Below are 72,089 nucleotides of genomic sequence, written 5' to 3' on the forward strand. Positions count from 1 at the left end.
CTTTTTTCTGAACTGCTTTTAGAGTACTACAAACAGAAATGCTGGAATGCACAACATCTGAAGAGAGAAACGTTGTTTGTGCTTCAGACCATTCCTCAGAACTGGAAGATAATCATCCCTGTTAACTGTTAACTACCTGTTTCCCAACAGTGAAGCACCATGGGACAATTACTACAATGTCGTTGTGGGAACGGTAGCATAGTGGTCAGGTTATTGAACTAGTAATCCAGAGGCCTGCATTAATGATCTGGAGACATGAGTTCAAATCCTACTGTGATAGCCAGGGAATTTAAATGTGGTTAATTAAATAAATCACAAATGTTTTAAAAAGCTAGTGTCAGTAATGTGATTGTCGTAAAAATCTGGCCGATATGTGACTCCAGACCCATTGCAATGTGGTTGACTCTTAACTGCCCTCTGAAATGGCCCAGCAAGCCACTCAGTTGTACCAAACTGTTACAAATAACAGTGGTTTAAGAAGGCAGCTCACCACCACCTTCTCAAGGGCAGTTAGGGATGGGCAATAAATGCTGGCCTTGCCAGTGACGCCGACATCCCATGAACTAATCGTTTTTTTTAATTAAAGGAGTTGTAGAAAGGCAAGTTGTTGTTTAAGGTGCTAACTCGTGCTGCATTGTGACTCTATGTATGCTCTAAGGGGTCACTCCATGTGTGTGAGCCCAGACAATGTATGTTCACAAGCTCTTCAGGAGGCATCACACCAGAGCTGGATCCTGTTTTACTCAATGTCCGCACACGCGCAGTTCCTGGCTGGAGTCATTGGAGAATGAGCTCCAGCAGATTTCTGTCCTTCCTCACGTAAGTTGAGGCCGACCACCATCCTGTTGATATCAATTAACTCAAAAACAGACGGGGAATCAAACCTGGAACCTTTCTGGTCTGTGTGGCTCTGTTTCACATTAGGCAGTATTATGTTGACTGAGCCACTGGGAACATTGTGGAGATCAGGGTATCAGTATGTCAACTTTGGGAGCAACGAGTATAGTACACAAAGGGTGGACACAGGTTTCTGACTAGGATTGCTTATTTAAATGAATTCTTGGTCAAAGTTTCCTTTTTAGTGCACATGTGTAACAAATAGAATATTTCAGCCTTTTTGTGATATTCATGTATATTTTTGGTGTATTGTAAATGGCTAACGCAGTCGAACAGAAAAAGAGTTAATATAAGAGCAGGTGATTCTGGTGTTATTATTTAATTTGGGAGATAGATTCTGAATAAAACTCCTGAATTGAAACATGTTTATTTAAGCAAAACCTATTAGTAAGACGACTACTGTTCCAGAGATATTTGGTAAAGGAGGAAAAATGCAAATTGTTTCATCTGTTTTTAAGTTTTATAATTGTAGGTACTCCTTATAAAAACTCACATCCTAAACAGAAGAGACAGTCTGTCCATTTGATTGTGAACCTGAAAGTTTTCCCGTTTTCTCTTGATGAAACCACCTGTCTGGCTGAATAAAACAAGTGCTTTAAATACACCCTGGCTGACATGGTGCCAAAGGGAGAGGCAGAGACAGACAGTTAGAGAGAGAAAGAGGGAGAAAAGGAAGGTAATAAAATGGCTTCAGAAACACAATGACCCAGAATTTGCGGTCCTGATGATGGCGAACTGGCCCCACCCCCACCCACCCCCACACCCGCCACAGAGCAAGCAATCAGTGAAATCTCTGAAATCATTTGGGTCGAAATTGATCAAAGGCAAGTTCCGCCTATTTATCGTCGAAAAGACCCCTAAGATCCTGATGGTACTTTGGGCGGAAGTTTGAACAAATAAGGAGGACAAAAGCGCCCGGCGGCAAAAATGAGCGTAAGAGGGCGATACGTGGGATTCTGAGTGGCAAATGGAATCCTGGAGAACGTTACACCAAAGCTGGACTCAGGCCCAGGGAGGGGGGAAAACGCACAAAAAAAAATGCTCAAAAAATAAACAACAAAAATGACAAAACTTTCAAAGGACCCTTTCACATAAAATCGCTACAAAAGAAGAAAAAAAAAATCTCACTTATCTTTTCTTGCAGGTCTTCATACTTACCGTCCAGGTAAGACCTGCTCCCACACAGCAGTCTTTTCTCCTGCAGGAGCGGAGGACCGCTCACATGAATCTTGGGCGGGAGGACTTTTTTTGGCATTGCACTCCGGCACACGCCAGTGGACACTCCCCAACGGTCCTTCCAAACTGCCGGCGTGAGGGCCTCACCAATCTCCCACGGAGGGGAGAGTGCTAAAAAATGGGGAAACTGCCGAGAAAACTCAGCAGCAGCCGGCGGTAGGGCCATCAATTTCGGCCCCATTGAAACTGACATAAATTTTGCCTCTCCCGCAGTAATATCACTGTTAGAATCATAGCATGGTTACAGCATAAAAGGAGGCCATTCAGCCCATTGAGCCCATGACAGCTCTCTGATAATCACTTCAGTTAGTTCCAATCCAACGCTCTTTCACCGTGGCCCTGAAAAACATTTTTCCTTCAGGTATCCAATTCCCTTTTGAAAGCCACAATGAATTAAAAGTTAGATCCTTTTGGATTAGGTGTAACAGCATATGGGCTGCTAAACGATGGTTATGGCTCTGAAAAACTAATTTTAATTTTGTGCAGTGACAAATTTATCCAATTTAATAAAACTTTAAAATCCTAAGAAACTTTTTAAAAAGAACATTTTGACATTCTTTTTAAAAGTTTGTTCATCTTTATTTCAGGTTTGCTTTTTCCCCATGTGAGAAACCCAATTTTTGTTTTGCTCTCTCTCGCATTTTTTAAACGTTAGAATTTTAAGGGCTTACTCACTCCGTTGTTTGCTGTCTGTGAGAATTCTGCCTTTTGATTGGCTGATGAAACAGCCTGTTGCTGTCACAGCAGCTTGCACTAGGGGATTCCCACAAGACTACATTGATTTGCATTACACGTCGGAAAAGCTGAACTTCTCGCCACAGAGATTGGGGGATCTTTGTGCGAAGCTTACTTCGGGACCAGCAGCGAACAACTTTGCTTCACCGCTGACCACAAATTCCAGGACAATGTAAAATAGACACGTGGAAATGCTCAGTTTGCAGTGGAAAGTGGAAGTGCCTTCTCTTTCCTGTGGCTCTGGAACATAGGAATGTTTGTAGATTCCCTGTTTCTTGGATTTTCTGACTCAGCTGACAGCAGACGATTTGATTTCTTGTATAACCACTATAATTTGATGACTGCTGCGATAAATATGAGTGGATACTTCTATTACTACCAGGTTCAGAAGAGAATTTCAATCGTCATTGCAAATAGTTTTGCAGCCAGAGAGGCCATATGACCCCTATCAGGGATATAACCAAGAGAAATCCTGCTTACCTAGCCATCAATCAGCCACCCTGAATGTCTGGGAGTATCAGACTGACTGGACCTTCAGCATCAATCTTGACAATAATAATGGGTTTACAGGTTGCCTGCACAGTAATAGATAAAAGAAACCAACTTATACCTGTGCTCCCAAAGCTTCCCTGCAGGTTCCACTTGAAATGTCATATCACCTAACTGTGAGTTTGTACGTGCCATGGATAGCAATTCTATAAGACTGCTCGTTTCAGTGTGGTTTTTCTTCATTCTTTTATGTCTTTTCCTTCACCGTGGCCTCCCATGCCACACATTATTTCCAGTCAAGGCAGTAAGCCAGTGAGCTGCTTCCAGGCCTCTGCTGGGTTTCCATCAATAGCAGTCCATGGCTTATATAAATTGATGTCCTATTTCCCATCCCTCCCTGTGGGAAAGCACTTAACCTTCACCCACCTTCTCCCCTCATGGTAAAGCTAAGCTCTGGAACTCACTCTTTAAGGAGGTCTGGGCATGTACCTAATTCCAGTCACTCTGTGGTAGGCCTACATTCTAATGCTGTTTACAGCTTTCATTAGTTCCCTCCTCAAGCAGCAGGTTATCAACATTTAGAGTTAGCCCATTTAAAAAAATGATCCCTTTGCATCACAGGAATATGAAGTTTTCAGGGTAGCCTTTAATTGCGCCCTAAGTTTGGTAAGTATGGGCAAACATAATGTTGGCATTAGAGCTGTAATAACCCTTTGAATTCTCTGACTTGTTACAGTTTTGCCTCCCCCTGGAGGTAGCATAGCAGCTTGGTGATAATGATTTTTTGTCCTTTAAAGTTCTTTAGATAACAACTAGACACCCCATGGCTTCTCAAGAAATCAACAGCATGGTCAGATTGCAGGCTAGGGATTCCATGAGCTATTCTTAAAGAAAGGCATCAATCAGATTATTGGTGACATTCTCAAGGACTCGGATGGCTTTGATATTATTGTGCAGGCACCAGTTTTTCAGTTCAATCTTCAAGGTAGTCTTGGTATTTGATTTAGCTACTAACTCATGTTTTATCATTCCTGTCCTCTAGGGACCAGTTCCCACTGTCCAAAAGTGTGGTCTGTGATTAGACATTTTAACAAATTCATGCAGTTCTTATTTAAAAATTCATCCCTGCTAAAATTAACCAATGCTTTTGATGGACCTCATTTCCACTAAGAAAATGGCTAAGTGCAAGAAATGACCATTTTCTTGGTATGATGTGAGTTGATTACTAACACTGTGCAGCTATTACAGGAGAGACTCATTGTGGGAAATTAAAGCCGTAAGAATGGACAAAGCAAGTAACTACATTCCAAGAGCTGCAGTTCATAAATTCAGCATTGTAATAACCTCTTTGAAACTCGCAGGCTAAAGTGGGTGCTTGCATGTTGAGCTGCGTATTGATTTCTTTATCTTCACCACACAGCTGCAATCGGAGTGACATTTTATAAACATCTTTCCAGTTTGCAGAGCAAGTGCATGCAACATTCTGAGCGCCAATCCCCCGAATACTGAAAGAATATTCCTTTTTTCCAAACTATTTAAGCATTTCCTTTCTACCATCATGGTTTTCTCGAAACTTCTGGAGAACGCTGCAAAATGGGATTATGCAAGCACTAACTATTTCTCAGTTTATATACGCCCTCAAATAAATTTGTTGAAAAAGTGTGAGGGTGTTCAGTGAATCTAAATAGTGAAAACTTGTAGGATGGGAGTTTGACTGACAATAGTAAAGAATCAGGGACCAGTAGGAGGAAACTACACGACAAGCATAACACACAATACCATGGGATGAGTAGCAAAAAAACAAGGCATGAGAACAACTGATAAATTGGCATTGATACAAAACCATAACCCGGCTGCATTGGAGATGTGGTGAGATACTGCAGGATGAGTATGACTGGCATCAAGTAGAAACTGGAACTAGATAAAATTGGAAAAAGAAAACTTGCAGAATCCACAAAATAAATGGTTCAAGAGCAAAGAAACAATCTGAGGTTTATGAGCTGGGTCAGGTCATTATATAGACAAACTCTTTGGGTGAAATTTTAACTCCCTCCCACCAACCTGCCGGAAACCGGGTAGTCAGGCAACCAAAGGCCCCCTATGCAACGTATCTCTTCTCCAGATCGCAATATTATTCATATTTAGTATGTAAGTTTCAACTCATTTAACCATCATGTATGCATATTAGGCACTGCGTGTTTAGGAACCTGCAATTAGGGAAGCTTTTCAATTTTTTATACTGATGCATTAAAAATACATTCAAAAGAACAGAAAATACAGTGCAGGTCTCAGTGAGGAGAATTTTGTTTTAAATGCTCATAAAATTCCAATGAAACACCAGAAAAATTACTTGGTTTCCCACTGCTCCTGAAAATCTGGTCGTAATTTGAAGAGAGCCTCTGAGCGAGCACAATTACAAAAACCCATGTATAAAGCTCCGTTACTTGGGGGTTGGGGCCATTATTATGCCACGAATATGCATTTGCGTGGAGGGATCAATAGATGATCATAACAGATCAAGGAGATCGGGCGTCTTGTAATTGCGTGCGTGACTCACACCCAAAATTCCGCAATCTTTTGGGCCACATAGTTGCTTGTACGTGCGTGAAATTCCAGGCCTGCGCTCCGAAGCATCTGCCAATGCCACTTTTGAATTGGTCACAGTTAGCTCCCTGACAGCAGTCTAAGGTGATATTCTCTTTCCCCTCCTCTCTTCCTACTTTAGAAGCATCCCCCCAACAGTGGCATGACCAAGATCTTGAGGTTACCTTTAGGGAAATCGTGAACATGAACCTGGCTCCTATTACTCTGTGACAAACCACAATGTCCCTGGGCCACATAATAACTTTTGTAGTGGAATTATTTTTCATTCATATGAATATGGATTTTTCTCTTGAGAATGACAGGTAATTAGGATAGCACAAAGTAGGGCTCTTTAATACTATAATGTTATACCTCCTTAAGTCGCTCAAAGAAATATATGGAAATATCATAAGAACAGAAGAACATAAGGAATAGGAGCAGGAGTAGGCCATTTGGCCCCTCGAGCCTGCTCAGCCATTCAATAAGATGATGGCTGATTTGATCATGGACTCAGCTCCACTTCCCTGCCCGCTCCCCATAACCCTTTACTCTCTTATCGCTCAAAAATCTGTCTATCTCCACCTTAAATATATTCAATGATCCAGCCTTCACAGCTCTCTGGGGCAGAGAATTCCATAGGTTTACAACCCTCTGAGAAAATAAATTTCTCCTCATCTCAGTTTTAAGTGGGCAGCCCCTTATTCTGAGACTATGTCCCCTAGTTTTAATTTCCCCTATGTGTGGAAATATCCTCTGCATCCACCTTGTCGAGTCCCCTCATTATCTTACGTTTCAATAAGATCAACTCTCATTCTTCTGAACTTCAATGTGTATAGGCCAAACCTACTCAACCTATTCACATAAGTCAACCCCCTCATCTCCAGAATCAACCTAGTGAATCTTCTCTGCAATGCAATGCAAGTATATCCTTTCTTAAATACGGAGACCAAAACTGTATGCAGTATGGCAGGTGTGGCCTCATCAATACCCTGTACAGTTGTTGTTATGTATTTAACCCCTTGTAACCTGCATCACACCTGTCCACCAGAGGGCCTACCTGTTGGGAGTCCCAAGGGAGCCCAGCATTCCTTGGGAGCACAGTATATAAGCAGGCCACCCATGAGATACCTGCACTCTGGAACTATAATAAAGGAGCTAAGGTCACATTTGCTCATTACATACAGTACTCGGTTTGACCATTTATTATGAATGGAACAATTGGCGACGAGGTAACAAACAACCGCGCGAATTGGAAAGAACTGTCGACATCCTGGAGAAGTTCTCAGAGGGGGAAGATTGGGAGGCCTTCGTGGAGAGACTTGACCAATACTTTGTGGCCAACGAGCTGGAAGGGGCTGAGAATGCTACCAAACGAAGGGCGATCCTCCTAACTCTCTGTGGGGCAACAATCTATGGCCTCATGAAGAATCTCCTCGCCCCAGCTAAACCAACAGAGAAATCCTACAAAGAACTGTGTACGCTGGTCTGGGAGCACCTAAATCCTAAGGAAAGTGTTTTGATGGTGAGATATCAGTTCTACACGTGTCAACGATCAGAGGGTCAGGAAGTGGCGAGCTACGTCGCCGAACTAAGGCACCTTGCAGGACATTGTGAGTTTGAGGGATTCCTAGAACAAATGCTCAGAGACTTTTTTGTACTGGGCATCGGACATGAGACAATCCTTCGCAAACTGTTGACTGTAGAAACTCCGAATCCGAGTAAAGCCATAACGATAGCCCAGGCATTTACGTCCACCAGCGACAACACCAAGCAGATTTTGCAGAACAAAGAAGTTTCAGCCAGTACTGTGCATAAAGTAATGTTGGTTTTGAGCAGAAAAGTACAGGGCAGAACGTACACACTGGCTGCTGTGGCCCGACCTCAATTGACCCAGAGTCCGCCATCATCTGTTAATGCGAGGCAGTTAACACCCTGTTGGCGCTGCGGGGGTGATCATCGGCTCCATCAATGCCGCTTTAAGCACTATGTGTGCAATGGCTGCAGAACAATGGAATACCTCCAATGAACATGCAGGTGAGCTGCAAACCACCACGTTGCAGAGGAAGATCGGTCCACAGTCAATCAGACGGAATTGGAAACTCGTACGGAGGAAGCAGAGGTGTACGGGGTACAGACATTCACGACGAAATGCTCACCAATAATGTTGAAAGTTGAACTGAACGGTATTCCAGTGTCTATGGAGCTGGACATGGGGGCAAGTCAGTCCATAATGAGTAAAATGGCTTTCGACAGGCTGTGGGGAAAGAAGGCTCACAGGCCCAAGCTCAGCCCTATTCACACCAAACTAAGGACTTACACAAAGTAACTGATCCCTGTAACTGGCAGTGCTGAAGTCAAAGTCTCCTATGAGGGAGCAGTACACGAACTCCCCCTGTGGATTGTGCCAGGGGATGGCCCCACGATGTTTGGCAGAAACTGGCTGGGAAAAATCCGCTGGAACTGGGACGACATGTGAGCGCTCTGGTCCATCGACGACACGGCATGTACCCAGGTTCTAAGCAAATTCCCTTCGTTATTTGAACCAGGCATTGGAAGCTTCTCGGGGGCGAAAGTGCAGATCCATTTGGTTCCCGGTTCGCGACCCATCCACCGCAAGGTTCGGGCGGTACAGTACATGATGCGTGAAAAAGTGGAAATCGAACTGGACAGGCTGCAACGTGAAGGCATCATCATGCCAGTGGAATTCAACGACTGGGCTAATCTGATTGTTTCGGTAGAAACATAGAAACATAGAAAGTTGGTGCAGGAGTAGGCCATTCGGCCCTTTGAGCCTGCACCACCATTCAATAAGATCATGGTAGATCATTCACCTCAGTACCCCATTCCTGCCTTCTCTCTATATCCCCCGATATCCCCAGCCGTAAGAGCCACATCTAACTCCCTCCTGAATACATCCAACGAACTTGCCCCAACAACTCTCTGTGGCAGAGAATTCCACAGGCTAACCGCTCTCCTCATCTCGATCCTAAATGGCTTACCCACCATCCTTAGACCGAGACCCCTGGTTCTGGACCTCCCCAACATAGGGAACACTCCTGCCGTATCCAACCTGTTCAATCCCGTCAGAATTCTGCATGTTTCCATGAGATCCCCTCTCATTCCTCCAAACTCCAGTGGATACAAGCCCAGTCGATCCAATCCCTTTTTATATGTCAGTCCTGCCATCCCGGGAATCAGTCTGGCAAACCTTCGCTGCACCCTCTCAATTGCGAGAATGTCCCTCCTCAGATTAGGAGACCAAAAGTGAACATAATATTCCAGGTGTGACCCCACCAAGGCTCTGTACAACTGCAGTAAGACCCCCCTGCTCCTATACTCAAATCCTCTAGCTATGAAGGCCAACACTCCACTTGCCCTCTTCACCGCCTGCTGTACCTGCTTGCCAACACCCAATGGCTGATGTACCATGACACCGAGGTCTCGCCGCACCTCCCCCTCCACTAATCTGCCACCATTAAGATAATATTCTGCCTTCCTGTTTTATTCAAGGAGGACGGTACGGTTAGAATTTGCGGGGACTATAAAGTAACGATTAACCGTTCTTTGCTGCAGGACAAGTACCCGCTACCCAAGGCAGACGACCTATTCGCGACCCTGGCTGGAGGGAAGACATTCACCAAGCTGGACCTGATCTCGGCCTACATGATGCAGGAGCTGGAGGAGTTTTCGAAAGGCCTCACCTGCATCAACACGCACAATGGTCTGTTTATCTACAACTGGTGCCCATTCGGGATTCGGTCGGCCACAGCGATCTTCCAGCGGAACATGGAGAGCCTGCTAAAGTCGGTTCCTTGCACAGTAGTCTTCCAGGACGACATATTGGTTGCAGGTCGGGACACCATGGAGCACCTGAAGAAACTGGAGGAGGTTCTTAGTCGGTCGTTCCTGGGAATCCTTAACTACTTCGGTAATTTCCTACCTCGGTTAAGCACCCTGCTAGAACCCCTACATGTGCTACTGCGCAAGGGAGACGACTGGGTATAGGGGAATTCACATGAGGCTGCCTTTAAGAAAGCCAGAAATTTATTGTGTTCTAACAAACTGCTTGTCCTGTATAACCCATGTAAACGATTGGTGTTAGATTGCGATGCGTCATCATACGGGGTCGGGTGTGTGTTACAACAGCCTAATGAATCGAGAATTTTGCAACCATTTGCGTATGCATTCAGGAGTTTGTCCAAGGCCAAAAGGGCCTACAGCATAGTTGAAAAAGAGGCTCTGGCATGCATTTACGAGGAAAAAAAAATGCACCAGTACTTATTTGGCCTCAAGTTCGAGCTTGAAACTGACCATAAGCCGCTCATTTCGCTATTCTCGGAGAGCAAAGGGATTACTACCAACGCCTCTGATCGCATCCAAAGATGGGCGCTCACGCTGTCGGCATATAACTATGTAATCCGCCATAGACCGGGCACAGAGAACTGCGCAGATGCTCTCAGTCGGCTACCATTGCCCACCACCAGGGTGGAAATGGCACAGCCAGCGGACTTGCTCATGGTCATGGAGGCATTTGACAACGAGAAATCCCCCGTTACCGCCCGCCAGATCAGGACCTGGACCAGCCAGGATCCTTTACTGTTCCTGGTAAAAAAACTGTGTCCTCCATGGGAGCTGGTCCAGTGTCCCAGTGGAGATGCCGGAAGCGATTAAGCCATTCCACAGATGCAAAGATGAGCTGTCCCTGCAGGTGGACTGTCTTTTGTGGGGCAATCGCATAGCCTTGCCCAAGAAAGGCAGAGTCACATTCATTTGCAAACTGCACAGCACCCACCCAGGCATCATGATGATGAAAGCCACAGCCAGATCCCATGTGTGGTGGCTAGGCATCGACTCAGATTTAGAGTCATGTGTGCGTCAGTGCAACACTTGCTCTCAGTTGAGCAATACACCCAGAGAGGCACCGCTAAGTTTGTGGTCCTGGCCATCCAAACTGTGGTCAAGGATCCACGTAGTCTATGAGGGCCCATTCCTAGGCAAAATGTTTTTGGTTGTCGTGGATGCTTAGTCAAAGTGGATTGAATGTGCAATAATGTCTGTAAGCACGTCCATGGCCACCATTGAAAGTTTACGAGCTATGTTTGCCACGCACCGCCTGCCTGATGTCCTAGTCAGCGTCAATGGGCTGTGCTTCACCAGTGCTGAATTTAAAGAATTCATGACCCGCAACGGGATCAAACATGTCACATCTGCGCCGTTCAAGCTTGCATCCAACGGCCAGGCAGAACGGGCAGTTCAGACCATCCAGCAAAGCTTGAAACGCATGTCAGAAGGCTCCCTGTAGACCTGGTTGTCCCGAGTACTGCTCAGCTACCGCACCAGACCCCACTCACTCACCGGGATTCCCCCAGCTCAGCTGCTCATGAAAAGGGTGCTTAAAACAAGGCTCTTTCTGGTCCACCCTGATCTACATGGTCACGTGGAGGACAAGCGCCATCAACAAAGTGTGTACCATGACCGCGCAAACTTGTCACGCGATATTGAAATCAGTGATCCTGTGTTTGTGCTCAATTATGGACATGGTCCCAAATGGCACGGTCACAGCCAAAGAGAGGAGTCGGGTATTTCAGGTCAAACTGACGAATGGACAAATGCACAGAAAACACTTGGATCAAATTAAACTGGGGTTCACCAACAGCTACGTACAACCTGAAAAGCACCAACTTTGACCTTCCAACACACACACAAGTGGCAACTGACATCACAGTTGACTACGAAACAGAACTCATCATCCCCAGCAGCCCGGCAAGGCCAGCTGCCCAACAGCCCAATGAAGAACTGACCAACCCACCCACACCAGTATTTGTACTGAAATGATCGACAAGGGAGTGCAAAGCTCCAGATCGTCTCACCTTGTAAATAACTGTATTGTTGACTTCACGGGGGAGTGATGTTATGTATTTAACCCCTTGTAACCTGCATCATACCTGTCCACCAGAGGGCCTACCTGTTGGAGTCCCAAGGGATCCCAGCATCCCTTGAGAGCACAGTATATAAGCAGGCCACTCACGAGGTACCTGCACTCTGGAACTACAATAAAGGAGCTTATTATTTATTTGCTTATTACACACAGTACTCGGTCTGACCATTTATTATGAATGTAACAGTTGTAGCAGGACTTCTCTGCTTTTATACTCTATCCCCCTTGGAATAAAGGCCAACATTCCATTTGCCTTCCTGATTACTTGCTGTACCTACATACTCACTTGCTGTGTTTCATGCACAAGGACCCCCAGGTCTCTCTGTACTGCAGTACTTTGCAATTTTTCTCTATTTAAATTATAATTTGCTTTTCTATTATTTCTGCCAAAGTGGATAACCTCACAGTTTCTCACATTATACTCCATCTGCCAAATCTTTGCCTGACTATATCCCTTTGCAGATTTTTTGTGTCCTCCTCACTATTTGCTTTCCCACCATCTTTGTATCATCCGCAAACTTGGCTACATTACACTCAGTCCCTTCAACCAAGTCATTAATATAAATTGTAAATAGTTGGGAACCCAGCACTGATCCCTGTGACACCCCACTAGTCACTGTTTGTCAACCGGAAAATGACCTATTTATCCTGGCTCTCTCTTTTCTGTTAGTTAGCCAATCCTCTATCCATGCTGATATATTACCCCCAACCCCATGAACTTTTATCTTGTGCAGTAACCTTTTATGTGGCATCTTATCGAATGCCTTCTGGAAATCCAAATACACTACCTTCACTGGTTCCCTCTTATCCACTCTGCTCGTTACATCCTCGAAGAACTCCAGCAAATTTGTCAAACATGATTTCCCTTTCATAAAACCATGCTGACTCTGCTTGATTGAATCATGCTTTTCCAAAAGTCCCGCTAGTGCTTTCTTAATAATGGACTCCAACATTTTACCAACAACAGATGTTAGGTTAACTGGTCTATAGTTTCCTGCTTTTTGTCTGCCTCCTTTTTAAATTTGCGGTTTTCCAATCCACTGGGACCACCCCAGAATCCAGGGAATTTTGGTAGATTACAACCAATGCATCCACTATCTCTGCAGCCACTTCTCACTTCTCAAACAGCCTACCGATAAAATTATGAAGGGACAATGTCACCATTTTGGGGAAAGAAAGTAACTGCTATCAAAACAGTGTCATATGGAGGAGATCCAATGCTGTATCCATAACACAAATTACTTCACTGCACCATGCTTGCAGAATGGGCGTGCAAATGGCTGATTAGTTTCAATGGAGATATGTGTGAGGTGATACATTTTGCTGAAGGAATAAGGAGGCCACCCACTCCTTGGAAAATAAGAGTCTAAATGGGGTAAAGGTGGGAAGGGGTTTACGGGTACATATACACAAATCATTAATAGTAGCAACACAGATTAATAAAGCTATACAAAGAGCTAACAAAGCATTGGGGTTCAGTACTAGAGGAATAGAATGCAAAAGCAGGGAAGTTATGTTAAACTTATATAGAACTGTGGTTAGACCACACTTAGAGTACTGTGCACAGTTCTGGTCTTTATTTTATAAAAAGGGTATAGAAGCACCGGAGAAAGTGCTAAAAACATTTACAAAGATGATACCAGAACTACAAGGGTACAATTATCAGGAAAGGGCAAACAGGCTGGAGCTGTTTTCGGTAGAATAAAGAAAACTGAGAGGTCTTTTAAATGATGATGGGGTTCGATCAGGCAGGGAAGTGGAGCAGAGCCCAAGATCATATCAGCCATCATCTTATTGAATGGCGGAGCAGGCTCGAGGGGCCAAATGGCCTACTCCTGCTCCTATTTCTTACTTTCTTATGACATAGAGACAATGGCTGGATTTTTCCCATTGGCGAGTGCGTAGGTTTGGGGATGGTCAGCAGTAAAAATCGCAGAAATTGCCAGCGCAACAGGAACCCGCTGTCATTCCGTCGACTTCCGCATTTAACTTGGGGATGTTTAGACGCCCGTTCGGGAGAGGTTGGAGATTTCATTGTAGTACTTAACATAGAAACATAGAAATATAGAAAATAGGTGCAGGAGTAGGCCATTCGGCCCTTCGAGCCTGCACTACCATTCGATAAGATCATGGCTGATCATTCCCTCAGTACCCCTTTCCTGCTTTCTCTCCATACCCCTTGATCCCTTTAGCCGTAAGGACCATATCTAACTTCCTCTTGAATATATCCAATGAACTGGCATCAACAGCTCTCTGCGGTAGGGAATTCCACAGGTTAACAACTCTCTGAGTGAAGAAGTTTCTCCTCATCTCAGTTCTAAATGGCCTATCCTAAGACTGTGTCCCCGGTTCTGGACTTCCCCAACATCAGGAACAATCTACCCGCATCTAACCTGTCCCGTCCCGTCAGAATCTTGTATGTTTCTATGAGATCCCCTCTCATCCTTCTAAACCCCAATGTATAAAGGCCCAGTTGATCCAGTCTCTCCTCATATGTCAGTCCTGCCATCCCGGGAATCAGTCTGGTGAACCTTCGCTGCACACCCTCAAAAGCAAGAACGTCCTTCCTCAGATTAGGAGACCAAAACTGAACACAATATTCCAGGTGAGGCCTCACCAAGGCCCTGTACAACTGCAGTAAGATCTCCCTGCTCCTGTACTCAAATCCCCTAGCTATGAAGACCAACATACCATTTGCCTTCTTTACCGCCTGCTGCACCTGTATACCAACTTTCAATGACTGATGAGCCATGACACCCAGGTCTCGTTGCACCTCCCCTTTTCCTAATCTGCCACCATTCAGATAATATTCTGTCTTCGCGTTTTTGCCCCCAAAGTGGATAACCTCACATTTATCTTCATTATACTGCATCTGCTATGCATTTGCCCACTTACCTAACCTGTCTAAGTCACCCTGCAACCTCTTAGCATTCCCCTCACAGCTCACACCGCCACCCAGTTTAGTGTCATCTGCAAACTTGGAGATATTACACTCAATTCCTTCATCTAAATCATTAATATATATTGCAAATAGCTGGGGTCCCAGCACTGAGCCCTGCGGCACCCCACTAGTCACTGCCTGTCATTCTGAAAAGGACCCGTTTATCCCGACTCTCTACTTCCTGTCTGCCAACCAGTTCTCTATCCACGTCAATACATTACCCCCAATACCATGTGCTTGATTTTGCACACCAATCTCTTTTGTGGGACCTTGTCAAAAGTCTTTTGAAAGTCCAAATACACCACATCCACTGATTCTCCCTTGTCCACTCTACTTGTTACATCCTCAAAAAATTCCAGAAGATTTGTCAAGCTTGATTTCCCCTTCACCCTTCATAAATCCATTCTGACTTGGACCGATCCTGTCACTGCTTTCCAAATGCACTGCTATTTCATTCTTAATAATTGATTCCAACATTTTCCCCACCACTGATGTCAGGTTAACCAATCTATAATTACCCGCTTTCTCTCTCCCTCCCTTTTTAAAAAGTGGTGCTACATTAGCTACCCTCCAGTCCATAGGAACTGATCCCGAGTCGCTAGACTGTTGGAAAATGATCACCAATGCATCCACTATTTCTCGGGCCACTTCCTTAAATACTCTGGGATGCAGACTATCAGGCCCCGGGGATTTAGCGGATTTCAATCCCATCAATTTCCCTAACACAATTTCGCGCCTAATAAGGATATCCTTCAGTTTCTCCTTCTCACTAGACCCTCGGTCTCCTAGTACTTTCGGAAGATTATTTGTGTCTTCCTTCATGAAGACAGAACCAAAGTATTTGTTCAATTGGTCTGCCATTTCTTTGTTCCCCATTATGAATTCACCTGAATTTGACTGCAAGGGACCTACGTTTGTCTTCACTAATCTTTTTCTCTTCACATATCTATAGAAGCTTTTGCCATCAGTTTTTAAGTTCCTGGCAAGCTTCTTCTCATATTCTATTTTCCCTCTCCTAATTAAACCCTTTGTCCCCGTCTGCTGAATTCTAAATTTCTCCCAGTCCTCAGGTTTGCTGCATTTTCTGGCCAATTTATATGCCTCTTCCTTGGATTTAACACTATCCTTAATTTCCCTTGTTAGCCACGGTTGAGCCACCTTCCCCGTTTTATTTGTTGAGAGACCCTTAAGGGCATTTTAACACTGTTCAAATGAAACTCAATGTAAGCTCAAGGAACAGCACCTCATCTTTCCTTTAGGCACTTTACAGCCTTCTGGACTCAACATCGAGTTCAACAATTTCAGACCATAATCTCTGCCTCTATTTTTTTACATGGCAGCTGTTTGACGATTCTGCCATTACCATTTGAATCTCTTCTGGACTCATCTTTTGTTTCATTACTTGTTCCATTACCATCTAATTTTGCTTTCTACTATCATACGTTTTGTCATTTAATCACTCCTGCCTTCCATCCCATCCACACCTTGCCTTTTGTACTTTGCACCCCTCTTCCCTTTCCCTGCCCCTGAACTTGCTTAAAATCTGTTACATCTCTAACTTTTTCCACTTCTGACAAAAGATCATTGACTCTGTTTCTCTCTCCATAGATGCTGCCTGATCTGCTGAGTATTTCCAGCAATTTCTGTTTTAATTTTTAACATCAGGTATTGGCTTTAGCTTCTTGAGCACAGGATTCACAGGCCTCAGGACCCTCGCCTGCGAAGGAAAGGCAGAAGCACAGTGGCTATTGTGTGAGTCCATTAATTGAGAGCTCAGAAAAACACATACATACTCCTACTCTGCACCTGCTTCCTTGCCTCATGGAAAGGCTCTTGCTGACTCCATTTTGTGCAGAGATTTAGCTGTCAGCAGTTTGCAGGTCATTTCTGCAACCTCGGAAGCCACTCTCACCAAATTGCTACTCACTATCAGAATATTGCGGGTTTGGACCTCTGATCTCCACTTTACCTGACATCTATTATATCAGCATGGGTGCCACTTATACTGTTTCACCTTGAACCTCAGAATCGGACCAAGATGAGACCCAGCACCAACAACACCAGCCGCACCATCAGAAACAGTCACAACACCAGCAGCAGCAGCAGCAATCACAACATCAGCCTTCTCCTCACCGACCTGATGCTCGACAGGAGAGAGGGGTTTAGCACCACAGGGCTGCACCACGCTGGGGCAATACCCCCAACACAGGGTATACAGGCAGAGAATGAGCTTCCTGGACATGACGGATCAGCAGTATTTCAGGAGGCTCAGGCTATCGCGCCAGGTCATCACAGACATTTGTAGCTTGCTGGAACAAGACCTGCTGCCCAGAGGACCTGGTGAACATAACTTGCCAGTGGCTGGCAAAGTCACCACCGCCCTCAACTTCTTCGCTTCAGGCTCCTACCAGGGATCAGCAGCAGACATTTGCAGGATCTCACAGTCGGCCGCCCACAGATGCATCACCCAGGTGACCGATACCATGTTTCACAAGTCAGCCAATTATATAAACTGTTCCATTGATGAAGCCAGTGTTATTGAGTGCGCGCTCGGCTTTGCAGCTCTGGCTGGCTTCCCACAGGTGCAGGGCATTATCGACTGTACACATGTGGCCATCAAGCTACCCCCCACATCACCCAGGAGAGTTTGTATGCCACAAGGGCTTCCACTCCCTGAACGTGCAGCTTGTCTGCAGCCATACAAAGATCATCATGCATCTGTGCGCCAGATTCCCTGGCAGCTGTCATGACTCTTTCGTGCTGCGCCAGTCCACCCCCCCCCTCAGCTCAGCTCCAAACAGACTTACCGGTTGACTGCTTGGAGACAAGGGGTATCCATCATCACTGTCATAGGCAGTCCCTCGAAATTGAGGAAAACTTGCTTCCACACCAAAAATGAGTTCTTAGGTGATTGAACAGTCCAATACGGGAATTACAGTCTCTGTCACAAGTGGGACAGACAGTCATTGAAGGAAAGGGTGGTTGGGACAGGTTTGCCGTACGCTCCTTCCACTGCCTGTGTTTGACTTCTGCATGCTCTCGGCGACATGACTCAAGGTGTTCAGCGCCCTCCCGGATGCACTTCCTCCACCTAGGGCGGTCTTTGGCCAGGGACTCCCAGGTGTCGGGGGGGATGTTGCACTTTATCAAGGAGGCTTTGAGGGTGTCCTTGAAACAGTTCCTCTGCCCACCTTGGGCCCGCCTGCCGTGTAGGAGTTCCAAGTAGAGCGCTTGCTTTGGGAGTTTTGTGTCAGGCATGCGAACAATGTGGCCCACCCAGCAGAGCTGGTCAAGTGTGGTCAGTGCCTCGATGCTGGGGATGTTGACCTGGTCAAGGGCGCTAACATTGGTGCATCTGTCCTCCCACTTGGTGGTATTTCTCCAGCGATTTGTGGTGTCTGCTGTATATGTTCCACGTCTCTGAGCCATACAAGAGGGCGAGTACCTGTTGTGTATGTATAATATAAGTATACTCCCTGTACACTCAATATACAGTCACATAAGACTACTGGATGTACCTTCACACTGTATACACTATGCTTGTACCACCAGAGGGTGCAACTGGTGGAGACCTAGGGGTCACCTGTACACGACAGGTAACCAGGTATAAAAGGGAGCTCACCATGCTGTACCCTCACTCAGGAGCTGTAATAAATGGACTAAGGTCACCACAGTTCAAGTACAATACCTTGCCTCATGGAATCATTACTAGAGTGCTTACAGACACAATAACTGGTGATAAGATTACGAATTTCCACGCGAAAATGGCTAACCTTGGCACATTTCAACAATTCGTCGATGGGGAAGATTGGGAGGCCTTTGTGGAAAGACTCGAAAACTTTTTCATTGTGACGACCTGGCGGGAGACAACCCAATCTCGCTGGCTAATAAGCGCAGAGCTATCCTGCTCAACAGTTATGGGCCCACCATCTATGGCCTCGTCAGGGACTTTGCTAGCCCCAGTGAAGACAACAACCAAAACATATGCGGAGCTTGAAACGATGATACAGGAACAGCTCAAACCGAAAGAGAGCATCCTCAAAGCCAGACAAAGGTTCTACACCCACCGGCGGCCCAAAGGTCAAGAAATTGCAAAATATGCTGCAGACCTCAGACGATTGGCTGCACCGTGTGATTTTGGCGACCACCTCACCGAAGCGCTGTGGGACATCTTCGTTATTGAAATCGGCCATGAAGGCCTTCTCCACAAGCTGCTCTCTGCGGATACCACGGTCACCCTGCAGAAGGCAATTAACGTGAGCCAGGCGTTCATGGTCTCGGCCTGTGATTCACCCCAGGACTCCAACCCAGCAAGTATTGTGAACCGACTGGCACCTTTTAGAGGCAAAGCTGCTGCAAGCAGTCTCTCTCAGGGTAGGGAACAGAACCCTGTGTCCCGCAAACTTGAGTCCGGCACATGGGGCCAACTGGCCAACCCCATGCTTGCACTGTGGAGGAAATCACAGGGCCCACCAGTGTCGCCACAAAGACTATACTTGCAAAGGCTGTAACACGAAGGGCCACCTCCAGCGAATGTGCAAGAAAAATTGTAACCGAATCGATGTAGAGTTGGCCGATCATCTGGACTCCAGCGACGATGAAGAGAGAGTCCATGAGGCAGCTCAGCCCCACGATGAGGTGTACGGAGTGTTTACCTGCACCACCGAGAGTTATCCATTGAAAATGGAAGTCAAAATCAACGATGTTCCAGTCACGATGGAGGTGGACATAGGGGCGAGCCAGTTACTGATGAATCAGGCGGCCTTTGAGAAACTTTGGGACAATCCAATCGAACGACCTAAAATGATCCCGATCCAAGTAAAGCTGTTCATCTACACAAATGACACCATCCCAGTCATTGGTAGCTTGGATGTCCAGGTGTCCCATGATGGCACGATGCACAAGTTACCTTTGTGGATCGTTGCTGGTGATGGTCCAACGCTGCTAGGAAAAAGATGGATGAAAAAAATCCGTTGGAGCTGGGAAAACCTCCAGCCTCCGGCAATCGACATTCTATGTGGCCCCGACGTTGGATTCAGCACAACACCTGAGAAACCAGCCGCTCAACTCGACTGCGTGGGACGACACAGACCGCTCAACTCAACGGCGAGATGATCCAGCCCAAACGACCCGGCCTCACCTTCCAGGCTCCAGTGGCAGGACTCCGGAGGAAGAAAATCGGCGCAGAAGGCAACTTCCCTGTTTCCATGGCAGAACTTGGGGAGAAAAGGATCACCGCAGCCTACCTCGTGGAGAGAAAGAAAATGGCTCCCGCACCACGAGGTGAAGCGCCTGAAGTAAATATGCCGGCGGCCAGATCACAAGGGACAGCGTTGATGGAGCAACACATGATGCCGAGCAGCGATTGGGGTAAAGATTGCAAGGCCCTCTTAAGGAAGACCGGCAACCCATCACAATTAAAGGGAAAGTTCCACTCTTTATACAGCGATGTCGGTGATACATATGTAAACGATGTAATTGACAAATTCAAGCATGTAAATGTAACTAACCATGTTAAGTCAGGAGATTGCGGTCGGAACCAATGTATTGTGAGAGTAAATGAAGTAATGATATGCAATGCTGGGTTCTACATGTACGCCGACAAAACCAAGGGCAACCTCCCGTCGGAAGCACCTAGGTCCAACGGGCTACCCGATCATGTAGCCTGCGCCTCCGGGACTGATGTGATGCCCCAATGTGTGGCCACACATAGAGGGAGCATACCAGCTGCAGGGCCAGTGATCAGCGGACGGCAAAGGCACCACTACCGATACCCTGCCCCTGATCGGCTCTACCTCTCTGGCCAGGGTCAGTACCGGGAGCAAGAGGCAAGCACCCTCCAGCTCTCCCAACTGGACCTGGGATGACCAGGCTCCCACTATCGCTGAAGGGCAGCAGGGAGTCACCACAGCCCTCAAAGGAGGACAGGGAGGCCACACACTCCTGTGGCTCTGCCCACCACTAGGCAATGGCAAAGGCCCTGAGACTTAGCCAGGTGAGTGATCCGAGCCCACCCAGCTGGCAGAGGGCGCAGTGCCATCATCAGACAATCTGGAAACAATCCGGTCACTCTGGAACTAGCGTCTTCACCCACCTGCACCTACACAACCCAGGGGCAAGACTGTGATACCACTTATGTACCTTACCTGTAAAATGTACTTGTTCCACTACTGCAGAACCCAAACAGTGATGTAATTAATCCTATATTTTTTCATTGTTCTTTCTTTCTGTACATGTATGCATATGCAGGTGTTGAGCCACACACATGGTCTATGTATGGGGGGGGGGGGAAATGGATGTATGTAGCCATGGACACACATGGATCACACCCAGAACCCACTCAACCCCCACTGCAACCTCAAACCGTCCACTGCTGACCATTTCCCAATGTTATGGCAATAAGGACTTGGAGATCAACAGGGAGAGAGCCAAGCCAAAGCATAGACAAGGTACAAGGGCTTTGGGCACTCAAGTCTAGGGCCAGAGCACACAATGCAAAGGCCAGTGGCACAAGACTTAGGGGAGAATGATGTTGTGTATGTATAATATAAGTATACTCCCTGTACACTCAATGTCCATAAGACTACTGGATGTACCTTCAAACTGTATACACTATGCTTGTACCATCAGAGGGTGCAACTGGTGGAGACCGAGGGGTCACCTGTACACGACAGGTAACCAGGTATAAAAGGGAGCTCACCATGCTGTACCCTCACTCAGGAGCAGGATAAATGGACAAAGGTCACCACAGTTCAAGTACAATACCTTGCCTCGTGAAGTCATTACTAGACTGCTTACAGACACAACATTATCACTACAGCCCTATACACCATGAGCTTGGTGGCAGATTTGAGAGCCTGATCTTCGAACACTCTTTTCCTCAGGCGGCCGAAGGCTGCGCTGGCGCACTGGAGGCGATGTTGAATCTTGTCGTCGATGTCTGCCCTTGTTGATAACAGGCTCCCGAGGTATGGAGAGTGGTCCATGTTGTCCAGGACCGGGCCATGGATCTTGATGACTGGGGGGCAGTGTTGTGTGGCGGGGACAGGCTGGTGGGGGACCTTTGTCTTACAGATGTTTAGTGTAAGGCCCATGCTTTCATACGCCTCAGTGAAGATGTTGACTATGACTTGGAGTTCAGCCCCTGAATGTGCACAGATGCATGCGATGTCCACGTACTGTAGCTCGACGACAGAGGATGGGACGGTCCTGGATCTGGCCTGGAGACGACGAAGGTTGAACAGGTTCCCACTGGTTCTATAATTTAGTTCCACTCCAGCGGGGAGCTTGTTGAGTGTGAGGTGGAGCATTGCAGCGAGGAAGATTGAGAAGAGGGTTGGTGCAATGACGCAGCCCTGCTTGACCCCTGTCCGGACATGGATTAGATCTGTAATGGATCCATTGGTCAGGATCACAGCTTGCATGTCGTCGTGGAGCAGGCGGAGGATGGTGCCGAAATGGAGAAGGGCATTCCATAGCCCCTCACGATTGACAGTTTCAAAGGCCTTTGTAAGGTCAAAAAAGGCCATGTACAAGGGTTGCTGCTGTTCCCTGCATTTTTCTTGCAGATGGCGCACTGTAAAAATCATGTCCCTTGTACCCCGAAGAGGACGAAATCTGCACTGTGATTCCGGGAGAAGCTCCTCAGCCACAGGGATAAGATGGTTGAGGAGGATTCTAGCGACGACTTTCCCAGTGGTTGATAACAGGGAGATCCCTCTGTAGTTGCTGCAGTCGAACGTCCCATTTTTTAAAGATGGTTCCGATTACTGCATCTCTGAGATCTCCCAGCATGCTCTCCTCCTTCCAGATGAGAGAGATGAGATCATGTATTTGTACCAATAGTGCCTCTCCGCCATACTTCAGTGCCTCAGCGGGGATTCCATCCGCTCCCGTTGCCTTGTTGTTCTTAAGCTAACGGATGGCCTTTTCTACCTCGTGCAGGGCTGGGGTTTTGCTGAGCTGGTGGCGGGTAGCATGCTGAGGGATGGTGTCGAGGACACTCGAGTCAAAGGCAGAGTCTCGGTTAAGGAGTTCTTCGAAGTGCTACGTCCATTGGGCCCAGACTGCCTCGGTGTTCTTGATGAGTGTCTCCCCTTTCTTGACCAGCAGTGGGGTGGGGCCTTGGGTGTTTGGGCCATAGGTGGCCTTGACTGCAGTGAAGAATCCTCGTACATCATGGCTGTCGGCCAGCTGCTGTATCTCCCATGCTTTCTCCACCCACCATCTATTCCTTAGGTCGCGGGATTTTTGTTGGACCTCGGCCTTAAGCCATCTGTAATGCTGTTTTGCTGCTCCTGAGTTGGGTTGCTGTTTCAGGCTCAGAAATGCCCTGTGCTTGCAATTTATTAGCTCTTGGATCTCCTGATCATTCTCATCAAACAAGTCCTGGTGTTTCCTGGTTGAGTGACCGAGCGTTTCTTCGCAGGCATTGGTTATGAGCCTGGAGGGCAGATCAAGTACTATAGACATTCTGCGTCTCAGGGTCACCAAGGGACGCCAGGTTAGCAGTGAGGCACTGGCTGTATAGGGCTCTCTTAGCTGGGTCTTTGAGTGCCCCGACATTGACTTTTTGCGGCACTGCTTCTGCTGCCATCACGGCTTTGGGGCTATGTTAATATTGACAATGGATCAGATTAGGCGGTGGTCCGTCCAGCAGTCGTCAGCTCCTGTCATGGCGCGGGTGATGCACACATCCTTGTGATCCCTGGCTCGAATGATGATGTAGTCAAACAGGTGCCAGTGTTTGGAATGAGGGTGTTGCCACGATGCCTTGTACTTGTCCCTTTGGCGGAACAAGGTGTTGGTGATGACAAGGTCATGCTCTCGGCATTTTGTCAGGAGTAGGGTACTGCTGGAATTGGATTTCCCTACCCTCTCTCTGCCGATCACACCTCCCCAGAGGGCTGTGCCCTTGCCGACCCTGGTGTTAAAGTCGCCGAGAAGGATCAGTTTGTTGTCCGTAGGGACACGGGACACGGATTGTTCGAGGCTGGAGTAAAAACCCTCTTTGGTCTCATCTGTTGCATCGAGTGTTGGGCCATACGCACTGATGACTGTGGCGCACTGATTCTGGGATAGGGTGAGTTGGAGAGTCATGAGACGTTCGCTAATCCTGCAGGTGGAGTCTCTGAGGCGGTCGACCAGCTCATTTTTGATAGCAAAACCGACTCCGTGGAGGCGGCGTTATTCCTCTGGTTTGCCTTTACTGAAGAAGGTGTAAGCTCCACCTTGTTCCTTGAGCTTGCCTTCCCCTGCCCGCCGGGTCTCGCTTAGGGCAGCGATGTCGATAACAAAGCGCCTAAGTTCCTGGGCAACTATGGCGGTGCGGCGTTCCGGCCTGTCGCTGTTGGAGTTGTCCATGAGGGTCTTGATGTTCCAGGTCCCGAACTTCATATTGAAGGGTGGAAGATGCCTGTGTGCGAGTTCTTTTAACGTGGGGTGGTCGTTGCACACCGGCAACCACACGGGCCTAGCTGATCAAGGTCTTGGTCCAGTGGCAAGGGGGTCCAAGACGACTGGAGACCAGGCTCTACTGTTTAGGCCCAGTTGCCTATGGCGAGATGTGGGCCGTAAGCTCGGCGCTGAGTAGCGCCCTTCGGTGAGATGGTAGGTTATCCAAGGTTTGGCCGGGGGCAGGCATTGGGTCCATTTTGTGGGGTAGAGGTCAAGGTGTTCAGAGTGGAGGGAGGAGAGTTCAAGGTGTTCAGAGTAGAGGGAGGAGAGGTCAAGGTGTTCAGAGTGGAGGGAGGAGAGGTTAGAATGGTTGCAGCCGTTGTGTTCACCAAGTGCTGGAGGAGCGAGCCCAGGACGTTGTCAGTGGATGAAGGGGTATCCACTGAAGATGTGGCTGATGACACCCTTTAGGATGCTTAGTACTGAGGCCGAGGAGCATTATAATGGACAGTAATCCATCACAATACTGACGTACCTCATAGATGGTGGAAAGGATTTGAGGAATCAGGAGCTGAGATACTCGCCACACAATACCCAGACTCTGACCTGTTCTTGTAGCCAGAGTATTTAAGTGGCTGGTCCAGTTAGGTTTCTGGTCAATGGTGACCCCCAGGATGTTGATGGTGGGGTATTCAGCGATGGTAATACTGTTGAATGCCAAGGGGAGGTGGTTAGACTCTCTCTTGGTGGAGATAATCATTGCCTGACAGTTGGATGGTGTGAGTGTTATTTGCCACTCATCAGCCCAAGCCTGCATGTCATCCAGATCTTGCTGCATGTGTATATGGATTGCTTCATTACCTCAGGAGTTGTGAATGGAACTGAACACTGTGCAATCATCCGTGAACATCCCCACTTCTGACCTTATGATGGAGGGAAGGTCATTGATGAAGCAGCTGAAGATGGTTGGGCCAAGGACTCTGCCCTGAGGAATTCCTGCAGCGATGTCCACGGGCTGTGATGATCGACCTCTAACAACCACAGCCATATTCCTTTGTGCTAGGTATGACTCCAGCCAGTGGAGAGTTTTACCCCTGATTCCCATTGACTTCAATTTTACTCGGGCTCCTTGATACCATACTCGGTCAAATGCTGCCTTGATAGAATCATAGAAATTTACAGCACGGAAGGAGGCCATTTCGGCCCATTGTGTCCACGCCGGCCGACCAAGAGCTATCCAGCCTAATCCCACGTTCCAGCTCTTGGTCCACAGCCCTGTAGGTTACGGCACTTTGGGCTCAGTTTTCCCGAACCCGTTTTCTGGCGTACTTGCCCGAGTTGTGCCGCTTAATTACGTGAATAGATGTGCCAGGAAAAAATCTTTGTAGTTTCCCCGATGTTTAGCCTCTAATCTGCAGCTGCGCAGCGTGGCCAGTCACCTTGGGGGGGTGGAGCCTGCGGTCTGCGCTGGAAAAAGGAGCTGGGCCTTCTGCGCATGCGCGGGGGAAAAAAGTGACGTTCTTGATGTCGCTGAAATGGCCGCGCATGCGCAGTAGAGCTCCGTGTCTGGGAGACTTCCTTCAGCTTCATATAGTGAGTAACCTTCGAGGTCTGTCAACAAGTAATGGTTAGGTGACAGTGCAATAGATTTCAAGAAGCTGTAGATTATAACACACAGTCAGTGCCCCCACCCGCCCCCGAGCCTCTCCTGTACTTCCCACCGCTCTGTGGCCCCCAGTGCCGGCCAGTTCGCTCCCTCCTCTCCCGCCCAGCCTCCTGGTCTGCTCCCCCGCCCCTAGCCCAGGCCGAGTGGCCTCCCGTTCCATTCCCCCACCCCTAGCCCAGGCCGAGTGATCTCCTCCCTCCCGGTCCCCGCACATAACTACATCCGAAAGTCTTCCCCCCACCCCCTCGCCCTCCCCCCACCTCTCTCTCCCCCGCTACCTCTCTCTTCCCCTCTCTCTTAACCTTCCCTGCTGTTGCTGTCCAGGCATCTGCTGCACTTACTTGCACCGATTTCCTTACCTGTGTCAATTTCTTTAACTCTCCGCAAGGGTTTTCTCGAGTGGCCACATACGCTAGCCTAAGTAGAAATGGAGTAACTATTAGCTGCCCAAAGTTCCCTAAATGGCCAGAATTGGTGTAGGTGGCTGATAACGCCCCCTTTTGAGGAAAAAAAAACTTAGCTAAAAAAAACGTAACTCAATCAGTTACGCTGGTGCAAATTGATTGGGGAAACTGGGGATTTTTAAGTTAGGCCAGAAAAAGCAGCCTACTCCAAAAAAAAGGAGCAAATACTGGGGAAAATGGAGCCCTATAAGTGCACATCCAAGTATTTTTTAAATGTGGTGAGGCTTTCTGCCTCTATCACCCTTCCAGGCAGTGAGCTCTAGACCACCAGCACCCTCTGGGTGAATAAATGTCCCCTTATATCTCCCTAAACCTCCTCCCAATTACTTTAAATCTATGCCCCCTGGTTGTTGATTCTCTGTCAAGGGAAACAGGTCCTTCCTATCCATTCTATTCTGGCCCCTCATAATTTTATACAGCTTAATCAGGTCTCCCCTCAGTCTACGCTGTTCCAAAGAAAACAGACCCAGCATCTCCAACCTTTTTTTATAGCCAAAATTCTCCAGTCCAGGCAACATTCTTCTAAATCTCCTCTGCACCCTTTCCAGTGCAATCACATCTTTCCTGTAACATAGTGATCATAACTGCACACAGTACTCCAGCTGCGGCCTAATCATTGTTTTATACAGTTCAAGCATAATGTCCTTGTTCTTGTATTCCGTACCTCGACTCATAAAGGCAAGTATTCCATATGCCTTCTTAACCACCTTATCTACCTGGCCTGCTACCTTCAGGGATCGGTGCACCTGCACTCATAGGTCTCTTTGTTCCACTACACTTTTCAGTGTCATACCATTTAATGTGCATTCCCTTGCCTTGTTAGAGCTCCCCAAATGCATAACCTCACACTTATCTGGATTGAATTCCATTTGCCACTGTTCTGTCCACCTGACCAGTACATTGATATCTTCCTGCAGTCCGCAGCTTTCTTCTTTATTATCAACCACACAGCCTATATTGGTGTCATCTGCAAACTTCTTAATCATACCCCCAACATTCACATCCAAGTCATTGATATATACCACAAAATGCAAGGGACCCAGCACTGAGCCCTGCAGAACCCCATTGGATACAACCTTCCAGTCACAAAAACACCCATCAACCATTGCGCTTTGCTTCCTGCCTCTGAGCCAATTTTGGATTCAACTCGCCACTTTGCCCTGGATCCCATGAGCTTTTACTTTCATGACCAATCTGCCACGTGGGACCTTATCAAAAGTTTTACTAAAATCCTTATACACTACATCATATGCACTGCCCTCATCAACTCTCCTGGTTACCCCCTCGAAAAATTCAATCAAGTTAATCAGACACAACCTTCCCTTAACAAATCCATGCTGACTATCCTTAATTAACCCATGTCTTTTCAAATGAAGATTTATCCTGTCCCTCAGGACTTTTTCCAATAATTTTCCCACCACTGAGGTTAGGCTGACTGGCCTGTAATTACTCGGTGTATCCCTTTCTCCCTTTTTAAACAAGGGCACTACATTAGCAGTCCTCCAGTCCTCTGGAACCACATCTGTAGCCAGAGAGGACTGGAAAATGATGGTCAGAGCCTCTGCTATTTCCTCTTTTGCTTCTCTTAACAGGCTGGGATACATTTTATTCGTGCCTGGGATTTATCCACTTCCAAAGCTGCTAAGCCCCTTATTCCTCTCTCACTATGTTTATCTCGTCTAATATTTCACACTCCTCCTCCCTCACTGCAAAGTTCTTTTGCAAAAACAGATGCAAAGTATTCATTAAGAATCATACCCACGTCTTCTGCCTCCACACACAGATTTCCTTCGTGGTCTCTAATAGGCCCCACTCTTTCTCTAGTGATCCTTTTGTTCTTAATGTATTTATAAAACATCTTTGGGTTTTCCCCTGATTTTATTTGCCAATATTCTTTCATGCTCTCTCTTTGCTTTCCTGATATCTTTCTTAATTGCACCCCTGCACTTCTTATAATCCTCTAGAGTTTCTGCAATATTGTGTTCTCGGTATCTGTCATAAGCTTCCATTTTTTTCTTCATCTTACCCTGTATGTCCCTTGACATCCAGGGGGCTCTAGATTTGTTAGTTCCACCCTTTTTCTTTAAGGGAACATACTTGCTCTGTACCCTCAGGATCTCCTCCTTGAATGCTTCCCTGTGCTCTGACACTGATTTACCATCAAGTAGCTGTTTCCAGTCCACTTTGGCCTAATCACATCTCAGCTCAGCAAAATTGGCTCTACCCCAATTAAGAACTTTTTTTTCTGATCCCCCTTTGTCTTCCATAATTATTCTAAATCTTACTGAATTATGATCACTAGCACCAAAATGCTCTCCCACTGATACCCCTTTCACCTGCCCCTCTTCATTCCCCAAAACCGAGTCCATAACCGTCCCTTCCCTTCTTGGGCTTGTTACATACTGGCTAAAGAAGTTCTCCTGACTGCATTTGAGGAATTCTGCACCCTCTGTACCATTCACACTGCTTTTTTTCCGAGTTAATATTAGTGTAGTTGAAATCCCTCACTATTATAGCTCTATAGTTTTTGCACTTCGCAGTAATTTGCCCACATATTTGTTCTTCTATCTCACTTTGACTGTTTGGGGGTCTATAGTACACTCCCAGTAGTGTGATTGTCCCTTTTATATTCTTCAATTCAACCCATATGGCCTCGTTTGATGACCCCTCTAACATATCATCCCTTCTCACAGCTATAATTGTTTTTTAATTAATACTGCAAACCTCGCCTCCCCCTCTTAAAACCCTGTAACCAAGAATGTTGAGCTGCCATAACTGCCCTTCTTTCAACCATGTCTCAGTAATAACTATAATACATACACGTCCCTGCTGTGACTGCTTTGACATTTGGTGGACATCCTCTGGGTATTGTAGCCTGTAAGGGCCCGGCCGAAGAGTGCTCCTCCTGCAACTCTGCAGGGGCAGATTCGGCCATCGGGATCCGAGGAAGCATGTAGGGCTCTGACTGAGGGGAAGGCAACAGGAGAGAAGTGTGAGTGCTTTGAGAAGAGACCCCACTTCCATGACCCCTCTCAACATCATCCCTCTCATGGACACCCGCATTTCCCTGCTAGCAAGGGGCTGGAGAGCACCTTGTTGCACATCAGTGGGATGATGAAGGCACAAGTCTACGTTTAGATCCCTCCTCGAGGTGAGGTCAATGATAGTCTGCCATCTGTTGTCCACAGCAAGCATGTTCTTGTGTGATGGCACGTGGTCATCCATTCCATGGAACAGCACATCGTTGCCATCGCCTGTGAGATGGTGGTGCTCATGTGGCTGTATGAGATTTAATTCTGTTACCAGGTTGCTGGGAGGCCCCCTCTCTCTATCACCCACCACGAGCGCTTTGCGACTCCAGAGATCTCTAGGGATTCCTCCTGTGCTGGAGGCAAATGACTGAAGACTGCAGTGCCACCTGCCTCTCTCTGTTGTTCTGTGCTCTCTTCTCCTGCAAGGAGGGAAAGAAGAGAACTTTGAGTGAGAGCGATGGAACGAGTGTAAGGAATGGATAGGTTACATCTATAGAGGGTGATGAGTGAATAGCGTGACATTTCCAAATGGCCTCATTCTATGGTGTTGCTTGCTATGATTGCATTAGGAGAGGATGAGTGTCAGTGGTGGTTAGTCAGATGGGGATATAAGTTGGTGCATAGACAGAGAGGGATGGGTGGACCTTCAGGGTAGGTTGGTGTGAGGAATGATGTGCAGGATTAGGCTTGGGAAGGCAGAGTGATGGGGTTGGGGTGGCACATCAGAATGTAGGTGCATGTAGCATTGCACTCACCTTTCCTGACCTCATGAGATCATTGAATCTTTTTCAGCACTGGATCCATGTCCTCCTCATGACACCTCTGCTACTGACCTCCTCTGCAATTTCCATCCATGGCCTTTTTGTGTCTTCGGGTAGTCATTTTCTTTGATTGCCAGAGAAGAGGACCTCCCTGCGTGCTCTTACTGCCTGCAGCAGCACTCCCAGGGAGGCATCTGTAAATCTTGGTGCTGTCCTCTGTCTTGTCTCCATGACCCACAGTTTTATCAATTTTATTGTTATTATTTCGACCGCTGGAAAGCACCTTCTGCACTCCGACATCAATCTTCTACAAGGGGAAATCATGTTTAACTAATTTACTGGAATTCTTTGAGGATATAACGAGCATGGTGGACAGAGGTGTACTGATAGATGTGGTGTATTTAGATTTCCAAAAGGCATTCGAGAAGGTGCCACACAAAAGGTTACTGCAGAAGATAAAGGTACGCGGAGTCAGTGGAAATGTATTAGCATGGATCGAGAATTGGCTGGCTAACAGAAAGCAGAGAGTCGGGATAAATGGGTCCTTTTCGGGTTGGAAATCGGTGGTTAGTGGTGTGCCACAGGGATCGGTGCTGGGACCACAACTGTTTACAATATACATAGATGACCTGGAAGAGGAGACGGAGTGTAGTGTAACAAAATTTGCAGATGACACAAAGGTTAGTTGGAAAGCGGGTTGTGAAGAGGACACAGAGAGGCTGCAAAGAGATTTAGATAGGTTAAGCGAATGGACTAAGGTTTGGCAGATGGAATACAATGTCGGAAAATGTGAGGTCATCCACCTTGGAAAATAAAACAGTAAAAGGGAATATTATTTGAATGGGGAGAAATTACAACATGCTGCAGTGCAGAGGGACCTGGGGGTCCTTGTGCATGAATCCCAAAATGTTAGTTTGCAGGTGCAGCAGGTAATCAGGAAGGTGAATGGAATGTTGGCCTTCATTGCGAGAGGGATGGAGTACAAAAGCAGGGAGGTCCTGCTGCAACTGTACAGGGTATTGGTGAGGCCGCACCTGGAGTACTGCGTGCAGTTTTGGTCACCTTTCTTAAGGAAGGATATACTAGCTTTGGAGGGGGTAAAGAGACGATTCACTAGGCTGATTCTGGAGATAAGGGGGTTACCTTATGATGATAGATTGAGTAGACTGGGTCTTTACTTGTTGGAGTTCAGAAGGATGAGGGGTGATCTTATAGAAACATTTAAAATAATGAAAGGGATAGACAAGATAGAGGCAGAGAGGTTGTTTCCACTGGTCAGGGAGACTAGAACTAGGGGGGCACAACCTCAAAATATGGGGGAGCCAATTTAAAACCGAGTTGAGAAGGAATTTCTTCTCCCAGAGGGTTGTGAATCTGTGGAATTCTCTGCCCAAGGAAGCAGTTGAGGCTAGCTCATTGAATGTATTCAAATCACAGATAGATAGATTTTTAACCAATAAGGGAATTAAGGGTTACGGGGAGCGGGCGGGTAAGTGGAGCTGAGTCCACGGCCAGATCAGCCATGATCTTGTTGAATGGCGGAGCAGGCTCGAGGGGCTAGATGGCCTACTCCTGTTCCTAATTCTTATGTAACCTTCAAATGAGATGTGTGCAAGGCTGCTTTAAATGTCCAAGCTGAGAACGAGTCATCGGTGATGTCATCAGACTGCTCATTTAACTGGGACCCAAAATGCACGTGACTGTTTTAATTGGGGCCATTGAGCTACATGCGGAGTGAAGAATGTGTTGTTCAAATCTTCGGGATCCCGACCCGCTACGCAGCCCGCACACACGCAACCCGACTCCAAGGTAAAATTCCGGTCAAGGTTTCCACTTGTGGGAGAGTCCAAAACTAGGGGCCATAAATCGAAAATAGTCACTAATAAATCCAATAAGCAATTCAGGAAAAACTTCTTTACTCAGAAGGTGGAACTCAATATCATATGGAGTGGTTGAGGCGCATAACCTGAATGCATTTAAGGGGAAGCTAGTTAAGTACCTGAGGGAAAAAGGAATAGAGGGTTATGCTGATAGAGTTAGATGAAGTAAATAGAGCGGGAGGAAGTTCGTGTGGAGCATAAACACTGGCATACATCAGTTGGGCCGAATGGCCCATTTTAATGCTGGAAATTCTATGCAAAGGAAAAAAAGCTCTCCTAAAAATTTACAGGGGTGAGGAATCCCCTTTAAGCACAGACCTAGTATACGGACTATTTGTGGTTTCTTCTAGTTTTATTCTCTGCTTTACATCTTCATATGGTGTACAAGCACCTCCCATATATATGTACATATTTTTTTAAAAGGACCCATCCTGCATCTGTGCTGTGTTACCCAATCTCAGCCAGCTGGCAGTGGGATGCTATGATTGTTTTCAGTATTCTCAAGCAAGAGAGAGAGAGAGAGAGAGAGAGAAAGAGGTGGCTCCCATCGTCAAATAGCCCATCAGTAATCCTTGTCCTGCCTCACCCAGGAAGAATAGACACTTGGTTGAGAGGGCTCTCACTGGCTGCTTAATCAAACTCCAGCATGACTCACCACTATCAGGAGAGGTGAGGTAAAGGGAAAATTGTAGGGACAAGAGGAGAAATAAAAAAATTCCGATCATAAAATGTCTGTTAAGGCTTTTTTTTGGACTAAATTCAGATGCTGAGGCATTTAATTTTTTTGTATTCTTTTTAATATGCAGCACATTTGTCCAGTATGTAATATACTGTAGCTATTCAGAGGCACATTAAAGGAGACGAGAGTTGTAAAACCTGCTCTTTTCAAGTTTAATAATTGAATTGCACTAGGCGCCAGTTAAGTTGAAAAAGGGCTGGGTATTTATTTGGCAAGCTGCCAATAAGTTAAGAGCAAAGACGCCAGCCAGACAAATAAATCTCAAGTGAGCATTACCTTCAGTGACTTGCTAGAAACAGATCAGCCAATGACAAGATAGTATTTGAGCAGGCTGGTTGCAGGAGTAATTATAACCCTACTGAACACCGACTCTAGATATACCATACAACGTTTGGCTGTTTTATTCCTTGTACATAATAGTTTGGCATTATTCACCAAAACTTGCACAGATTACAAAAGAATATTAATATAAGATGCAGTGAAACAATTACGCTATTGTGTCTAGATTGGCAGAACATGGCATCTCAAATTTAAATATTTTCATACCAGGTGCACATCTGTTATCATGTTGCTCCATCTGTCTTTACAAATGTCACAATAACTCAGGGTTCTAAAATGTGATTCTTTTTAACTGTGAGGCACCTGACTCAACCCTTTATGGAAATAATAGGATACATTGAAGCTGTTCTTACACCCTCCAGACAAGGATTTATCAGCTGCCTTTTTAATAGCCTTCTTGGTGTCACTCCCTGTCACTCACCGCCATTAGATTTTCGTCAAGACGAAACCAGTGAGTTTCATCTCTAAGGATTACAAAAAATCCATTGGATAAACCTTCAAGCAGACTTCAGTCCAAGATAAATCACCTTATACACAAATTACATCCATCATATATTTTGCAAATGATAACTGCTTAAAAAAATGCCTGCTTGTCACTGCCAGTCATGTTATTTAAGAAGTGCCACCTATTTCTTGTGAAATGTAGCAGCAAGGATCATGTATAAAGATCAAGTAGCAAATAAATATAGAACTCCTGTTTCCATAGAAGTGTGTCACAAAGTAAGACAATTGTCAGGCTCAGATGACGTCATAAACACCTGACAACAAAGCAAGTATGGATACATCTGAAATGTAACTGTTTTACAGCCTTCCATCTCACTCCAAGTAGTTCGTACAATACATAACCCTATGTTCTGGCATTGCCCTTCCATAAAAGTGTGAGTTCCTTGGTGTGTTGGATTAATAAGTGTGTGCTGTAGATGTTGGAAATGATTGAAAACAAATAATTTTTGACTGCAGTATCGTGTTGAATGTACCACAGAATTTCATAAATAATGCTCAGGAAATTGTGTGGGTTAGGTTGATACTTGCTATTGTCCAGGCTGAGGTTCTAGGGTGACTGCACTTCGAGGCTCTTTGAGGCATTCCTGCAGTGTGATGATCAAGCAATGTTTTTTCAGTGACAATGCAGAAGAGCCGTGCAGGATAAGAGTCAGACTGTAGGTCTGGTAAAAGAAGCATCCTGGAGGAGGACATCCGGCAGAGGAGGGGCAAATTTCCTCTTTGAACCAAAAATGGGAGAAGGGTGACTGTTTGCCTTCAGAATTAATGAACCCCTGCCAAAATGACAAAAATGCACAGATTTGAAATATATGATTTCTGAACACTTGATTGAATTAGCTGGGCAGCAATTATGAAGAAAAACAGCCATTCTCCAACTTCTAGTCAAAAAAGGAATTTCAATCATTCTCAAATAAAAAGAGTATGATTGACTGTGATATATAGCAAATTTAGAAGTACAGGCAGAACAAACACTGTAAACCAACAGTATTAGATATTATGGCATGAGAAAAGGCAATTTGGCCAATTAAAGCTTATTCACTTCATAATCCACGCACAATTTGTACTTCCATGGATTCCATTCAGCTCTGTCAATCTTCTGAGGGATGTAACCCACTACAGGTAAACCTCCACATAACACTCTGAAACACTCACATCCCTGCAGGAAGTCAAGTAAAATCTGAGACTATTAATTTAATCACATCTGCTCCTTCTGGCTCCACATCCAGCTCAGTAAAAGCTGTCGTGACTGTTGGTTTGGCTGCTGTTCGCCTGAGAAAACTGACTGCAGCGTGCACTGCACCTACTGTGGTCAGTCAGTCACCAACAACAACAGCTTATATTTATATAGCGCCTTTAACGTAGTGAAACGTCCCAAGGCACTTCACAGGAGTATTATGAGACAAAAAATATTGACATTGAGCCACATAAGAGAATTTAGCGCAGGTGACCAAAAGCCTGGTTAAAGAGGTAGGTTTTAAGGAGCGTCTTGAAGAAGGAAAGAGAGGTAGAGAGGTGGAGAGGTTTAGGCAGGGAGTTCCAGAGCTGAGGGCCTAGGCAGCTGAAGGTACGGCCACCAGTGGTTGAGCAATTATAATCAGGGATGCTCAGGAGGGCAGAATTAGAGGAGCGCAGATATCTCGGGGGGTGGGTGGGTTGTAGGGCTGGAAGAGATTACAGAGATAGGGAGGGGCGAGGCCATGGAGAGATTTGTAAGCAAGGATGAGAATTTGGAAATCGAGGCATTGCTTAACCAGTTCGTAATAGGCATTCGATCCCGATTTGCATAGACAACGGGCCTATTGTCAGCTTCAGGCAAGCGCTCTGAATGATGACTGCGGCACATACCCATAGCTGAATGAATGTGTGCACATCATATTGGACCCTTCAGCACCTGTTTTTCACCTCAAAATGGGCACTGCTGATCTAATATCTAGACCAGTGAAGTCATGATCTTAGTCATGCCAGCAGGACTCAGTCGAAGGCAAGAGCACCTTCCTGGAGATTAAATCTTGGAATCATAGAAATTTACAGCACAAAACGAGGCCATTCGGCCCATCGTGCCCGTGCCAGCCGAAAAAAAGCTATCCAGCCTAAATCCATTTTCTAGCTCTTAGTCCATAGCCCTGTAGGTTACGACACTTCAAGTGCACATCCAAGTTTTTTTTTAATGCTATGAAGGATTCTACCTTTACCACCCTTTCAGACATTGAGTTCCAAACCTCTACCACCCTCTGGGTGAAACATTTCTCCTCAAATCTCCTCTCAACCTCTTTCCAATTACTTTAAATCTATGCCCCCTGGATGTTGACACATCTGCTAAGGGAAATAGGTTCTTCCTATTCACTCTATCTAGGTGTAATTTTATACACCTCAATAAGGTCTCCCCTCAACCTCCTCTGTGCCAAAGAAAACAACCCCAGCCTATCCAATCTTCCCTCATAGCTAAAATTCTCCAGGGCAGGCAACATCCTTGTAAATCTCCTCTGTACCTTCTCTAGTGCAATCACATCTTTCCTGTAATGTGGTGACCAGAACTGCATGCAGTACTCTAGCTATGGCCTAACTAGTGTTTTATGCACTTCCAGCATAACTGTTATATTCTAAGATTCGGCTAATAAAGGCAAGTATCCCATATGCCTTCTTAACCACCTTATCTAGCTGTCCTGCTACCTTCAGGAATCTGTGGACATGCACTCCAAGATCCCTCTGTTCCTCTACACTTCTCAGTCTTCTACCATTTATTATGTATTCCCTTGCCATGTTAGCCCTCCCCAAATGCATTACCTCACATTTCTCCAGATTGAATTCCATTTGCCACTTTTCTGCCCACCTGACCAGTCCATCGATATCTTCCTGCTTTCCACAGCTTTCTTCTTCATTATGAACCACATGGCCAATTTTTGTATTAACAGCAAACTTCTTAATCATACCCCCAACATTCAAGTCCAAGTCATTGATATATACCATAAAAAGCAAGGGACCTAGTATTGAGCCCCACTGGAAACAGCCATCAACTTGCCACTTTGCCTTGGATCCCATGGGCTTTTACTTTGGTAACCAGTATGCCATGTGGGACCTTATCAGAAGCCCTGCTAAAATCAATATACACTACATCAAATGCACTACCCTTATCGACCCTCCTTATTACCTCCTCAAAAAATTAAATCAAGTTAGTCAGACACAACCTTCCCTTAACAAATCCATGCTGACTGTGCTTGATTAATCCATGTTGTTCTAAATGAAGATTTATCCTGTCCCTCAGAATTTCTCCAATACTTTTCCCACCACTGAGGTTAGGCTGACTGACCTGTAATTACTCGGTCTATCTCTTTTTCCCTTTTTAAAGAATGGTACAATGTTAGCAGTCCTCCAGTCTGCTGGCACCACACCTGTGGCCAGAGAGGATTGGAAAATGATGGTCAGAACCTCTGCTTTTTCCTCTCTTGCTTCTCTTAACAGTCTGGGATACATTTCATCCAGGCCTGGTGAGTTATCCATTTTCAAAGATGCTAAATCCCTTAATACTTCCTCTCTCAATATGTTTATTTCATCTAATATTTCACACTCCTCCGCCCCGATTGCAATATCTGCATCATCCCTCCCTTTTGTGAAAACAGACGCAAAGAATCCACTAAGAACCATACCCATGTCTTCCACCTCCACACACAGATTACCTTTGTGGTCTCTAATAGGCCCTATTCTTTCTTTAATTATCCCCTTGCTCTTAGTGTATTTATAAAACATCTTTGGGTTTTCCTTGATTTTCTTGCCAATATTTTTTCATACCCTCTGTTTGCTTTCCTAATTTCCTTTTTAATTTCACCTCTGCACTTTCTATACTCCTCTAGGGATTCTGTAGAATTGAGCCCTCAGTACTGTCATAAGCTTCCCTTTTATTTTTTATTCTACCCTGTATGCCCCTTTGACATCCAGGGGGCTCTAGATTTGTTAGTCCCACCCCTTTGTTTACAGGAACATACTTGCTCTGAACCCTCAGGATCTCCCCCTTGAATGCCTCCCACTGCTCTGACACTCATTTACCTTCAAGTAGCTGTTTCCAGTCCACTTTGGCTAAATCACATCTCAGCTTAGTAAAATTGTTTTTTTCCTAATTGAGAACTTTTATTCCTGGTCTATTTTTGTCCTTTTCCATAAATCTAACTAAATTATGATCATTAGTACCAAAATGCCCTTCCACTGATACCCCTTCCATCTGCCCAGCTGCATTCCCGAAAACTAAGTCCAGAACTGTGCCACACATCTCTTGTTGGGCTTGCTACATACTGGCTAAAAAAGTTCTCGTGAATGCATTTTTAAGAATTCTGCTTTTTACACTAATTCTATCCCAGTTAATAAAAGGGTGGTTGAAATCCCCTACTATTACTGCCCTTTTGTTTTTGCATTTCTCAGAAATTTGCCTACATATTTGCTCTGCTATCTCCCTCTGACTGTTTGGGGGTCTATAGTACACTCCCAGCAGTGTGATCGCCCCCTTTTTGTTCTTCAGTTCAACCCATATGGCCTCATTTGATGATCCTTCTAACATATCATCCCTTTTCATAGGTGTAAATGTTTCTTTAATCAATATTGCGCTCCCCTCCATTTTTATCCCTCTCCCTATCTTGTCTGAAAACCCTGTAACCAGAAATGTTGAACTGCCATTTCTGCCCTTCTTTTAGCTATGTCTCAGTAATAGCTATAATATAATACTCTCTCATGTCTATGTGCTCTCAACTCATCTGCCTTATTGCCTAGACTCCTGGTATTGAAGTATATACCATTTAGCACTGCCAAACTCCCTTGTTGTCTATTTTCTAGCCTTTGTTTCCTCTGCCTTCCAAATTCACATTCTAATGTTCTGTCTTCCATTTCCAGCTTTGCTGCTCTCAGTTCTGAATCTATTCTCAGGTTCCCATTCTCCTGCCAAGCTAGTTTAAACCCTCCCTAACAGCACTAGCAACCCCCCCGCCGCCCCCCTCCCCCCCCCCCACATGAAGATGGAGCCACCCCAGACCACTCTTGGGCTACTCTAATCCACTTGCTTATGTCTGCCTCACACTCTTTCCCAACTTTGTGTTTTCCCACAGTATTGGTCTCTAATCTTAGGCTTCTCAATAAAAAGAAAGAGGGCAACATTTTTCTAATCGCCCAGCGGGAAACTGACGGGATCAGATCAGCTGTCCATTTTAAACCCCTCCCATTAACATCAGTGGAAAGCAAAATTGGTTTGGGTGTAAAACAGGTGCCTGATCTGATCCCATCTGTTAGGTTAAAATGACCCCCAGAGTTAATCGACGCAGCATCAACTGCTTTGGATGAAATTGATTACACAAATACGAAGGTAACTGTATAAAGAAACTGATACCTGTGGTTTGATAATTAATGGGTAATACAAATTTCTTTCTTCACCAGGTGTGGCATTCTGACGAAAATAAATTAAACTTGCCTTTTGTCAGAGTTGAAGAAGTGGCTACATTTTAAATCCTTTTGAATGACTCACTGAGAACAGCTATTATATTTCTTGACTGATTAATTGACAACAATTTCTATCCTGCGACTTTTGAGAACAAGGAGCTGTAAATTTTGAATGAGTCATTATCAGTTGATTGAGTCATTGAGAGTACTGTATTTGTTAGATGTCTTTAAAACAGATAGGGGTGGAAATGAGGTCGAGCCTGTGTTGCGGCGTTAACCCAGGAGGAGTGGTAATGTTTGTCAGCAAATGGTTTGTGTCTGCCGCCGCAAAATTCATCAGCTGGGTCGTGATATTGGAGCAGAACGCGAAGGGAGCCATTGCAGATCTTTTTTAGGGCACTAGGCCAAACAGCCAGCTTAGGAGTGCCCTAAGAGGCCTTGGGGGGAAAAAAAACTGAAAACAATTCCCAATACATTTCACATGCCACCACGACATAAATCGCAACATTTTTAAAAAAACAATCACACTTACCCGAGATAGACATCCCTTCCCTCACTGCTGCCGCAACAGCTAGGAACGGCAGCTTCCACAGACGTTCGCACTAGGGCACGCTACGGGGCGCTACGGATCGGATGCCAACCAAAAATCGAGCCGGTGTCGCAGCCAGAGGCGTTGCACACCAACTCGCCTCTTCCAGGTGGTAATGCTCCGCGCCCCCTCGAAACTGGCACCGAATGTCCCAGTGGGGCGCTGGAAGCTGGCCATCAGTCCAGAAGTGCTTGTCGCCACTATTGCCGCCCCTCTGGGTCGCTAACAGGGGCAGCAGAAGACTGGAAATCCAGCCCATAATATTGCATCAAACAATAGTGAACAAAATATATATTATCATAAAGTAGGGGACACTGCTTTCTATTCATGTCTGCTTTTTCACTAAAAATTATTTTTTACTCCACTATCCTATCAGATGATCATTCCAGATAATAATCACTCTTTGTATCAAGAAGTACTTTGCGACTGGCTGCTATGAGGAAACCAGTCTTATGAACTTGATGGATCCTGGGTTTATGACCCACCAAACCATCTGAATTTTGAGATCCAAAGTGTCCCCAAAATATACAAACATATAAGGGCACTTAAAGAGCAGCTTGTCTGTCAAGTCTGTCATGGCAATCAAGCAAGTACTAGGAACAGACAGTGATTGAGAGACACATTCCTCAGTGACCCACCTACTTTCTATATGCAGATACATTGGCCACACCGAGGAATTCATCCAATTGACATTTTGAATGTTTGCAGAGCGTCCACAGTCACTGCACGTGCCAACTTGTTCCAAAGGTCGAGGACTATCTGCGAAAAGAAGTACCCCCTAACATCTAACCCAATTCTTTGATTACATAACTTATACCTATGTCCCTTGGTCCTCCCTAAACTATCTAGCTTAAATAGCCTATTCACATTGACCTTTCATTATTTTAAAGTCCTCAATCAAATCTCCTAGAAGGCTACACTTTTTAAGAGTAAAATGTTCGAGTTCTCTAAACCTTTTGTGATTACTTAGAGCCTATAAACTATTACTCTAATGGTCTGCTCTCTGAACCTTTCCCAGGACTTCTATATCACCAAACGCCCACCAAAACAGGACACAGTATTCTCGATGAGGCCTGACCAAGGCCTTATAAAGGGTCAGAATAGTATTGCTTGTTTTGTATTTTATTGTCCAGGCAAAACAATCTGATACTTACAGTACTGGCCATGGACCTTCAATATCTCATGCACAATAACTCGCTGCTCTTTCTCCACCTCAGCAACCCTGAGCATGCAACCCTGCATATTGCATACATGTTTTCCCTTACCCAAAGTGCATCTTACCACATTTATCTATATTAAAAGACATCTGCCAGATAGAGTTCCCCTTGCCCTCACCTTTCACCCTACCAGCCTCCACGTTCAACGGATCCTCCGCTATTTCAGCTACCTCCAGCGTGATCCCACCACAAATCACATCTTCCCCTCCCCGCCCCACCCCACTCCCTCAGCATTCCGAAGGGACCGCTCCCTCCGGGACACCCTGGTCCATTCCACGGTCACCACCAGCACTCCCTCCCTTTCCCACGGCACCTTCCCGTGCAAGCGCAGGAGATGCAACACCTGCCCTTTTACCTCCTCCCTTCCCACTGTCCAGGGCTCCAAATACTCCTTCCAGGTGAAACAGCAATTTACTTGTACTTCTTTTAATTTAGTATATTGTATTCGCTGCTCACGATGTGGTCTCCTCTACATTGGGGAGACCAAACGCAGATTGGGTGACCACTTTGCGGAACACCTCCGTTCAGTCCGTAAGCGTGACCCTGAGCTTCTGATCGCCTGTCACTTTAATTCTACGCTCCACTCCCACTCTGACCTCTCCATCCTCGGACTCCTGCACTATTCCAATGAAGCTCGAGGAACAGCACCTCATCTTTTGTTTCGGCATTTTACAGCCTTCTGGACTCAACATTGAGTTCAACAATTTCAGACCTTAACCTCTGCCCACATTTTGCTCTGATTTATTTTTTCTCTCTCTTTGTTTCCCATGGCAGCTGATAATTATCCTGCCATTCACACCCTATCTAAACTAATCTTTTTCTAACTTCTGCTATTACCATCTCAAGTCGGCCCATCATTCCTTTTGTCTTTCAAATCTCTCCTGTCTTCCACCCTATCATAGACCTTCCTTTTTGTTCTTTCCTCCCCTCCCCCTTTCAGTGCTCCTTAAGAAGTTGTTCATTTCGAACAGTTCTGACAAAGGGTCATGGACCCGAAACGTTAACTCTGCTTTCTCTCCACAGGTGCTGCCTGACCCACTGAGATTTCCAGCATTTTCTGTGTTTACTTCAGATTCCAGCATTCGCAGTATTTTACTTTTGTTCTGCCAGATATGGGCCCATGTCCCTCATCACATCTGCCTGCAATCTGTTTCTTTTCATGGAAATTCTTTACACCTACACATATCTTTGTATCATCCACAAATGTGTAGACAGTTTCTCAACACCTTCATCCAGATCATTGGTATGGTTCTCTAACTTCGCCTCCAAAGTCTGGGTGGTGTCAGTATCTAAGCTGGTGCTTTGGAGAGTCAGAGCAAGTGATGGTGCACCTTCACGAACGTTGACTCCTCTTCCTCCACTGGCTGAGGGCGCTGACAATCTGAAATGAAAGAAAGGGACAAATGTTAGCTTGTGGTATGAGGGAGAGCAGAGATAAACAAGTGAGTGTTCAAAGCATCTGCAGCTTGTTATGCAGTGTGTGTGGGGTAAGGGAGAAGTCAGAAGCGAAAGAGAGGATTATTTCTCAAGAAATCCTGCATGGTGTCTTCTTCAGCATTGCCAGCGGATGCGGCCTTCGCTCTGTCCCTTCCCATTATAGCCAGGATGCTCTCTTCAAAGGGGGGCAGGCAGTGCAGAAGGGATTATTCATGTTGATATTTTCTGTACCTGTAGTTTTAGCCGGACTCATTAACTGGTATTAGAAATGACAATGGTTTCAAAATGAAAGCTACTGAAATCCTCCTCCGGTGGCAGCCTGCTGCCGTGTGTTGTGTACTACCTTCTCCCGCAAGAAAGAGTGATGTCTGTTAGTGAGAGTCTTGTGAGGAACTTGGACAATGTCGCTGTCATGGGAGAATAGCTGATAGTATGTGAGATGTGAATTGTGGTTAAATGAGGGTTGTAATAGTGGTAAATGTGTGAACATGAGGAGAAGAATGTTTAGTAAAGTGTGGTGCAGTGATTGCAGGACAGTGCAGGGTAGTGTGGAAGGGCAACGCTGTAAGTGTTGTCATTAATGAGGTTGTGAGTGGTGCAGTTGTGATGAGAAAATATTTTAGCAGTCTTCTTACCTTAACAACTCTTGTGAAATGATTGAATTGGGGCAATGATCCTGGAGAGAGGACCTGAGAGAGGGAGAGAGGGGGTCAGTAGGAATATGTGTGTGTGTGTGTGTGTGTGTGCTAAGCCCATGCAGCAAAACCTGGTCTCCAATCGTCTTGAATCCCCTTGCCATTGGACCAAGACCTTGCTCTGTCAAGTCCGTGTAGTGGCTGGTGTGCAACGGCCACCCCACATTAAAAGAATTCACGCACAGGCATCTTCCACCCTTTAAAATGAAGTTGCGGACCTGGCATCAGTCACCTTATTTCAGTTCACATTTTAGTGTGGAAGCAAGTCATCCTTCCAGGGGACTGCCAAGAGAAAGAGATGTTCTCAGCAATCTCTTCCCGCTGCCTGCTAAGTAAATAGCTTGCTGCAACCAAGGGGTGGATAAAGGATATCCCTGCTCGTCTCCACTGGCTGCACCAGTGCAGCATCAGAGAACCTTGGTGCCTGCTCAATCCCTCCTTCAGCCATTTTGTAGTCAGGTTGTTGCACAGTCTTTGCGGACAAAATTCACCACCCCTTTAAGTGATGCTGGCTGCCTTTAAGTAGTGTCCTGGAATCTCGATATCATGCCCCCCCCCCCCCCCCACCCTCACCCGCCGATAGGATTGCAGCCAATGAATAGCTGCCGGGTAGCGTTGGCTACACTCGCAAATCATTTTAATTAGCAGGATGCATAGAAGGTGCATGCTGCCTGCATTGGTAAAAAATGGCACGGGTCGTCACATTCCCGGTCCCACCCCGCACTTTCAGGCACAATCCGATTTCTAGGCCCTGATTTCCAAAATGATGACTTCTAGAGAGTTCAAATGAGTGTACCTAATTTCAAAAAACTTATATAATCCTGTTACATTTTAATATTCTCAATGTTGCTCATTATTTTTTATTTAATAAAGCATGGTGTGAAGGGAGTACACTCATGCAGTTCCAGAAGGCAAATCTACTAAACACTACTGAACATGTTTCAGAACATTAACAGCAGGGGTTACAAATAAGCCACTGCAATCAAGAGGTGCAGTTGATGCCATGCACAGATATAAATAGACGCTTGTGCTGACAGTGTTATGTTGTGTACGTGTAAATAATTGACAAACTGAGCCAGGAGAAAAGTAACTTAAACCGTGTGCTTTATACAACCCAAATGGTGTCCCAAACCGGCATGAACCAGAATGAATATAACAACTGTGAATAGCTCCCGCAGGGTCCTAATGCCCGTCCAGTGAGCTGTTACAAATAAATAAGAGTATAGAAACATAGAAACATAGAAAATAGGTGCAGGAGTAGGCCATTCGGCCCTTCGAGCCTGCACCACCATTCAATAAGATCATGGCTAATCATTCACCTCAGTACCCCTTTCCTGCTTTCTCTCCATACCCCTTGATCCCTCTAGCCGTAAGGCCCATATCCAACTCCCTTTTGAATACAGACCCAGTCTCTCCTCATATGTCAGCGCAGCCATCCCTGGAATCAGTCTGGTGAACCTTCGCTGCACTCCCTCAATAGCAAGAACGTCCTTCCTCAGATTAGGAGACCAAAACTGAACACAATATTCCAGGTGAGGCCTCACCAAGGCCCTGTACAGCTGCAGCAAGACCTCCCTGCTCCTATACTCAAATCCCCTAGCTATGAAGGCCAACGTGCCATTTGCCTTCTTCACCGCCTGCTGTACCTGCTTGCCAACTTTCAATGACTGATGTACCATGACACCCAGGTCTCGTTGCACCTCTATGCCACAGACTCGTTCCAAGTTGCCACTGTGAACATCTGCAACATTTCCCAGTTTGCTGGCCACACGTGAGGTCACAGGTGCTCTTTATGGGAGGAAGGCCAACTACATCTCCTTCTCTATGACCAGGGAGCAGCAGCTGGAGCACCAGACTGCATTCATGCCCATTGCGTGCTTCCCCAGGGTCCAGGGGGTGATTGACTGCACCCATGTAGCTCTGACGGCACCACACCAGGCTGCTGAGCAATTCAGAAATCGCAAGGGCTCCCTGTCCCTCAATGTACAACTAGTTTGCGACCACAACCGGAAGATAATGCACATGGATGCCCGGTACCCTGGCAGCACCCATGACTCATTCACACTGAGCCAGAGTGCTGTGCCATGTGTCTTTACTGGTCCGAATGAGCATTGCGGGTGGCTGCTGGGTGACAAGGGCTATGTGCTGAGCACTTGGCTCATGACTTCTCTGTGGAATCTGAGAACTAATAGGAAGGTGGCCTACAATGAGAGTCTGACGGCCACCAGGGTAATAATTAAACACACTATAGGCATTCTGAAGCAGAGGTTCTGTTGCCTGGACCACTCAGAGGGTGTGCTTCAGTACTCGCCTGAGCGTGTCTCCAGATTTGTGGTGGTATGCTGCAAGCTCCACAACCTGGCCATCATGAGGACACAGCCATTGGAGGATGATGCAGCAGTGCCACCTGTGGAGGAGGAGGAGGAGGAGGAGGAGGAGGAGACTCAAGAGGAGGAGCATGATGCAGGTGGGCATCCACGCAGAAGGCGGCATCCCCATCCTCCTGTGTGCCTTCAGTCGGAAGTAGCTGGGGCAAAGCCATGGTTGGCAGCAATTGCGGAGTGGCAGCTCTTGGCTCAGGGCTGCTGTGAACCGGAGAGACAACATCAGTCTCCTGGTCCGAGGAGTCAGCACCACTCCACTGGGGCAGCACCCCACTCCCTCACCAAGCTGCTGGAGCACAGGTCGGTGGGGTGTGTGGAACACTTCAGCCCCCGGTGGACCATTGTGGACACAGCAGCAATGGCAGCAGTCAGATGTCACTTAGCATCCAGCTGAGACTGCATGAGAGCAGCCACACTCTGAAAGCCATCAGAAGCTCTGTGCTCTGTTTCCCAGAGTGCATGAGAGCATTCTGAACTTCCAGGGCAGTGGCCATCCTGTGCAAAGAAAGGTCAAGACAAACTGAAGACACAACTGCAAAACCTGCCCTCGAAACTATCATTAAGGAAGAAATAGCGGGACATCTAGATAGGAATAGTGCAATCAAGCAGACGCAGCATGGATTCATGAAGGGGAAATCATGTTTAACTAAGTTACTGAAATTCTTTGAGGATATAACGAGCATGGTGGATAGAGGTGTACCAATGGATGTGATGTATTTAGATTTCGATAAGGTGCTACACAAAAGGTTACTGCAGAAGATAAAGGTACGTGGAGTCAGAGGAAATATATTAGCATGGATCGAGAATTGGCTGGCTAACAGAAAGCAGAGAGTCGGGATAAATGGGTCCTTTTCGGGTTGGAAATCGGTGGTTAGTGGTGTGCCACAGGGATCGGTGCTGGGACCACAACTGTTTACAATATACATAGATGACCTGGAAGAGGGGACAGAGTGTAGTGTAACAAAATTTGCAGATGACACAAAGATTAGTGGGAAAGCAGGTTGTGTAGAGGACACAGAGAGGCTGCAAAGAGATTTAGATAGGTTAAGCAAATGGGCTAAGGTTTGGCAGATGGAATACAATGTCGGAAAGTGTGAGGTCATCCACCTTGGGAAAAAAAACAGTAAAAGGGAATATTATTTGAATGGGGAGAATATACAACATGCTGCGGTGCAGTGGGACCTGGGGGTCCTTGTGCATGAATCCCAAAAAGTTAGTTTGCAGGTGCAGCAGGTAATCAGGAAGGCGAATGGAATGTTGGCCTTCATTGCGAGAGGGATGGAGTACAAAAGCAGGGAGGTCCTGCTGCAACTGTATAGGGTATTGGTGAGGCCGCACCTGGAGTACTGCGTGCAGTTTTGCTCACCTTACTTAAGGAAGGATATACTAGCTTTGGAGGGGGTACAGAGACGATTCACTAGGCTGATTCTGGAGATGAGGGGGCTACCTTATGATGATAGATTGAGTAGACTGGGTCTTTACTCATTGGAGTTCAGAAGGATGAGGGGTGATCTTATAGAAACATTTAAAATCATGAAAGGGATAGACAAGATAGAGGCAGAGAGGTTGTTTCCACTGGTCAGGGAGACTAGAACTAGGGGGCACAGTCTCAAAATACGGGGGAGCCAATTTAAAACCGAGTTGAAAAGGAATTTCTTCTCCCAGAGGGTTGTGAATCTATGGAATTCTCTGCCCAAGGAAGCAGTTGAGGCTAGCTCATTGAATGTATTCAAGTCACAGATAGATAGATTTTTAACCAATAAGGGAATTAAGGGTTACGGGGAGCGGACGGGTAAGTGGAGCTGAGTCCACGGCCAGATCAGCCATGATCTTGTTGAATGGCGGAGCAGGCTCAAGGGGCTAGATGGCCTACTCCTGTTCCTAATTCTTATGTTCTTATGTAAGCAGCTGCATTGTGAGCATGATGATTTTGCATCAAATGGATAAGCAGGGATTTTCTCAGTGCAAACACTACACCACTGAAAACTGCCATTACCACCTGGAATTAAGACTCTGCACCGTTTATGACCAATAAAAGGGCAATTTCGTTCTTATTACCACCGCAATCATATCGGTGGTAATGGAGGGCCGACGGTGGTACGACCACCTCGTTTTGGCAGAGGGCAATTTTGGCCCCAGTGTTTCCCCTCGTGGGGGAATCTAGAACTAGGGGGCATAGTTTCAGAATTAGGAGTCGCCCATTTAAAACAGAAATGAGGGAGAATTTCTTCTCTCAGAGGGTCGTGAATCTTTGGAATTCTCTACCCCAGAGAGCTATGGAGGCTGGGTCATTGAATATATTTAAGATGGAGATAGACAGATTTTTGAATGATAAGGGAGTCAAGGGTTATGTGGAGCAGGCAGGGAAGTGGACTTGAGGCCAAGATCAGATCAGCCAAGATCTTATTGAATGGTGGAGCAGGCTTGAGGGACCAAATGGTCTACTCCTGCTCCTATTTCTTATGTTCTAATGTTCTTATGAGCCTGGTGGATGAACTGGTAATGTGGAGTGTGATTGTTAAACCTTTTGCTAATAAACCAACTAATTCTTAATAGCAATGTTTGGCTATGAATTCTTAAGCAAAGAACATATGAAGCAACTACATTACAATTGTGTATTCCCTTGTCTTGTTGCACCTCCCCAAATGTATTACCTCACACTTCTTCGGATTGAATTCCATCTTCCACTTTTCTGCCCAATTGACCAGTCCATCAATATCTTCTTGAGGTCTAAAACTTTCCACCTCACTGTCAATAACACAGCCAATTTTTGTATCATCTGCAAACTACTTTATTATGCCCCTACATTTAAGTCTAAATCATTGATAGATACTACAAAAAGCTAGGGACCGAACACTGAGCCCTGTGGAACCTCACTAGAAACAGCCTTCCAGTTGCAAAAACAGCTGTCAACCCTTACATTTTGTTTCCTGCCACTGAGCCAATTTTGGATCCAATTTGCCATTCTCCCTTGGATCCCATGGGCTTTTACTTTGTTGATCAAGCTGCCATGTGGGATCTTGTCAAAAGCCTTGCTAAAATCCATGCAGACTACATCAAACACGCTACCCTCATTGACACTCCTTGTTACCTCCTCAAAAAATTCAGTCAAGTTAGTCAGACACGACCTTCCCTTAACAAATCCATGTTGACTGTCCTTGATTAATCTGTGTCTTTCTAAATGGTTTATACTGTTCCTCAGAATTGATTCCAATAATTTGCCCTCCACCGAGGTTAAACTAATGGGCCTGTAATTATTCGGTTTAACCCTCCTCCCATTTTAAACAATGGTACAACGTTAGCAGTTCTCCAATCCTTTGGCACCACTCCAGTAGCCAGGGAGGATTGTACAATGATGGTCAGAGCCTCTGCAATTTCCTCCCTGCTTCTTTTAATAGCCTAGGATATATTTCATCTGATCCTGGTGATTTATCCACTTTGAAAGATGCTAAACCCTTTAATACTTCTCTCTTATTATGCTTATCCCAGCCAATATTTTACTCTTTTCCTCCTTGACTTCATCGTCAGCATCGTCCCCCTCTTTTGTGAAGACAAGTCGCAAAGTATTCATTCAGTACCTTATCCACATCCTCCGCCTTCATACAAAGGCCAAAATCTTCCGAGCCCTGCGAGTGCGGGTTTGGAGGCGGGTCCGCTGTCAAAATGGCCGTGATTGACAGCGGGTCAGGATCCTGCTCCAATCCGCCTCCGTGTCAGTTTCTCAGTTGTCAGGTCTGCGTGCGGGTCACAGACCCGATACCAAGCGGCGGGCCACTTCATTAAGATACTTAACAGGTCGTTTAATGCTATTTAAGAGGATTAAAAGCAGGCACTTACAATTTTACCAACTTTTTGACGGGTTTGCCATCCCTCGAGGAATATGGTAGGAAAGTGGAGTCGGATTCTCAGTGGCTTGCTACTGCTTTGGCAAGTTGACAGCTGCAATAGTGGTATAAAAGCTACCATTTCATAGCTGTTAATTTTCCAATGTCAGAAGATCAAGCCTTCAGGATTTGGAAGAGACTTTTGTGCTGTATGCAGGTTAGAAGTGTTTGGAGTAAACTCTTTATCCACTGTCCACTTGGAGCAACCTCTCTCACCATTGACAGATCGCTTCTGTCATTTCAACCTCACCTGCCATCTATTCCAGCAGCATCAGTGCCCTTGAAAAAATCTCACCTTGGTCCTCAGAATCATACCATAGGCATCTGGAAGGAGTCATGGGAGAGCCTGGGTGCAGCTGTGCACCTTTGTGCAGTGCTTGTCAGTGTTTGCAGCAACTCAATGCCGCAGGAAACTGACAGAAAAGCTGTCAAAATCGATGTGCACATGGTCCCTTTAAGGAAACCGGCTGATGACACGTCATCAGATGACATCACAGACCGGCTTTCTTTTAATTGGTTAGGAATCTCATAGGGCAGGCTTAACAAGTCCCATTAATGGATGATTGCTCTAAAAGGGCAGGCTGGAGCCAAGAGCACGTGTCCCACATGTCACCGATGCCGCTCGCGCCCAACTCGCACCCATTGACGAAATCGTGGCCATAGATGATCATTTTGGTCCCTAATAGGCCCTACTCTTTCCTTAGTTATCCCCTTGCTTTTTATGTAATTATAAAACATATTTGGATTTTCTTTGATTCTACTTGCCAGTATTTTTTCATGCCCTCTCCTTGCTTTTCTAATATCCTTTTTAATTTCAGCCCTACACTTTCTATACTCTTTGAGGCCTTCTGCAGTATTGAGCTCTCAATGTCTGATATAAGCTTTTCTTTTTTGCCTTATCTTACCCTGTATGCACCTTGTCATCCAGGGTGCACTAAATCAACCCCATAATTTTCAATTTGACATTAATTGTTTTTCAGAAAATACAATTTATCATTTTCTTCAGAAAATATGCCATCTGTTACACAAAATAGACATCTATATAAACTGTGAGTGACTATACTATAATGAAGTGTCAGGCTTTATAAATGTACACTAAATGCTCAGCATAGAATGTTAGAAACCATGATGTTAGAAAGAAGCACTACAGTGCAAACCTAGCGCTGCCCACAGACGTAACCCAGTGAGCAGCCTCAGGCTTTTTATTGATTTGTTTGCCTTCATTTTTCTCCTTTATTTTCTGTAATTACCTCCAGACATGTTTTCATCTTGGATTCTGGATTTCACTATGTTAACCCAGTGGCCTGATATTTCCAAAGATCGATCCTTAAGCTATTTAAAAATCCTGAACTTGAATCCCAATTTTAGCTTCAACTGCCATTGCAGCTCATCTATTCTTTATATTAAGTTTCATTAGTCCTTTGTCAGACTTCTAATTGGGGCTCATCATCATCCCACAGCTCTCTAGGGAAGGACAGAACATTTTACTGGAGGGCATAAATTTCTCCTTATAAGCATGCCTTCAATTATGCAACATAGCACTAACAATGGGGACCAAAAGACTCATGATCCAGACTCTCCTACCTGAAGGAGTGAAAGACAGTCAAAGGCGGACTGCTTTCCTGCCCAAAGAGGTCAGTTCCCATTGAGCCCCATTTCTATTGTTAAACAGATGGATGATACTGCAGTAGTGTGGGAAGGACCAGGAATTGTCTACATCCCAAGACATGCCTACTCATTCTATCCACCTAGGCAGGATGAAAGGCTGAGCAAACCCTGTGAGGATTCAAACTCTATTCTGCTCCAAGTCTGCTGCTCAACTGACTGAGTAATGGAAAGGGAGAAAAACATAATATATCACATAGGACATAGAAACATAGAAACACAGAAAGTTGGTGCAGGAGTAGGCCATTCGACCCTTCGAGCCTGCACCACCATTCAATATGATCGAGTCTGATCATGCAACTTCAGTACTCCATTCCTGCTTTCTCTCCATACCCCTTGATCCCTTTAGCCATAACGGCCACATCTAACTCCCTTTTGAATATATCTAACTAACTGACTTCAACAACTTTCTGTGGTAGAGAATTCCGCAGATTCACAATTCTCTGAGTGAAGAAGTTTCTCCTCATCTCGGTCCTAAATGGCTTACCCCTTAGCCTTAGACTGTGACCCCTGGCTCTGGACTTGCCCAACATCAGGAACATTCTTCCTGCATCTAACTTGTCCAATCCCATCAAAATGTTATATGTTTCTATGTGATCCCCTCTCATTCTTCCAAATTCCAGTAAATATAAGCCTAGACGATCCAGCCTTTCTTCATATGTCAGTCTTGCCATCCCAGGAATCAGTCTGGTGGACCTAAACTGCACTCCCTCAATAGCAAGAACGTCCTTCCTCAGATTAGGAGACCAAAATTATACACAATGTTCAAGGTGTGGCCTCACCAAGGCCCTGTACAACTGCAGTAAGACCTCCCTGCTCCTATACTCAAATCCTCTCACTATGAAGGCCAACATGCCATTTGCCTTCTTCACCGCCTGCTGTACCTGCATGCCAACTTTCAATGACTGATGTACCATGACACCCAGGTCTCGTTGCTCCTCCCCTTTTCCGAATCTGTCACCATTCAGATAATATTCTGCCTTCCTGCTTTTGCCACCAACTGGATAACCTCACATTTATCTACATTATACTGCATCTGCCATGCATTTGCCCACTCACCTAACCTGTCCAAGTCACCCTGCAGCCTCTTAGCATCCTCCTCACAGCTCACACTGCCACCCAGCTTAGTGTTATCTGCAAACTTGGAGATATTACATTCAATTCCTTTGTCTAAATCATTAATGTATATTGTAAATAGCTGGGAACTTTGCGGTACCCCACTAGTCACTGCCTGCCATTCTGAAAAGGACCCGTTTATCCCAACTCTCTGCTTCCTGTCTGCCAATGAGTTCTCTATCCACATCAATACGTTACCCTCAATACCATGTGCTTTAATTTTGCACACTAATCTCTTGTTTGAGACCTTGTCGAAAGCCTTTTGAAAGTCCAAATACACCACATCCACTGGTTCTCCCTTATCCACTCTACTAGTTACATCCTCAAAAAATTCTAGAAGATTTGTCAAGCATGATTTCCCTTTCATAAATCCATACTGACTTGGACCGATCCTGTCACTGCTTTCCAAATGCGCTGCTATTACATCTTTAATAATTGATTCCAACATTTTCCCCACTACCAATGTCAGACTAACCGGTCTATAATTCCCTGTTTTCGCTCTCCCTCCTTTTTTAAAAAGTGGGGTTACATTAGCTCCTCTCCAATCCATAGGAACTGATCCAGAATCTATAGAATGTTGGAAAATGACCACAAATGCATCCATTATTTCTAGGGCCACTTCCTTAAGTACTCTGGGATGCAAACTATCAGGCCCTGGGGATTTATCGGCCTTCAATCCCATCAATTTCCCTAACACAATTTCCTGACTAATAAGGATTTCCTTCAGTTCCTCCTTCTCGCTAGACCCTCAGTTTCCTAGTATTTCCAGAAGGTTATTTGTGTCTTCCTTAGTGAAGACAGAACCAAAGTATTTGTTCAATTGGTCTGTCATTTCTTTGTTCCCCATTATAAATTCACCTGATTCTGACTGCAAGGGACCTACATTTGTCTTCACTAATCTTTTTCTCTTCACATATCTATAGAAGCTTTGGTGGTCAGTTTTTATGTTCCCTGCAAGCTTACTCTCATATTCTATTTCCCCCCCCTCCTAATTAAACCCTTTGTCCTCCTCTGCTGACTTCTAAATTTCTCCCATTCTCAGGTTTGCTGCATTTTCTGGCCAATTTTTATGCCTCTTCCTTGAATTTAACCTATCCTTAATTTCCCTTGTTAGCCACGGTTGAGCCACCTTCCTTGTTTTATTTTTACGCCAGACAGGGATGTACAATTGTTGAAGTTCATCCATGTGATCTTTAAATGTCTGCCATTGCCTATCCACCGTCATCCCTTTAAGTATCATTCGCCAGTCTATTCTCGCCAATTCACGTCTCATACCATCAAAGTTACCTTTCCTTAAGTTCAGGACCCTAGTCTCTGAATTAACTGTCACTCTCCATCTTAATAAGGAATTCTACCATATTACGGTCACTCTTCCCCAAGGGGCCTTGTACAACAAGATTGCTAATTAATCCTCTCTCCTTACATAACACCCAGACTAGGAAACACCCAGTCTAGGATGGCCAGCTCTCTAGTTGGCCACACACAACTGGTTACTAAAATATAAAGTGCAAAATGATACCAGCCCAAAGGTTTGTTTTTTTGCTGATCTGTTCCACTTTCTTTTTTCTAGAAACCATAGAGTTCAATGATGTATCCTATTTATATCACACTTGTTTTGTGAAATTATGAAATAAGCTTTGCAAAATGTGGTCAAATAGTTGCTGTATTACTGTGCCTGAAGAATATTGCAATACACTTCAATGCCGCTTGATGGATCATTGAGGCTCAACCTGTACATATGTCAAAGAATGCTCTCAGGTTGTGTCTACGATGCTGCCATTTCTTGTAAGGATTTAGATTTTTCAGGAAAAGTCCAAAATTCACAATAGAGGCCGAGTGAAAGGAATATGTATATCTGAATGACAAGTGAATGAAGCACAGGCGGTTCAGTGGAAAACAGCAAGTCTAGGAAGAAATAATTTTATTTTGTCAAATACGGTACTGCATTTGACATAAACATAACATCATAAGAAGGAGAGAATAGACCCAAGAGACAATAAGGGTGGCAGGAATGAGAGGGATGATGGCAATATAAGCAGCCCAGGAATGAGAGTTCAGTAGAAGTGCAACAGGCTTAAAGGAAAGAATCTTGTGAGAAAAGTGCAGTCGGGAAGAAACGACAGGAAAGAATGAGGCAAATACTAAGGGCTCGACTTTCCATTGAGTTCGCCCAGCTACTGCCCAGTTACCGCCCATTTATCATCAAAAAGACAACTGGAGTGCTTAAGCAGCACTTCAGATGCCTGGACCACTCAGGAGGTGACTTACAATACTACCCTGAGTAGGTCGCTCAGTTCATTGTGATATGCTGCATGATGCATAACTTAACTATCAGGAGGGGACAAGAATTGCCAGATAGGACCGCCAGTCCACCTCAGGAGAGAGGAGAGGCGGAAGAGGAGGATGAGGAGGTGGACAAGGACCTCGGGGAGGACAATCAGGTTGAAGTTGAAACCATGCCCCCACCCCACCCTAGACCGCAGGAAAAGCCCCGTGGTAATTATGGAGCTGTGACTGTCCGCAGCTCATAAATAAATGCTGTGCGTTACGTTGATGACAGTTACAGTACAGTTGCAGGGAAGTCTTGCTACAGCTATACAAGGTATTAGTGAGGCCACACCTGGAATACTGCGTGCAGTTTTGGTTTCCATAGTTACGAAAGGATGTACTTGCTTTGGAGGCAGTTCAGAGAAGGTTCACTAGGTTGATTCCAGGAATGAGGGGGTTGACTTATGAGGAAAGGTTGAGTAGGTTGGGCCTCTACTCATTGGAATTCAGAAGAATGAGAAGTGATCTTATCGAAACACATAAGATTATGAGGGGGCTTGACAAGGTAGATTCCGAGAGGATATTTCCGCTGATAGGGGAGACTAGAACTAGAGGGCATGATCTTAGAATAAGGGGCCGTCCATTTAAAACAGAGATGAGGAGAAATTTCTTCTCTCAGGGGGTTTTAAATCTGTGGAATTCGCTACCTCAGAGAGCTGTGTAAGCTGGGACATTGAATAAATTTAAGACAGAAATAGAGAGTTTCTTAAACGATAAGGGAATAAGGGGTTATGAGGAGCGGGCAGGGAAGTGGAGCTGAGTCCATGATCAGATCAGCCATAATCTTATTGAATGGTGGAGCAGGCTTGAGGGGCCGTATGGCCTACTCCTGTTCCTATTTCTTATGGTTCATATGTTATGTTTCATCTTTGCCTTTCCTGGCCTGGCCTCGCCATTGTTTGCAAACTTTGTATATGCTTAACGTTTCTGCTATTGGAAGACACTGCACAACAATGTTAAGTTACATTAAAAAAAATTAATGCATAGAAAAGTTTTAAACTATTTGTTTTTTACAACAAACACTCATGTACACCCCCACCCCAACAGTGAAAATGTTATAAATAACAACACATTTTTTTTTAACAACGAACACCCATGTACCCCCCATCCCAACAGTGAAAACATTTAAATAACAAGAAATAACAATAACAATAAAAACGACAACCACAACAAACTATCAAAACAATTATAAATATAACAGACACCCACCCACCCAACATGGAACAAATTTGTTAATAACAATAATAATAATCCCAACCCTCCCTACCTGAGGCCACGCCTTTCCTTTCCTGCGAGACTATCGCGGTCAGAGCGGCATGGCCAGTTAACCCGCCCACTGCCTGGAGGAGCTCTCGACCTATGTCGATGCTCATCCTGGACGGTTCAATCATGTCCATGTTTATATCTGCCAGTCTTTGAGCAGTACGACCTCGCCGAACTAACCACCGTGGGGTCGGCGCAGGCATGGAACCACTCGGGGTGCCCTGCTGCAAGGAGCTTGGCCCCGCTGCTTCCTCGGTGGATGAGGACGTGGCCGCAGGAACACAAGAAGACCCCACTGCAGGTTCCTCCTCCACCTCACTATCTTCAATGGATAGGAGCATCTGTAAAAGGACAGGAAAGGCACTTGCCTCCTCGCCTCCAGAGACAACTGGTGGAACCTGCAGAACCATGGGAACCTGGGGAGCCTGCGAAGGCTGATGAGCCTGGGGAACCTGGAGAGACTGTGAAGCCTGGTGACCTAGAAAACATAAATGAGGTTAGTAGAAGAGAAGGGGATACCAGGGTCACATGAGAATGCTTACGCTATGCAGTCATATGTACAAGGAGCAACACTACTGCTATAAATATAATTATCACTGTCAGACGTCATATATAATTAACATCATGATAGTACAGAATCTGCATTGCATTACAATGCTAATTCATGATCCCATCATTAATTACATAGTATTACATAATATTACATCAATCATATAAGAACATAATAAGAACATAAGGATTAGGAACAGGAGTAGGCCATCTAGCCCCTCGAGCCTGCTCCGCCATTCAAAAAGACCATGGCTGATCTGGCCGTGGACTCAGCTCCACTTACCCGCCCGCTCCCCATAACCCTTAATTCCCTTATTGGTTAAAAATCTATCTATCTGTGATTTGAATACATTCAATGAGCTAGCCTCAACTGCTTCCTTGGGCAGAGAATTCCACAGATTCACAACCCTCTGGGAGAAGAAATTCCTTCTCAACTCGGTTTTAAATTGGCTCCCCCGTATTTTGAGGCTGTGCCCCCTAGTTCTAGTCTCCCCGACCAGTGGAAACAACCTCTCCGCCTCTATCTTGTCTATCCCTTTCATTATTTTAAATGTTTCTATAAGATCACCCCTCATCCTTCTGAACTCCAACAAATAAAGATCCAGTCTGCTCAATCTATCATCATAAGATAACCCCCTCATCTCCGGAATCAGCCTAGTGAATCGTCTCTGTACCCCCTCCAAAGCTAGTATATCCTTCCTTAAGTAAGGTGACCAAAACTGCACGCAGTACTCCAGGTGCGGCCTCACCAATACCCTGTACAGTTGCAGCAGGACCTCCCTGCTTTTGTACTTCATCCCTCTCGCAATGAAGGCCAACATTCCGTTCACCTTCCTGATTACCTGCTGCACCTGCAAACTAACTTTTTGGGATTCATGCACAAGGAGTTTTATTATTTGAAGGGGCTGCTCCTGAAATTCTGGCTGCACTTCAGTCCCACTCTCCTGATCTTTGGGCACCCTGTGCGGAGGGGAGCGGGTAGGTCCGAAGGCCTCCTCGTAGGACTGCTCCTGGGCACGGCCAAGGGTGCCATCAGCCGGTCCAGGCAGCGGGCGGTCGAGGGGGTCGTTCAACCTGACTGCCTGCCTCTCTTCCGCTCTTACATCCGGTCCAGGGTGTCCTTGGAGATGGAGCACGCGGTGTCCACCGGTACGCTCGCGGCCTTCCGCGAGAGGTGGGCACCGGAGGGACTGGAGTGCATCATCACGCCCGGCAACCAAATTTTAATTTGATTTTACGTTTTAAAGTTTAATTTGTTTTAATTGCCGGTGTTTTTAGTGTCCCCTTCCCTTTTATAGGGGGCACCGGAAAAATTGTGATTTTAGTGCCCCAAAAAAAAAAGAAAAAAAAAGAAAAACACAAATAAAAACCAAAAAAAGGAAAAAAGGGACTTGTAAATGTCTGGTGTGTCACCCAGGTCGGGTGGCACAGTTTAATGTTTATGTTTTGCAGGTAGACTCTAAAAGAGTTTCATGCACAAGGACCCCTAGGTCCCTCTGCATCGCAGCATGTTGTAATTTCTCCCCATTCAAATAATATTCCCTTTTACTGTTTTTTTTCCAAGGTGGATGACCTCACATTTTCCGACATTGTATTCCATCTGCCAAACCTTAGCCCATTCGCTTAACCTATCTAAATCTCTTTGCAGCCTCTTTGTGTCCTCTACACAACCCGCTTTCCCTCTAATCTTTGTGTCATCTGCAAATTTTGTTACACTACACTCTGTCCCCTCCTGCAGGTCATCTATGTATATTGTAAACAGTTGTGGTCCCAGCACCGATCCCTGTGGCACACCACTAACCACCGATTTCCAACCCGAAAAGGACCAATTTATTCCGACTCTCTGCTTTCTGTTAGCCAGCCAATTCTCGATCCATGCTAATACATTTCCTCTGACTCCGTGTACCTTTATCTTCTGCAGTAATCTTTTGTGTGGCACCTTATCGAATGCCTTTTGGAAATCTAAATATACTACATCCATCGGTACACCTCTATCCACCATGCTCGTTATATCCTCAAAGAATTCCAGTAAATTAGTTAAACATGATTTCCCCTTCATGAATCCATGTTGCGTCTGCTTGATTGCACTATTCCTATCTAGATGTCCCGCTATTTCTTCCTTAATGATAGCTCCAAGCATTTTCCCCACTACAGATGTTAAACTAACCGGCCTATAGTTATCTGCCTTTTGTCTGCTCCTTTTTTAAACAGAGGTGTTAAATTAGCTGCTTTCCAATCCGCTGGTACCTCCCCAGAGTCCAGAGAATTTTGGTAGATTATAACAAATGCATCTGCTATAACTTCCGCCATCTCTTTTAATACCCTGGGATGCATTTCATCAGGACCAGGGGACTTGTCTACCTTGAGTCCCATTAGCCTGTCCAGCACTACCCCGCTAGTGATAGCAATTGTCTCAAGGTCTTCCCTTCCCACATTCCCGTGACCAGCAATTTTTGGCATGGTTTTTGTGCTTTCCACTGTGAAGACCAAAGCAAAATAATTGTTTAAGGTCTCAGCCATTTCCACATTTCCCATTATTAAATCCCCCTTCTCATCTTCTAAGGGACCAACATTTACTTTAGTCACTCTCTTCCGTTTTATATATCGGTAAAAGCTTTTACTATCTGTTTTTATGTTTTGCGCAAGTTTACTTTCGTAATCTATCTTTCCTTTCTTTATTGCTTTCTTAGTCATTGTTGTACTGAAATGGCATTAAATTACTTTAAATCAACAAGATTTATACATTACTCACGTGGCACAAGAACAGGTTCAGCATCACCACGGGTGGCCGACCAATTGTGGACCCCCACTAAAGCCAATGCCCGGTCTTCAAGGTCCGTCAATGGGGTGATATCTGCCGGTCCTCCCCCAGTACACCTCTGTTCCGCCTGATTCTTTGAAAGTTTCTTCTGTAATGTTGACAAGAGCATGGCATAAGATCATTGCCTAGATACTATTACAGATATGACAGATATCAGATTCTGACAGATATCAGATTATTATTTTTACTATTACACAACACAACACACACAGCACCACACACAGAACATTTTGACAATCCCCAATTAGTCATCCCATGCTATTCATCATTAACATTAATTTATATACTAATACGCTTCGTATGCAATTAAATGCAGGTTATACCTACGGTCTGAGAATATCTTTAATCAGATCGAGGTTAGGAACTAACGGATGACACCAAGATTACCAGCCTAACTACAATCCAGAAGATCTACATTTGATTAATCATTGCATAATTATAATTTATTTAATAAATGGAATACTTGCTCTGCCGGAACCAACGAGGTCGTTCCAGCTGCTTGCGGCACTGGTAGGCTCTTTGACATCATGCATCGTGGAAGACACCACATTGGCGATCTCCGCCCAGATTCTTTGGTGCATAAAGGGGGGCGGGGGTTTCCCACGACCACCCTGGGTCAATTGGGCCCAACGATTTTCCACTTCAGCAAACAGGGCAGCATTGGCCTCCTCGGAAAAGTGCTTGGCGCGCCTTCGTCCACCCATCTCCTCTCCCACCTCACCCACTTCAGCCACCTCCTCCATCTCTACATCACTCATTACTTCATCAATTATTTCCATTTTATAAAACAGCCACTAATGCAATACTACAAACAAATAATCCACACCTACTTCCCAATACAACTCCTCTCTCTCTCTCCTCTCTCTCTCTTCTGCTCATGTGCAGATGACCCCTGACCTCCCGAATCGCGGGAACAGCCCGTGGCTATGGAAGCTGGCCTTGTACGACGGAATAAGTCACTAATGCTCATTTCACATCGCTATGGCTAATGCCCAAATAAAAAAATGGAAATTAGCAGGTTTTAAAATGGGTGATATTCCGGCGATCACAAAAAAATATATTGTCACTAATGCCGGAAATATCGCCCATTTTTGGGCGATCTGGACAACAATGCAAAGTCTAGCCCTTAGAAACAGAAATAAAATGTCAGGATTACGAGAATGCAGAAGAAGAAGCTCTGAAACAAGTAAAGCTTTTCTTTAATTTCTTGTAAGCATGGTTTAATTTTTATGTTTTTGATCACTAATTCATTAATAATATTAGTGTAATCCTATAGTTGTTCTTATCCTAATATGAATTACTTAAAAGTCAGAACCAAGCTCGAATCCTGTATATTGTTGGTCCAGCAGTGGACTGTGTCAGAAGTAAACGAGTGGAAGAAAATCTCCACAAATATTGCCAAAGGAGGATTTGAATGCACAAATATTTTTATAGTCTTGCTAATAGCAACTATTAAAGTTTTAAAATATTAACCCCATAGCCCTCAGTAGGTCCAGGGAACGTCCTGTGCCTTTGGGTGTAATCCTGACAGTGTAGTGGAAAGAAACAGCCAACAAAGGAAACCAACTGCTGCCCACAGACATAACCCAGTGAGCAGCCTGAGGCTTTTCAATTTGTGTGCCTTCATTTTTCTCCTTTAGTTTCAGTCATTTGATATTTAGCCAATGACTAATAGCCTCTCCACAGTCTTCTTCAACTGGGTCTACTGAACTGCCACAAGTCATTTTATTACAGTACTATTAGACTTAAACCACTAAAATGGGATTTTAATTATAAACACCCTTTTTTCTTTCCCAATATCTATATACCCTATTTCTTATTTTTGATTTTATTGCTTTTCTACGTAGTATTAATTAATTTATTTTTAACATTAATTAATTTATAACATTAAAATTAATATTGCAGATCAGTGCAAAGAAACATAAGAACATAAGAATTAGGAACAGGAGTAGGCCATCTAGCCCCTCGAGCCTGCTCCGCCATTCAACAAGATCATGGCTGATCTGGCCGTGGACTCAGCTCCACTTACCCGCCCGCTCCCCGTAACCCTTAATTTCCTTATTGGTTAAAAATCTATCTATCTGTGATTTGAATACATTCAATGAGCTAGCCTCAACTGCTTCCTTGGGCAGAGAATTCCACAGATTCACAACCCTCTGGGAGAAGAAATTCCTTCTCAACTCGGTTTTAAATTGGCTCCCCCGTATTTTGAGGCTATGCCCCCTAGTTCTAGTCTCCCTGACCAGTGGAAACAACCTCTCCGCCTCTATCTTGTCTATCCCTTTCATAATTTTAAATGTTTCTATAAGATCACCCCTCATCCTTCTGAACTCCAACAAATAAAGACCCAGTCTGCTCAATCTATCATCATAAGATAACCCCCTCATCTCCGGAATCAGCCGAGTGAATCGTCTCTGTACCCCCTCCAAAGCTAGTATATCCTTCCTTAAGTAAGATGACGAAAACTGCATGCAGTACTCCAGGTGCGTCCTCACCAATACCCTGTACAGTTGCAGCAGGACCTCCCTGCTTTTGTACTCCATCCCTCTCGCAATGAAGGCCAACATTCCATTCGCCTTCCTGATTACCTGCTGCACCTGCAAACTAACTTTTTGGGATTCATGCACAAGGACCCCCAGGTCCCTCTGCACTGCAGCATGTTGTAATTTCTCCCCATTCAAATAATATTCCCTTTTACTGTTTTCTTTTTCCAAGGTGGATGACCTCACATTTTCCGACATTGTATTCCATCTGCCAAACCTTAGCCCATTCGCTTAACCTATCTAAATCTCTTTGCAGCCTCTCTGTGTCCTCTACACAACCTGCTTTCCTACTAATCTTTGTGTCATCTGCAAATTTTGTTACACTACACTCTGTCCCCTCTTCCAGGTCATCTATGTATATTGTAAACAGTTGTGGTCCCAGCACCGATCCCTGTGGCACACCACTAACCACCGATTTCCAACCCGAAAAGGACCCATTTATCCCGACTCTCTGCTTTCTGTTAGCCAGCCAATTCTCGATCCAGGCTAATTCATTTCCTCTGACTCCGCATACCTTTATATTCTGCAGTACCTTTTGTGTGGCACCTTATCGAATGCCTTTTGGAAATCTAAATACACCACATCCATCGGTACACCTCTATCCACCATGCTCGTTGTATCCTCAAAGAATTCCAGTAAATTAGTTAAACATGATTTCCCATTCATGAATCCATGTTGCGTCTGCTTGATTGCACTATTCCTATCTCGATGTCCCGCTATTTCTTCCTTAATGATAGCTTCAAGCATTTTCCCCACTACAGATGTTAAACTAACCGGCCTATAGTTACCTGTCTTTTGTCTGCCCCCTTTTTTAAACAGAGGCGTTACATTAGCTGCTTTTCAATCTGCTGGTACCTCCCCAGAGTCCAGAGAATTTTGGTAGATTATAACCAATTCATCTGCTATAACTTCCGCCATCTCTTTTAATACCCTGGGATGCATTTCATCCGGACCAGGGGATTTGTCTACCTTGAGTCCCATTAGCCTATCCAGCACTACCCCCCTAGTGATAGTGATTATCTCAAGGTCCTCCCTTCCCACATTCCCATGACCAGCAATTTTTGGCATGGTTTTTGTGTCTTCCACTGTGAAGACCGAAGCAAAATAATTGTTTAAGGTCTCAGCCATTTCCACATTTCCCATTATTAAATCCCCCTTCTCATCTTCTAAGGGACCAACATTTACTTTAGTCACTCTCTTCCGTTTTATATATCGGTAAAAGCTTTTACTATCTGTTTTTATGTTTTGCGCAAGTTTACTTTCGTAATCTATCTTTCCTTTCTTTATTGCTTTCTTAGTCTTCTTTGCTGTCGTTTAAAATTTTCCCAATCTTCTAATTTCCCACTAACCTTGGCCACCTTTAATTTGATGGCTTTATACTGTCTCACCTTGGTCCTCAGTATCAGACCACAATGAGCCCCAACACCAGCAGCACCAGGCACACCAGCAGCATCAACAACAGCGCCACCAACCTTCTCCTCAACCATCTGATGCTGCAGAGGATAGAGATCATCAATGCAGGGCTGCACTGCACTGGAGGCGATACCCGCAACACAGGGTAACCAGGCAGTGGATGAGCTTCCTCAACATGACTTAGCAGTGCTAAAGAAGGCTCAGGCTATTGCGCCAGGTCATCGCCGACATTTGCAGATTGCCAGACCAAGGCCTGCAGCCCAGAGGAACGGGTGAACACGCCTTATCAGCTGCTGTTAAAGTCACCAGTGCCCTCAACTTCTTCGCCTCAACTTCCTTCCAGGGATCTGCAGCAAACATTTGCGGCATCTCGCAGTTGGCTGCCCACAGCTGAATCAAACAGGTCACCGATACCCTGTTTGACAAGTCAGCCAATTATATCAACGTTTCCACTGATGAAGTCACTGTTACTCAGCGGGTGCTCGGGTTTGTTGCTGTGGCTGGCTTCCCACAGGTGCAGGGCATCATTGACTGCACACGTGTGGCCATGAAGGCACTCCATCATCACCCGGGCGCCTTGTCAATCGCAAGAGCTTCCACTTCCTCAATGTGCAGCTGGTTTGCAACCATACGAACATTATCATGCATGTGTGCGCCAAATTCTCTGGCTGCTGCCATGACTCTTCCGTGCTGCACCAGTCCACCCTCCCTCAGCTCTTCGCACCTCCAAGCAGACATTCCGGCTGGCTGCTTGGAGACAAGGGCTATTCATGATACCCTTGATGAAGCCAAGTACTGAGGCTGAGGAGAGATAGAATAAAAGCCACATTTCCACCAGATGTGTCATTGAGCAGACAATAGACATGCTGAAAATTCACTTCACATGTCTTGACAGATCTGGAGAAAGCCTTCAGTAATCACCAGCCTGGGGTTCCTGAATCATCATTGTTTGCTGCACGCTGCATAACATAGCACAGCAGCGAGGATTAGTGCTACATGAGGAGCAAGGCTCTGAGTGCATAGCTTCTTCAGTGGAGGGGGAGCAGGAGGAGCATTAGCTGGAAGATGAAAAGGAAGAGGAACAGGAGGAATCTGGGGTCCAGATCCCACCAGCACCTGAGCACATTGTAGCCCGGAAGGCCAGGGATGGCCTCATCATGGGCAGATTTACTTAACTTCAGGCATTACAGCCATGTCATTGCCATATGCTCTTAACAGCTTGTGGTACATTTCATCCGGGCCTGGCGATTTGTCTACTTTCAGAGATGCTAAGGGCCAGAGTTTGGTGAAACCTAACTTCCGCCCAAGTACCGTCCAAAGGACCGCTAAGATCCCGACTGTATTTTGGACAGAAGTTTTGTGGAAAAATGTGAGGAAAACCACCCAGCAGCAAAAATGGGCGGTAGGTCCCATACTGGTTGGCAAATGCGTTCCTCGGCAAAGTATCGCCGAGGATAGTCGACCACAGTGAGGGGGGAATGGCAACATTTAAAAATTTTCAAACCAATAAAAAAAAACTACCAGAAATCCTTCAATGGACCCCATCGGCCTAAATCCCTGCAAAAGAAATAAAGAAAATAAGTGCACTAACCTTTTTTTGCAGGTCTTCATACTTACCGTTCAGGTACGACCTGCCTCCACGCGGCAGTCTCTTCTGCTGCTGGAGCGGAGACCGCCCGGACCAAACTGGGGACTCAGCGGTCGGGAGGACTTGTTTGGGCGTTGCACGCCGGCGCACGCCAGCGGATGCCAGCGGGAGATCCCCAGTGGTCTTCTCTCCCCGCCGGCGTGAGCACTTGATCAAACTCGCTCGGAGGGGAGAGCGCCCAAAAAACATCGAGACCGGCAAGAAAACTCGGTGGCAGCCGACGGGCCCTTAATCCTTAATATTTCCTGTCTCACTATGTTTCTCTCAGCTAATATTCCACACTCCTCCTTCTTAACTACAATGTCTGCATCGTTCCTCTCTTTTGTGAAGACAGATGCAAAGTATTCATTAAAAACCATAGCCATGCCTTCTGCCTCAACACACAGGTTACCTTTTTGGCCTTTAATAGGCACTACTCTTTCTTCTGCTCTCTTTGTATTTATAAGACATCTTTGGGTTTTCCTTGATTTTACTTGCCAATTACTTGCCCTGTATCTCATTTGACATCCAGGGGGCTCTAGATTTGGGAATCCCGTCCTTTTTTGGGGGGGACCTATTTGCTCTGGGAGCTCACTATCTCCTCCTTGACTGCGTCCCACTCCTCTGATACTGATTTACCTTCAAGTAGCTGTTTCCAGTCCACTTTTGCTCAATCACATCTCAGCTTGGCCAGTAAAATTGGCCTTTCCCAAATTGAGAACTTTTACTCCAGGTCTATCTTTGTCCTTTTCCATAACTTCCTTAATCTAACTGAATTATGATCACTACCACCAAAATGCTCTCCTGCTGATACCCCTTCCACCTGTCCAACTAAGTCCAAAATCATCCCCTCTCTTGTTGGGCTTAGAACTTACTGGCTAAAAAAGTTTTCCTGAATGCATTTTAAGAATTCTGCACCCTCTATACCTTTTACACTAATTCTATCCCAGTTACTATTAGGGTAGTTAAAATCCCCTACTATTACTTCCCTGTTGTTCTTGCACTTCTCAGAAATGAGCCTATATATTTGATCTTCAATCTCCCTCTGACTATTTGGGGGTCTATAACACTATGATTGCCTCTTTTTTGTTCTTCAGTTCAACCCATATGGCCTCATTTGATGACACTTCTAACATATCATCCCTCCTCAAAGCCAGAATTGTTTCTTTAACCAATATTGTGACACCCTCCATTTTTATCCTCCTTTCTATCTTGTCTGAAAACCCTGTAACCAGGAATGTTGAGCTGCCATTCCTGCCCTTCTTTCAGCCATGTCTCAGTAATAGCTATGATATCATACTTGCACATGTATATCTGTGCCCTCAGCTCACTTGCCTTATTCACTAGACTCCTTGCATTGAATTATATACCATTAAGCACTGCCAAATGCCTTTGTTGTCTAGCTTCCAAACTCACTTACTAATTTTCTGCCTTCCACTTCCATCTTTGTTTTTCTCCCTTCTGAATCTACTCTCAGGTTCCAATTGCCCTGGCAAACTAGTTTAAACCCTCCCCAACAGCACTAGCCAACCCAGCGCCCCCCCCAACCTCCACCCCTAAGGATATTGAGGTGCAAACCGTCCTTACATAAGAACATCAGAACATAAGAAATAGGAGCACGAATAGGCCATACGGCCCCTCGAGCCTGCTCCGCCATTCAATAAGATCGTGGCTGATCTTATCATGGACTCAACTCCACTTCCCTGCCTGTTCCCCATAACCCCTTATCCCCTTATCGTTTAAGAAACTGTCAATTTCTGTCTTAAATTTATTCAATGTCCCAGCTTCCATAGCTCTCTGAGGCAGCAAATTCCACAGATTTACAACCGTCTGAGAGAAGAAATTTCTCCTCATCTCAGTTTTAAATGGGCGGCCCCTTATTCTAAGATCATGCCCTCTAGTTCTAGTCTCCCCCATCAGTGGAAACATCCTCTCTGCATCCACCTTGTCAAGCCCCCTTATAATCTTATACGTTTCGATAAGATCACCTCTCATTCTTCTGAATTCCAATGAGTAGAGGCCCAACCTACTCAACCTTTCCTCATAAGTCAATCCCCTCATCTCCGGAATCAACCTAGTGATCCTTCTCTGAACTGCCTCCAAAGCAAGTATATCCTTTCTTAAATATGGAAACCAAAACTGCACGCATTATTCCAGGTGTGAGCTCACCAATACCCTGTATAGCTGTAATAAGACTTCCCTGTTTTTATACTCCATTCTCTTTGCAATAAAGGCCAAGATTCCATTGGCCTTTCTTATCACTTGCTGTACCTGCATACTATCCTTTTGTGTTTCATGCACAAGTACCCCCAGGTTCCGCTGTACTGCAGCACTTTGCAATCTTTCTCCATTTAAATAATAACTTGCTCTTTGATTGTTTACTGCCAAAGTGCATGAACTCACACTTTCCAACATTATACTCCATCTGTCAAATTTTTGCCACTCACTTAGCCTATCTATGTCCTTTTGCAGATTTTTTGTGTCCTCCTCACACATTGCTTTTCCTCCCATCTTTGTATTGTCAGCAAACTTGGCTATGTTACACTCAGTCCATTCCTCCAAGTTGTTTATATAGATTGTAAATAGTTGGGGTCCCAGCACTGATCCCTGCGGCACCCCACTAGTTACTGTTTGCCAACCCGAGAATGGACCATTTATCCCAACTCTGTTTTCTGTTAGTTGACCAATCCTCTATCCATGCTAATATATTACCCCCAACCCCATGAACTTTTATCTTGTGCAGTAACCTTTTATGTGGCACCTTGTCAAATGCTTTCTGGAAGTCCAAATACACCATATCCACTGGTACCCCTTTAACCACCCTGTTCATTACATCCTCAAAGAATTCCAGAAAATTTGTCAAACATGACTTCCCCTTCATAAATCCATGCTGACTCTGCCTAACCGAATTTTGCTTTTCCAAATATCCTGCTACTGCTTCTTTAATAATGGACTCCAACATTTTCCCTACTACAGATGTTAGGCTAACTGGTCTCTCATTTCCTCCTTGTACTGGTCCCACCTCTCCCCTCATGAATAGAGGGTAGAAATGAGTATGGGCCTGTTTTAGGGCACCATGTGTATGAAGCAAGAGGCCCAAGGATCGATAGAAATTGGTCCTAGGACCTTATCTAATTACTCAGGATGAGCTGCTGGAACTCATCTTAGCTCCTCAGGCAGCTTTTCCAATGGGAGACATCAATTTCGGGCCACCTGCCTCAGGCCCGATGCCCGCACCGCTCATGATGTGACCAATTGTGAAAGAGGTCCGTTACGAGGCCTTTAGCCCCTAATTTACATATGAAGTGGCCTAATGCCTTGGATCCTGCGAATTTGACACTGCAACCAACACCTGCGCAGATTGGGCCCAACAGCAAAATGGGTATACTTTGTCCTCATTTTATAGGCGCAGCAGAGCTGGTCTCCAGTTGTCTTGGGTAATCCTTGCCACTGGACCAAGATCTAGCTCTGTCAAGCCCATGTGGTGGCTGGTGTGCAACGGCCATCACACATTAAAAAAAATCCAAGCACAGGCATCTTCCATCCTCCAAGATGTAGTTCGGGATCTGGAATATTAGGTCCTTCATTGAAACACCTGTGAACTCATTCCTTTTTGGGACTGCCTATGATGATGATGATTTACAGGTGGAAAATGGGCTCAACGCATACCACTTTCAACCTCAAGATGTTAAAGCAAGGCCCTGCTCAGTGTCAGATCCAATGGCACTATTTGAAGAAAAGCTGGGGAGTTTAAGAGACCAACATTTAGCCTTCAAAAAAAGGTTATCTGGATATTTATCTCATTGCTGTGTGTGGCACCCTGCTGTGCATAATTCAGCTGCCACACCTGCACAGAGCATAACAGTGACAACATTTCCAAAGTACTTCACTGACTGTGAAGCGCTTTGCGCATCCTGAGGACTTGAAACTTGCTTTATAAATGCAAATTATTTGTTTTTCTTCCCATCAACCAAATACAGAAAATGTTGGAAATAGACTGCATGTTCATCAGCATCTGTAAATACTTCGGGCTAGAAATTTGGTTCTCAGTGATTACGGTATTTTTTGCCAAAATTACTGTTATCGCATTGCTATCGCTATGAGGCCGTAAATTCAAGGTTTAATTTGCGCAGTGGTAAAAATTGGCGCTGCATGAGGATTTGCGGCATAAACCGCAAATATCGGCAACTTTAGTCCGGGGCCGATACCGCTGCGAGTTGGGCCTAGGGAGGATGGAAAAACACCTAAAAATAAATTGGGAAAACAAAAAAAAAAATTCAGAAAACATTTACACGACGTTTATTTAGCGAATCGCTGCAAAAGAATTCAAAAATAAAAACTTTAACTTACCTTTTTTGGAGGTCTTCAAACTTACCACTGCTCCAAGGGCTGCAAGGCAGCTTTTTCCCTGTTGGTCTGTTTCACGCAAAATACAGGTGCGCACAGAGCCAAAGTTTTGACGAAAGCGATATTTCGAGTCTTGCACGGCGGCGGTCCTCTCTCCAACAGTATTTGAAAACTGCCACCGCAAAACATCACCAAAATTCCCACCGACCGGATTTCCACCAAAAAAGGTGAAATAGCACCAAAAACCTGTTCACAAAATGCCGAATTTCCAGATAGGCTTTAACCCTTCATCAGAACTATACAGATCCTGAAGGCACCAGCATTTTCAGTTTATGTTTCATGTTTCCATTTGCAATTTTTTTCTTTTTATATTTCATGCCTCACAATATCAACATTCTCACTGCCAAATTGGAAGAACAAAACAGTATTGATCTATTCATTTATCTTCTGATATAACACTACTGCTGCCATTGATCAACACTGGATTTACACTAATGGAGGGACAACCTTATTGGAGTACTATCCCAATTATACAATTGGCATTGTAAAGGTTATGTTGCTGGACAAATAATGCATAGTTCAAATCCCACCATGGTAGTTTGAGAATTTGAATTCAAGTTTTATGGAAATAAAATGCTAATATCAGTAAAAAAGTGGCCATGAAGCTGTTGGGATGTTGTAAAATCCCAACTGTTTTATTAATTTCCTATAGGGAAGGAGATCTTCCATCTTTACCCTGTCTGGCCTACTGTGACTCCCACACCAACATGACTAAATCTTAACTGCCCCTCTGAAGTGGCATAGCAAGCCACTACACACAATGGTTCAAGGAAGAAGGCCCACCACCACCTTCTCTGGGCAACTAGGATAATCAACAGGAACATAGGACCAGAAGTAGGCCATTTAGCCCCTTGAGCATGTTCCATCATTCATTGATGGTCTGATCATGCTGATCTGTGATGTGATATCCCTTAAAACCTTTGGTTAAAATCTATCAATCTCAGATTTACAATTAACAATAGGCTTCGCATCAATTGCCATTTGCAGAACAAAGTTCCAAACTTTTATCACCGTTTGCGTGTAGAAGTGTTTCCTAACTACTCCTAAAAGGCCTGGCTCTAATTTTTAGGCTATGCCCTTGACTCCCCAACCAGCAGAAATTGTTTCTCTCTATCTACCCTATCTACCCTACCCCTTAATATCTTGAAAACTTTTCATAAATTACCCTTTAACCTTCTAAATTCCAGGGAATACAACCCTAGTTTGTGTAAGTTCGCCTTGTAATTTAACCCTTGGAGTTCAGGTACCATTGTGGTAAATCTATGCTGCAATATATTCCTCCTAAGGTGTGGTACTCAGAACTGCTCACAGTACTCCGGGTGTGATCTAACGAGGGCTTTGTATAGCTGCAGCATAACTTACATAAGAACATAAGAACATAAGAAATAAGAGCAGGTGTAGGCCACCTGGCCATTTGAGCCTGCTCTGCCATGTAATAAGATCATGACTGATCTGACTTTGGCCTGAATCCACTTTCCTGCCCGCTCCCCATAACCCATCACTTCCTTAACGGTCAAAAATCTGTCTATCCCCACCTTAAATATATTCAATGACCCAGCCTCCACAGCTCTCTGGGGCAGAGAATTCCACAGATTTACAACCCTCTGAGAGGAGAAATTTCTCCTCATCTCAGTTTTAAATGGGCAGCCCCTTATTCTAAGACGATGTTCCCTAATTTTAGTTTCCCCTATGAGTTGAAATATCCTCTCTGCATCCACCTTGTCGAGCCCCCTCATTATCTTATATGTTTCGATAAGATCACCTCTCATTCTTCTGAACTCCAATTTGTACAGGCCCAACCTACTCAACCTATCTCCATAAGTCAACCCCCTCATCTCCGGAATCAACCAAGTGAACCTTCTCTGAACAGCCTCCAATGCAAGTATATCCTTCCTTAAATACGGAGACCAAAACTATATGCAGTACTCCAGGTATACCCTGTTCAGTTGTAGCAGGACTTCTCTGCTTTTATACTCTATCCCGCTTGCAATAAAAGCCAACATTTCATTTGCCTTCCTGATTACTTGCTGTACCTGCATATTCACTTTTTGTGTTTGATGCACAAGGACCCCAGGTCCCCTCTGTATTGTAGCACGTTGCAATTTTTCTCTATTTAAATTAAAATTTGCTTTTTTATTTTTTCTCCCAAAGTGGATAACCTCACATTTTCCCACATTATACTCCATCTGCCAAATTTTTTCCCACTCGCTGAGCCTGTCTATATCTCTTTGCAGATTTTGTGTGTCCTCCTCACAATTTGCTTTCCCACCCATCTTTGTATCATCTTCTACTCCCTTGTATTTTAATCCTCTAGATATAATGACCAGCATTCTATTAGCCATTTTAATTATTTTCTGTTCCTGTCCATGACATTTTAATGATCTATGTACATGGACCCCTAAGTCTCTTTGGACCTTCACTGTTCTAGCATTTTACCATTTTGAAAGTACTCTGAACTATCTATTTTAGGTCTAAAGAAAGACTTAGATTTATATAACAGCTGTCATGACCACTGGACGTCCCAAAGCACTTTACAGCCAATGAAGTACTTTTGGAGTGTAGTCACTGTTGTAATGTAGGAAATGTGGCAGCCAATTTGCGCACAGCATGCTACCACAAACAACAATGTGATAATGACCATATCATTATATTGATTGAGGGATAAATCTTGGCCAGGACACTGGAGTTAACTCTCCTGCTCTTCTTCAAAATAGTACTATGGGATCTTTTATGTCCACTTGAAAGAATAGATGGGACCTCACTTTAACATCTCATCCGAAAGACAGTGTAGTGCTCCCTCAGTACTGCACTGTAGTGTCAGCCTAGATTTTTGTGCTCAAGTCCCTGGAGTGAGAGTTGAACCTATAACCTTCTGATCCAGAAGGCGAGAGTGCTACCCACTGAGCCACGGCTGACACCAGACTTCACACTGGCCTACATTGAAATCCATTTGCCACAGTTTTGCCCATTTGCTTAATCTATTAATATCTTTCTAATTTTATGCTTCCATCTACACTGCTTACAATGCTGCCTATCTGTGTGTCGTCAGCAAAATTGAATAAGTGGCTCTCTATTCCATGTTCTAAGATTAATAAATAAGTAAATAGTTGAGGCCCATTACAGATCCCTGTGGGAC

Source organism: Pristiophorus japonicus, chromosome 5 (genome assembly GCF_044704955.1).
Source record: "Pristiophorus japonicus isolate sPriJap1 chromosome 5, sPriJap1.hap1, whole genome shotgun sequence".
Lineage (NCBI taxonomy): Eukaryota > Metazoa > Chordata > Chondrichthyes > Pristiophoridae > Pristiophorus > Pristiophorus japonicus.